This window comes from Gastrolobium bilobum, unplaced genomic scaffold (assembly GCF_033153095.1).
Source record: "Gastrolobium bilobum isolate Gb01-03AN ecotype WA unplaced genomic scaffold, APGP_CSIRO_Gbil_v1 utg2933, whole genome shotgun sequence".
Taxonomy (NCBI): domain Eukaryota; kingdom Viridiplantae; phylum Streptophyta; class Magnoliopsida; order Fabales; family Fabaceae; genus Gastrolobium; species Gastrolobium bilobum.
This window is the reverse complement of record NW_026898380.1, coordinates 1-60,362: the sequence shown is the minus strand read 5'-3', so window position 1 is coordinate 60,362 and position 60,362 is coordinate 1. Positions and strand designations below refer to the sequence as shown.

The following is a 60,362-nucleotide window of genomic DNA, read 5'->3' as shown; positions in this document are numbered from 1 at the left end:
CTTTTTTTTTTTTTTTTTGTAGAAATCTTCCTTTCTTCTTTGTTTTTGAATATACCCCATCCAAAATATTTCATCCAAATATACCATGTAAGAAAAGCATGCCTGAAGTCACATATTCAAGCGAACATGACAAGTTTAAAATTGGCAGTCACGATCACGACACGAGAATATACAAAGAGGGGTGTCTTGGAAAACTTCATCTGAATCATATTTCTTGAATTAATGAAAAATACACACATTGATCTGATACTTATATCAGATATTGTACATTGAACTATTGAAGCGAGTAAGATAAAAAGGCGGAAAACTAGCAAACTGAACGAACAAACTACTAACAAAATAAGTGAGATAATTGTTGATAGGACTTTGACTCTAGCCGTATGTATGAAAAAGGTTTTGTTGGTAGAGACAAATCTCATTTTGGTGATCTCTATGTCTCGAAAAAATTAATCTTCAGCTGTCAGTCGAGAGATACCTTGATAAAACTCAAAAAATAAACTAATAACTAATATAACTTTTCTATTGAATAATAGGGTGCACCCCAAAAAAATAGAGGGGTGCAAAATTTTTTGGTTATATATACAAAATATAGCATCCATAATTATTTATTAGATTTTTTTTATTTACAATGCAGACAAAAAAAAAAAAGACAGATCTACAATTCACTAGTTCACAAATGATACATTAATATAATAATGAGCACATTACTTCCATCATCGTGAAAGTAGCACCGAGCATATTTATCATCCTTCTATATAAGATAAAGACTGAATAACTCATTACACTTCTTGTCAAATTCACGAACATTAATGTTTATTCTGGGAAAATCAATTTTGGAGGTTGATATGTAACATTTGAATCACTTATTTTAATGCAATATCAATATAAATGTTTATATTATTATTCAATCATATATTGTCACATCATTAAAAAAATAATTATACTCTTATTATAGATATTTTATAAGTAATATACTTGTAATAATATTCAGAAATGCAAAACTACTAGTAACGCGGCCTCAGAGGTGGCTTGAAATTGGTGGCCGATCATCTTATTATCGAAGTAGATTCTGTTGTTTGTTATTCATATCCATATTATCTGTTTGGCTTCAATGAAATTGATAATACAATACGCACGATGTATTAAACTATAAAATATGCTATACTTGTATTTTTTATTTTTATTTTTGAGTTAACTCAACCCTATAATTATCATTTTGAGAAGAGTTAGCTCCTCCCGTATTGTCACAAGCTTCGATTCTTTGAACCGACTATGAGACTGATCCAAAGTACTAGGTGAATCATGGATGAAAATATTTAAATTCCTCCCAAAATTAATGTACGAGGATCGAATTGAAGCCCTTTTCTTTTCACTTATTAAACTATAAAATATGTTATACTTGTATGTACAATGCGAATGATTTATGGATCTATCTTATTGCTAAACGATTTATTCAATTTTTGTATTTTAAGCTAACAAAACTTAACTAAACTATTATAATTTAAAGAATTGTCTATAACGAAATACGTACGTCAAATGAAACAGAGCTGGTATATGGCTGTGTACAGACAGTATTATGCGAACCAAAGCCTTCATTTATGTTTTATTTTTTTGGGACGTTCCAAAAGCCTTCATTTTAATCCATAACTATTTTGCTTAGTTAATGGAGTAATCTTCCTACCCTGTTCTAAGTATTCTGCTATTTTTGGAACTATAGAATTTTGGGAGCTGATGGGCCCAAAAAATAAAGGGATAGGATATTGTGACAACTAAATAATGTTACTATCGCATCTTAACCGTTGATTTCCGTCAATCAACGATTATCATTTTTCAAATCAAACTCATTAATTAATTATTAATTCACAATAAATACCTCGTTCTTCGTCACGACATTCATCTTCAATTTTCCATCTGGAGTCGAATTATTCAAGGTCACCACCAGAGTATCTCAGTTTTCTGGCAGCGAGCTCAACAGCAGCAAGGCCTGCATCTCGTCATCAATTTTCATCTCAGCCTTTGACAGCTGATTCACAATACCTTTGTAGGTGTTGAGGTGTTCAATCATACTCATGTCGTCCTGTATTCAAGCTTCACAAGTCAGCGAACCAGGTGTGCTTTGTTCTTGGGAGTCTTCTTCTGAGTCATGGACTCTAACTTCGTCCACAACTCGTACGCGTTCGTGAACTCAGACACGTACTCAAATAGGCTTTTGTCAATATATTTTCTGATTGTAGCTACCGCCTTACGACTCTGGATCTCCCACTCCTTATCGGTCTTGCCTGCCGGTTTCTCATCAAGGATAATGGGCTCATGCAAATCTTTGCAGTAGAGATGATCTTCCATCATCGGTCTTCAATAGGTGAAATTTTCTGCGGTCTGCTTGAACATATCTCCATCATGGGTTATGCCACTGGTCTCCATCTCGTCTCCCTCAGAACCAGTCGGACTCGGGCTCTGATACCACTGTTGGGAACTCGGTTCCCTCATATCGGCTCAGGGACCTTTTTGCGGAAGTCAATAAACAAGATCCTCGATCTCGGATCTCGGCAATACCTCGGCCTGAACTTCACCAGGTCGGGCAGCGCAGCGGAAAATCAAAAACACAAACAAAAGAGAGAGAAGAACGCAAACAGATTTTAACGTGGGAAAACCTTCTCTAATGAAGAAGTAAAAATCCACGGGACCTAGTCCAGATCAAAAATCCACTATGAAAATAATGGTTACAAATAATCAAATTAACCAATGTGGTGGTTAACTCAACCTCTCCAACAATGGTGATAATCAAACCTCCCTAGAGATGTTTCACTCAAACTCTCTAGAGATCTCTCAAACACAAAGCGTAGAGCTTTGCTCTCAAATCTCTCAAGTATCACTCAAGAGTCTCTAAAATATTTTTCTTCATCTAACCTAACCTAGCCTCCACCCACAACTAATAAATATATAGAGGAGGTGAGATCTAGGGTTTAGGGTTTTAGGAAACCCCTCATGGACTTGTGCTTAGCATTGAAGGAGGAAGCCCAACAAGAATATCATATTTCATATATATATATATATATATATATATATATATATATATATATATGAAGTTGAGGTTTGCTAGATTTGTATAAAACTAATCAGTCCAACAATTATTGGGCTAGGCTAGATCACACACAGTTGAAGCGAGGGATGTTGATAAAAAGAGTGTTCCAGAGATGATAAGCCATTGGCGAGATAGTTTGGGTGTCTTGGCAAGATGGTTGACCTGGTGTGCTACTGTCTGTGCAGGTTGAGGAGATTGGGAAGGTATACCTACAAGACACTCTGATACTCAAGTCAGTTCAATATTCAAGTAACTCAAGGATAGATGGTCTTACCTGGACTGATTCCTTTTGTATTTATAGTGAAGGGATGTCTTGCTTATACCATCTTTGTATGGCAATATTTATTTCTATGGGTGGAGAGTGGTGACCCTTTACAGACTATATTGTGGACGATGTGACTATAAGTGGCCTAACCCTAGTAGATGTCATGACAATCTGGTGCTAGCATTCAATCATTTGTTCATGTGGTGATCAAGTGACTTTGAACATCTGATCTTGCCAGATTCTATTTGCCTATGCAGCTTGGCAAGTGGATGCCAGCTGATAGTGGCAGAGCCACTTGGTTTGCAACTGTTGATTTTCAAGGCATCAACTGATTTTCAAAAATATTATATATTTTCTTCAAAAATTATTGTATAGTCTTAGTATTGATTAAGTTTTTAGAAATAATACAAGATTGGTACTAGCTAGATTTTAATAATTGAGTCTTTTATATGCGTGTATTTTTCAAGGTTAAGTCATGATTTTTGGGCCTTTTGAGCCTTTCTTGAAACGTGCTTTCATCTTGCAGGTATAAATTCATGATAAAAAAACAAACATCAGTATTGAAGCATGAAAAGAAATGCACAATTGACCCTCCTATTATTGAAGTAGATACTCTAATATATACATCTTATCATTCTTTTTAAGCAATATCCGCGACAGCAAGTCAGCAACTAGCAACAACAAAAGTTAGCGCACACAGCATATATATATACATTAGTGCAACAAAAGTTCCACAAAGGTAACAATATTCACGAGATATTTTTTTGTTCTTACGGAATAACAGACAGTTCTTGCTCTGTATATATATTTTTATTTATAACATTAAAAATATGTTTTGAATAAGAATAATAATAACTTACGTTGTTAATGTGATAATAAATATAATATAGTTACTGGAATATGGGCATGACTCGCTGAGAATTGGAGAGAGTTCGCGCGATTTACTAATATGTATAGGGAAGAAAATATCTCTGCAGATATGTCATTAGATAATAGGGAGAGGATCATTTTATACGAGCAAGTTACACTTTCAATATTGACCATTGATTCTACTTATATCTAAGAGCTCTAATTTTTTAGTAATGTGAGCCATTAGATTTAAGTGGATCAATGCTCAAGATTGAGTGTAAGACTTCTATCTCTTACTAGTGTAAGAATATCCTGCCCCTAGATAATATGAATCAGGATAACTTGAGTGTGTTTTAGCATTTTCAGTCATTCTAACTACGAATAGTGGAGCTCACGAATCACGACAGGAAGAACTGCTACCCACTCTGAATGCCCTGCTTTCATCACGTGTAGCTTCCTAAATTTCGATATTTGTTAATTGTATTTTAACACCATATTATTAGTTTATTATTACTATGCGGGATGCACACAAAGATATAGGAGCTGCATCTGCCCAATGACTTTTCAGTTTCAGATGTATATAATCACACGTTATTAATTTAACCATTTGTATGTTGATGAATTTGATGTTAAGAACTTTGGGATACATCACTCAAAAGCTAGCTCAAAGGGGAGTATCCAAGGTCTTATAAAAGGTTACATTAGTTGTCCACACAATTAATGTGGGACTATATATCTCAACACGCCCCCTCACGCAAGAGCCCTTTGGGCTAGAAGTGTGAAATTGCATGGGCCCAATTTTTGGTTTACCTTTTTGTGCTTTTATTTATTTATTTTAATTCCACTTTTTAAAGCGGTGGACGATGAGGCTCTGATACCATGTTAAGAACCTTGGGATATATCATCCCAAAAGCTAGCTCAAAGGGTGAGAGTGCCCAAGGCCTTATAAAGTTGTTCATACAATCAATGTGAGACTATATATCTCAACAAACATTCCCGCTGGTTGCTCCGAATTTGATTGCACCTCTCAATTCCCATACACAGACTTTCTTACGATTTGACCGCTAGAGCTCACCACATGGATTGGTTGCTTGCTCTGAATGAAAATAAATATTTAAGCTATAGGATTGATCTACTAATGAGATATTTGAGTAATTTGTGTATGTTCAATTTTCACTTGTATTCAAAAAAATAAAATAAAATATTTTTATATAAAGGATGTTGCTCTTACTCTTATTCAACTCTCCCTCACCAAAGTATATGCGGTTAATTTGGGTCACTATTTACAGAGATATTATAGTCCCAAAATTCACTAGATTTTGCTTTGATGTGAGAATTTTCTTTTTTGGTTTTTGTTATAACTTCTACAAAAATGACTATATAATTTCTCAATAATCCAACTTGTCATCAAATTTAGCTATTTGTCTTATATATTTTGTCGGTAAGAATTTAGCTATTTGTCTTAGATATTATAGTTCTATTGTATTCCTATTGGGCTACTCATCGTAGGCCCATTATTTACAAGTAGCCCATGTAAGTACTGCCTCTAAGTACTGCCTCCATTCCTATTTCATCTATTGGGCTTCTGACCCCACTACGACCCACATCACTCCAAGTGGTAATCGTTGATCCACTTGGAACGCACCTTCAACCTGCTCCCTCTTCTAGGAGCTTCTTCCCTCTGCTCTGATGTCGGTTCCATTGTCATCACCTCTTCTCTCTCAATATCACCGCTTCCTTCCTCTATTTCTGATCCAGGGTGCGTATCAATTCCCTCCTCACCAAAGTATATGCGATTAATTTGGGTCACTATTTACAGAGATATTATAGTACCAAAATTTACTAGATTTTGATGTTTTTTGGTTTTTGTTAATAACTTCTACAAAAATGACTATATAATTTCCCAATAATCCAACTTGTCGTCAAATTTAGCTATTTCTCTTATATAAAAAATTCGGGTTCCTACATGATCACGAAATAACCCTGAAACAACAACGTAACAAGATTCTAATCTAATCCATCTCAAAAAATATGCTATTTTTGAGCCATTTTTTTAGAGTTTTTGAAAGTTTAAAAAATGATTTTTCAAGTTATGAGTAGTGATTTTTTTTGGCACAAAAATGCGTGATTTTTGTATTAAAATTAGGGGTAGGATATTGTAATAACCAATTAGTATTACTACAAATGTTACTACCAATCAATTTCACCGTTAGATCGATTATGTTGATCCAACGGTTATATTTATTTCCATCTTTGTATGGTTATGATTCCTCATATATAATGTGAAAGCATTAAATATGGGAAATCATAACTATACAAAAGGTGAAAATAAATATAAAGTATTAACTATAGGGAATCATAACTATATAAAGATGAAAATAAATATAACCGTTGGATCAACATAATCTATCTAACAATAAAATTTATTGGTAGTAAATTGGTTGTAACACTAATTGGTTGTTACAATATCCTTCCCCTTAAAAATAACATAAAATAGTGGAAAAATAATATGTGAACAAAAACCCTCAAACCAATTTTCATTTTACATCAATAAAACGAGATTAATTTAAAGAAAGATTGAAACTTTCATAATATGAACACAATGTTTCGTAACAATACATTCACGAACAAAATTCTTTCGCTATAAGAAACTATTTCAAACAATTTTTGTGTCAGTAGATCACTAAACTTAATTTTCAAAAGCCCCAAAGTAATTTAAGGTTTCAATACCGATTGAAAATAATTTGAGAAATTTTTAAAACTTTCATGTAATAAAACCCATAAATTCATATTCAAAACTTTCTTAGAATACTCAATGAAAACATGCATATAATATATGGTTAGAAAACTCTCGTAACGTAGAATAAAAACCCTAAGGTTTCCAAGATTAATAGCAAAAATTTCCAAACGAAATTTTATCATGAACTCTAGGTACTATATGCAAATTTCGAATTATTTTAATAAATAAAAAAAGTTATGGGTCTTATAATCATATATGCATAGCTCCATTTTGAGGTATGCTGCGATATCATCATTCATCTGCAAGATTTTACAAGTCATGGTAATGAGCCTTAAAATGCAAATGAATTGTTCAATCTTTGTCGTGCATCATTGAGAAATGTAATTGAGAGAATATTTGGCATTTTTAAATCATAGTTCACAATTTTTAAGGTAGCACCTCCATTTACATTTAAAACACAAGCAGAGCTTGTGTTAGCATGAGTAGCACTACACAATTTTTGTGTGTGCAAAAATGTCGTTTAGATGTATTCTCTATTGAATCAATAGATACATCTTCATTTTCAGTATCACCATTTAATGAAGAAGATAATTTTCAACCCATTGGTCAAACTCAAGAGTAGGAACGAGAAGATTCTAAAATGTGAAAGACTAGTATAACTTTAGATATGTGAAGATCTGTTGCTTAATAATTTTAAATGTTTGTTAAAAATTATATTAGGTTTTATTAATTGAAAAATTATATTAGATTTTTTTTAATTACTATCATTGCTTTTCTTTGTTTTTTATTAACTCTTGTAATTTTGAAGGTTTGTTAAAAATTTATATGATTTTTTAAAATTTGATAAATTCATATTGTTCTTTCAAATCTTATAAATTTTATTTAAATCCAATCTCATGAAATCCTGATTGTAAAAAAAAATAAAATTAAAGTCTATCCGATTCTAAATAATCTTTTAAAATTTATAAAGAAATTTATCTCAAAATAATCTTTTAAAATCTTCATCTAATGCACCCCGTAAATTGAGAGTAAGGGCAAAAAATAAGGTTTTCTTTCAGTGCCATGAGATGTGCAAAGGAATGAGAATAAACATATTACAGTAAATTCCAATAGTTTTTAGAGTAAATACTTTTTTTCGTCCCTGGCAATTTTCACGAGGCACATTTTAGTCCCGAATAATAAAAAAGGCTCATTTTAGTTCCTAATATTTGAAAAAAAAGGCCACGTTTGTCCTTCCGTTAGTTGGCATCTGACGGCTCAACTAACGGAGCACACGTGGACCGTTACTTTGCTGAGTCACCGTTAAGTATGCCAGTGTGGAAGTAATACGACGCCGTTTTGAACATGTCTTATGTCTTGTTGGAGTTTTGGACAACTGAAGGTCCTATTTGGTCCCTGACAAATTTATCGAGGCCCTATTTGGTCCTTAACACTAAAAAACCACCATTGCAGCAAACCTTTCAAACCACCATTGCAGCAAACCACCAACCACAAACCTTTCAAATCGCCATTGCAGCAATCCACCAACCACAAACCTTTCAAACCACCATTGCAGCAATCCACTGGCCCTACTTGATCTTGAATGTGAACATTATTATGCATGCATTATATATATTATAAAACTAGACAAGAAGAGCTAGCAAGACAAAAAATGTATATATATTATTCATGGAATTTATAGATGTTGGGGGGTATGCATATGTATATTACCATTCCAGCCAATAAGCAAATGGAAAGATGGACACAGTTGCAAAGATTTGGCGGTAAGCAACAAGAATAAGAGGGTTCATGCCAGATTGCATTGCAAGCTTTGAGGTAATATTCATCCTTGCATAAACTTATTATCAGATGTTTGGAAATGTTATCATAAATTGTTATCAATAACGACTTTCATTTAGCAAGATGGATTTCTTGTTTAGATGTATATGAAAGAACTAATACAAGTTGGTAAATATTAGTTGACTGCCTGGTGAATATTATTATTACGCTTAGTAAATATTATTCTTGCTGCATAGCTGATCATCAGATCACATGAAGGACCTAATGTAAGGGCTGGTAGGGACGATTTTGGGGATATGTTGAATGGATACAACATAGATCATGATGGAGAATCAGGAAGGCTATATACACTTTTTAGTGCTCCAGACTACCCACAGGTTCCAATTTGCATATGCAGCTAGCAATTTCATATTGATATTATTCATTTATTCAATGGTTTTACTTTTGTTGCACCTGTTGCATTTATGTTGGCAATATCATAATTCTTGATACTTTGGTTGAATAGTTAAAATGGCTTCACTGAGTATTTTTGGAAACACGTAAAAGACACAAGCTCTGTCATTGGCCATATGCTAACGTGGATGTATTGACATGAACTTGAGTAAACTTGACTCGTTTCAAATCGTATGTTAGCAAATAGCTTTTCCAAGAAGTGCTCCTCAGGCTTTCCTTTTCATGTTATAACTATAGGATAAATATAATTGCCTGTAAGAGCATTGGAAATCCTAATAGAAATAGACAATGTTGTGCTGCATATATTTCATATCGTGTTGCCATTAGGCTATTATTATCAAGCTTTTCTGTCTAAATTTTACATTGGATTGCTACAACGGTGGTTTGAAAGGTTTGTGGTTGGTGGTTTGCTGCAATGGTGGGTTTTTAGTGTTAAGGACCAAATAAGACCTCGATAAATTTGTCAGGGACCAAATAGGACCTTCAACTATCTAAAACTCCCAGAAGACACAAGACATGTTCCAAACGGCATCGTATTACTTCCACGCTAGCATACTTAATAGTGACTCAGCAAAGTAACGGTCTACGTGTGCTTCGTTAGTTGGGCCGTCAGATGCCAACTAACGGAAAGACAAACGTGGCTCTTTTTTTCAAATTTTAGGGACTAAAATGAGCTTTTTTATTGTTCGGGACTAAAATGTGCCTCGTGAAAATTGTCAGGGACGAAAAAAGGTATTTACTCTAGTTTTTATTATTTTGTTATAGCTCAATCTTAACAATTCACCTTTGGGCCTTTGTTCCTGTATTGATATTTTGTTATGAATTAGAATCAGCTTTACTGAAAAGAAAATGGTGGGAAAGTATGCGATTGAGAGATGCAATAGCAATCTTTGCAAAAAAGTAACAAAATGAGGTTGCCAATGGATGAAAAAGAAGAAGAAAAAGAACTGGACCCTAGAGCAGAAACAATGGCAATTGATTATGTTGTATTGAGTTTGATTTATTTGATTATAGGGAGGATTAGGATGTTAAAAGGTAAGAACCCTAACAAAGAAGCAAAAGAAGAATTGAAAGAATTCACAAAAGTGTATATTATTCAGAATGAAGTCTTCTCTGTTTACAATTGCCCTTTTAACACTTGACAACTAACTAACCTCATGCATTCCACCAATTGGACACATGGCTACAATTCCTAACTAACTGCCACCTCATCTAACAGCTTATGACAGCTTAATGACTATTATACCCTTCCTACAATACTGACATGCAGTACCTCAGTTCATAAAAATGCAATTAAACATCCACTATAAAGTCCTTATCCCATGTAGGAGCTCCTCTCTTTCTTTTGCTCGTAACATTACCCTCCTCTTCCAAATCAACCTTGTCCTCAAGGTTCAAATTAGGATAATGAAGCTTGAGGTCTTCTTCATCCTCCCAAGAAGAATCTTCAGGCAAAGAATGAGACCATTGAGTTCGTAATTTGTTTCTGCCAGAAACTTTGCGAGACATCAAAGCAGCCACTGGTTCCTGGATAGGATAATTCCCTTGACCAAATTCAGGTACAGTAGGAATAAGATCAGGATGATTACCCCTAAAAGGTTTCAACACCGAAACATGAAAGGAAGAATGTATCTTGCATCCTGCTGGAAGTTGCAATTGATAAGCAACCGGACTCAACACCCTGATGATGGGAAATGGACCAAAATAACGTTTGGCCAACTTCTGATTTGGCCTTCGAGCTGCTGTCATCTGTCTGTAAGGCTGTAGTTTAACCAAGACCAGATCACCTACTGCCAAGGATATATCCTTCCTATGTTTATCTGCCTGAATTTTCATTCTATTCTGTGCTCCCTGCAAGTGATTTTTAAGCTGAGCCAGTAAGGTATTTCTGTGAACTAAGGCTGTATCCACTGCCTCCACCTTGACTAGCCCTTTAGAGTAATAAGGAATTACTTGTGGCAGCTTGCCATAAAGTGCCTGGAAAGGACTCATACCAATAGAAGCATGATGTGCTGTGTTGTAATGTAATTCTGCCCAACTCAAGTACAATGACCATTTATGGTTTTCATCCGAACAAAACGCTCGAAGATACTGTTCTAAGTATCTATTAGTCACTTCAGATTGCCCATCCGATTGGGGGTGATAAGATGTGCTAGTATGAAGCTTGGTCCCACTAAATTTGAACAGCAAGGTCCAAAATTGACTTAAGAAGACACTATCCCTATCCCTTAGCTGTTGTATACGGACTAGCGAATGCACCAAAATGTGCATATTTAGAAAGGCGATCCACCACCACAAGGATGATTGTGAAGTTTCGAGAAGAGGGTAAGCCAGTGATGAAATCCATGCTGATGTCTTCAAACACCCCATTTGGAATTGGCAACGGCTGGAGCAACCCAAAAGGAGGTGTTGTTGCTGTTTTCACCATTTGGCATATGGAGCAATTCTTGATCAATTCAGTTACCTCATTCCTCATATGCGACCAATGGAATGAAGCAGATAGTCTCAGCAAGGTGCGAGTCACACCCGCATGTCCCCCAATGAGAGTAGCATGTGCCTCATTCAACAGAATTTGCTTCAATTCAGATGTGGAACTTAACAGCAAACGATTTTTGTAATACAACACTCCATCCCTTGCTGTAATATGAGGATCAACAGAGATACCCTTGCTCAACTTAGAATGTAAAGACAACAATTCAGGATCAGAAGTATTCTCCCCCTTAAGTTGATCCATGATATCAAAATGAATTTCAGATAACAAGGACAGGGCAGTACCTCCCTTTTCTTCTTCATACATTCGAGATAAGGAATCAGCCACAATATTAGAACTATCAGGCTTATACTCGATACCAAAGTCATATCCCATCAACTTACAAGCATACCTTTGCTGTTCCAAGGTCTGAACTGTTTGAGAAAGAAGTTCCTTCAAGCTCCTATGATCAGTCTTGATAACAAACTTGGAGCCAAGCAAATAATGCCTCCATTTCTTCACAGCTTCAGTGACAGCAAAAAGTTTCCTAACATAGGTTGATGCCACCCTCATTCTAGGTCCCAATTTCTTACTGAAAAACGATATTGGTCTGCTGTTCTGCAACAATACAGCCCCTATGCCAATTGATGATGCATCAGTTTCAACTACAAAAGGAAGAGAGAAGTCAGGTAAAATAAGGACAGGAGTGGAACTCATGGTTTCCTTAAGCAATTGGAAAGTTGTGGCAGCTTCATCATTCCAAACAAAAGAGTCACTCCTAAGCAAGTCAGTGAGAGGAGCTGCCAAGGTGGCATATTGGCGGATGAATCTTCTATAATAACCAGTTAAGCCAATGAAAACCCTAAGTTGCTTCATATTCTTTGGTTGAGGCCAATCCATCATTGCACAAATCTTCTTGGGGTCAGCCTTAACTCCCCCTCCTGAAACAAGATGTCCTAAATAGTCCACTTCAAATAGAGCAAACCCACATTTACTAATTTTGACCTTAAACTGATTCTGTTGCAAGCATTCTAAGGCCAATTGCAAATGAATCAAGTGTTCATCAAGAGAAACACTATATATCAAGATGTCATCAAAGAACACTATGATGAATCGTCTCAAATAAGGTCTAAACATTTGATTCATTGCCGATTGGAATGTAGATGGAGCATTTGTCAAACCAAATGGCATTACCAAAAACTCATAATGTCCATCATGAGTCCTAAAGGTTGTCTTGAGAGTGTCTTGAGGAAGTAACCGTATTTGGTGATATCCACTTCTTAAATCCAACTTGGAAAATACACTTGCTCCTCTCAATTCATCAAGTAGTTCATCTATAGTAGGGATTGGGAATCGATCCCTTATTGTTATTTTATTTAAAGCTCTATAATCAATGCATATTCGCCAAGAATTGTCATGCTTTTTCACAAGCAGAACTGGTGAAGAACAGGGACTTCTGCTAACCTTAATGAAACCAGAAGCTAACAAATCAGCCACTTGCTTCTCGATTTCAGATTTTTGATGATGACCATATCTATAGGGCCGCACATTTACTGGCTTGGAATCTGCTTGTAAGTGGATAGCATGGTCATAATCCCTGGCAGGAGGTAGTCCCTGTGGTACTTGAAAGACATCTTGGTACTGAACCAAAACGTTCCACACAGCCAAAGGAATTGTATCCTTTACTGTTGACAATTTTGTTAATCCTTCCTTGACACTGATTTCCCTCGAAAGCATGGTGACAACATCAATTTGAGGTAAAGCAAAGCATTCAGCAGAAGAACTCTTATTACTGCCTCTCTCTCCCCTCAAAATTATCCTCTGATTGTGCCAATTAAATTCCATTGATAGACCAGTATAATCATGGATAACTTTTCCCAAAGTACTCAACCACATGATACCCAAAATAATTCCTAGACCAGTTAAATCAATAATCCAAAGGTCCACCACAAAGTCATGCCCCTGAATGTTCATCACAGCAGCAGGACACTTCTTTTCACACACCAGAAAATCCCCATTTCCTAAGAATACCCTCATTTTTGGGACTTTAATCATAGGCAAGCCTAAACTGAGAGCTAGTTCCTTTTGCACAAAGTTATGAGAACTGCCTGAATCTATGAGAATAGGAACTGACCTGCCATTCATCTGAATATGAAATTGCAAAGCTCTAGGATTCTGGTCACTCTCCATAGAATGTAATGTTGCATCCATATGTTGTATCACTGATTCAATATGATCTTGTGGCATCTGTTCAGGCTGCCATACTATTTGTTCCTCACTGTCTAACACGGCATCTTCAGATTCCCCAACCATGAACAGCATACAACCTTTACATATGTGCTTAGAATTCCATTTCTCATCACAAGTATAGCACAAACCCAAATCCCTTCTCTTCTGCAAATATTCATTAGACACCCTCCTACTGGATGCTGGAGGTGGTAAGGCTGGAGAACTTGGTTTGTTGATAGGTACAGTAGATGGCAAGGCAGGAAAATTTGATTTGTGGTGTGGTACAAAGGTGGTAGTAGGGTTGTGTGAGACACTGGACAAGGGCTTGGGATAAAATTTCTGGGGTACAGAGGACAGGGACTTACGAAGGTCCAAGTAATGAGCTTCATATGTCAAGGCTAATTGCATGGCTTGATGCAAGGAAGTGGGTTTATGCAATTGAATTGCTCTCTTTAAATCAGCTTGCAAATCAGAAACAAAAAAACTCATCAAAACCGCATCAGAAAACTCGGTTACTTGATTAATCAATGCTTCAAAACTTCGAATGTAATCAGTAAGATCACCCTCCTGAGTTAATTTGGATAACACACCCCTGAGATCAGTGTATGTAGTGCCACCAAAACGTTGCTGTAATGCAACCTTGAAATCCTCCCACAATTGAATCGTGCCTCCACTAAACAACCATTGAAACCATGGACCAGCCATTCCCTCCATTTTCATACCTGCTAAGCGAACCTTTAGAGTATCGGGTATTTGATGCAACCCAAAATACAACTCCGTTCGAAAAATCCAGGACACTGGATCTTTTCCATCAAAAGAAGGTAATTCCATTTTAACAGATCGCATCACATTTCGCGAATCCGAAGGATCAAACCTGAATTGATTATGTTCTGCATGACCAGAACTACTTGGAACTGCATTTGTTGAAGGTCTGAGTATGGCATGATCATTCATACGAGATTCAACACCCATAATCGCTGCATGGATTTGTTGAAGCTGATTGTTGAGGTTCACGAACTAGGTTTGATGATCAACATAACGCTGCTGCAAGTCCTCCAAACTTCGATCAACTCGCGTCTGTAAAGAGGATAAGTCTTCAGCTAACTCTTGAATTCTCATTGTCAAACGGCGTGAGAACAACAATATGAAAGCACCAATGTTAAAAGGTAAGAACCCTAACAAAGAAGCAAGAGAAGAATTGAAAGAATTCACAAAAGTGTATATTATTCAGAATGAAGTCTTCTCTGTTTACAATTGCCCTTGTAACACTTGACAACTAGCTAACCTCGTGCATTCCACCAATTGGACACATGGCTACAATTCCTAACTAACTGCCACCTCATCTAACAGCTTATGACAGCTTAATGACTATTATACCCTTCCTACAATACTGACATGCAGTACCTCAGTTCATAAAAATGCAATTAAACATCCACTATAAAGTCTTAGCCCATGTAGGAGCTCCTCTCTTTCTTTTGCCCGTAACATACGATTAGGAAGAAAGAACAATAAAAGGGTGGGCCAAGAGGGCAGAGGCAGTCCACCTGCGGGAGGGATCTCTGTGCAAACAGCGAGACACGAAATCCCTGAAATGGAGGGAAGCAGTAGGGGGGGCCTGAGGGGGCTGAGACATACATATGGCACACATCAAGCTCACCCAATCTCCATGCTTTCCAAATGGAAACCTTCCCATATAAAACTCCAATATGCTCACACCAAAGCTCCATATATCCCCTGCGTACGCGTTGTAACGCCCCTCATTCTTCTCCGTGTTTATCCTCTCCGGGCTCATGTATGCTATCGTACCCACCGATGAATTGCAAGGTTCTATCGTTTCTTTCAGCATACGTCCCACCCCGAAGTCTGCTATCTTCACCTCCTTCCTCGAGTTTATAAGAAGGTTCGACGGCTTTATGTCCCGGTGGACGATGTGCCGCCGGTGGAGGTACGCCACTCCCCGGAGAATCTGACCTGCCACATCCGAGAGTTGTTTCTCGTCGGGGATGTGTTTCCCTTCCAGGGACCCTCCGTCCATGAACTCTAGCAGCAACTGGATTTGCCCGTTCTCGTCGTACATGTCGTGGCACTTCACCACGTTCCGGTCATCCACGTCCCGGAGGATCTGGATTTCCCGGTGGATCTGCGGCCTGACCGATTCCTCGTGATTGCCGATTATAACCTTGAGAGCGTACACGCGGCCGGTGGTTCGGTGGAGGACCTTGTAGACGGTGCCACCGCATCCGCTGCCGATTCGGTTGAGGCGGTCGAGCTCGGAGAAGGGGACGGTGAGGGTAGAAGGGGGAGGGGGAAGGGGAAGGGGAAGGGGCGGTCCAAAGGATGATGATGTTGATGTGGCTCGGTCCGGCACCGGTAACGGCAACGGCAAGGTCAGGTCTATGCCGCGGCGGTGGGAGTGGGACTTAGGGTTAGATGAGGATGGCGGCGTTGGCGGCGGCGATTGAGTCGGTCTCATACTGGAATTTGAAAATAAAATCAAATGAGATAAAGCAGCGCCATCGCCACAAGTGTAAATGAATTGAACATTAAGAAAACTCAATTAAGGGAATGAAAATGATTGAACCAACAACCAAATTGTGTTCGATGCTGATGCACGATGAGAGCGATGGCAATGACGTGAAATTTGAGGGAGAGTCGCTATCCACGCGCCCCCCTTCCACCAATCAGCTTCAACCATTTGGAGCTGCTTTGGTTTCTCTAGCGTGAAGTGTACGCCTGCGCATCACCTTGGCCTCCACCATATCTTCAGCGCTACTGTAACAAGATTTTTTTTATTTTTTAATAAGATGATTTTTCCATGGTTTCAGTGTGTATCATTTAAAAGGACATGTCATTTTAGTGATTTACACATAGTAGGACCGGTCGTATTTTGTGTAATTCTGAAAAGTTATTTTTGTTCACTTTACACGTGAGAATGTGATTGAGGAAAGAGAAAAAAAAAATAACTTTTCAGTTTTACACAAAATACGATCGGTCGTACTTTGTGTAAAACACCTAAAATGACAAAGCTTGTATCATTCTAAAGGATACTTCTTTTTCCCTTTTTCTATTGTAATATGATAAATATATTTTCTCTTAAATAAATTTATTCTTTTTTATTTAGTTTTTTTTATTAAAAAAATTAAATTAACTATATTTTTATAGAAATTATTATCATCATAATTTTTTTATAATGAATAAAAATAAGGGAAAAATGTCTATCATTTAAAATTACACAACTTACATCCTTTCACTCTCACAAAGAGGTGGGACCCACACCTTTATTTTTTTTTTGTCAACTCTCTCTTCCTTTATCTATCTCTTTCTCTCTCTTAAAATGACACAACTTTACATCCTTTAAAATTATACACATTTTTCCCTAAAAATAATTAGAAGCTCCTCCATCAGCTTTATCGAGATTTTTTCATAGACTTTATCAATGTTCCGATAGAAAAAACGTGTTTTTCTTTGTTTGACATTGAAATTTAAGCCGATTGTCTATGAACCATCTTTATGCATTTGTCTTGACCCAAACGAATATTTCTTGAAGGACGTCATTCCAACACAACCCTAGCTCTGGAATTGGTAAATACCCATTACCCTAGCTCTGGAATTGGTAAATACCCATTACCGTAGCTCTGGAATTTTAAGGAAGGAAGGCTTCCTTGAAGGAGGGTGTTTCGCATTCAATCAAGCAACGCGAATTGTCAGCATGAAGGAAAACCTGAGGCAATGGTATTCACCCTTGTAGGCTGTAGCAATGAGTATCTGGAAAAATTTACATTTCAAATTTTAGCATACACCAAAATTTGCTGTAATATGAAACGAATGTCTTTCTTAATGTGTTTCGAAATTAGAGTTTAATGGAGAGTGATTTTTTTTTTTTTTTTTTTATGCAATAACTTTCTGTGGAAGGGAAAAAAAATTAAAAAAAATAAACAAGCTCATTTCTTTTGTCCGTAATTTTGCCAATATGAGTTGGCATTATCATTGATTATTGAATAGATGAGTAGTTCCCATCACTTTTACTTATCAAGATAATGTAGACTACTAAACATGAAACACTCTGATATAATTAATATATAAGCAGTTATATGTCAAAATGCAAACAACCTTATATTTTGTGTTGAGGTTTTTGAAAATGTCAAAATGGTAAACCACGTATTTTTAACAAATAAAGCCCTGTATCCTGGTTTTTGAAAATGTGGTTGTTTTGAGTGCATGGATTCATTGACTTTCGTCCAGTTAGGTGCCAACATAAGGCCCACAAACGGAGACTGGTGGGCCATGTGAATATCTCCATTCTCCACAAGCTAAGCATCTATCTTGCTCAACACTGTTCTCTAGAGTACAAAATTTGCAAGACCAAACTTTGAACTTGGAAACATCTTTCTGCTTCTCTGTTCCACAGGCTTCGCATACCAATGCCAATGGCTGAAATAAACCAAGTCATCAGAATTCATTTCTATCAATGTATGGAACTACTGTTATAAAAAAAATTTATGAGCAGCTTCCTAATCACATAAAAAAAATTCAAACCTAAAAAAAACTATCATCTGCAAGACATTGTTTTAGGTCCAAATGCAGCGAATTGACTAAACCAACAAACCACTTGATCAACGTGTTTTGGGGAAGGTTGGGGAGGGACAAAACAGGAAAACCTCAGCAACTTACAAGTGTTTTTGAGATAATCTCAACTTGATATTCTTGTTTTTATTATGTACTTAACATGGTATTTTAAGAATACAAATCATGAGAATGATGCTATTTGTATTGGGCGTCACAATTGTTCACAGCTGCATACATGGCTCAATCTGAATGTAACATAAAATGCTAAATGGGGTCGCTTAAACAAGATACAGTGACATGTGCATTAGTTCATAGTTGTTACTGCAAAGTCACCTAGGTACAATTGCACATAGAAATGTCAAAATTTAAGCTTTATCTACCATTTCCTTTTACAATGATAATAGATTAATCATGTGATGCCACCCAGCTAAAAAGCTGCATCTGTTAAGTTGTTTGCAAACTTATGTCAACTACAGACAAACCTTACATGGGTAGCACATGTACTGTTGATCAATATAGATTCAAATACCTGTTCAGAGAATCAAAGGCACAAGGAAGAGCTCTATTGTACCATATGAAAGAGAGGAAGAAGCTGACCTAGTCATGATCACTAGTTAGTCACTACAATCACAATAGCTGGCTACGTTCATTGATTAAATAGTGAGCAAATTGACACCACACTATATCCTTGATCACGGAATTCTGTATCAATTGTACAACTTAAATCATCTTATTGCTGACAGAACACATTGACACATTTAACAACTTACTAGGTGGAATGTGGTTAGTGGTTATGATTATCAATATGGTAGAACGGCCCTTGTTCCATGAAACAAGTTTGTCCTCCAAAAACTACAGCCTACAGATACCTTACCCATCAAGACGGCTAGCAAAAATTAACAAGATCGGCTCAGGCACTGAGTGCCATGGCACAAAATGACACTTGAATGATCCTTTTCATTCTTCTATACATGCTTACGTTGGATAGAGGGTGCAGATTGCAAAATTTCAAATTGATAGGGTCAACATTTTGTGATTGAACACAGCAATGAAGCAGAAGCATTACACAGATTACATAAATTAATACAAAATGCAATCAAAACCATAAGTATTTTATGCATTTTATCAACTTCATAATTAAACAAATATAACAAATTGTACCTCATTTAATAAAGTGCAAATATCGCACTGCCATTTTGCTCCACCAACTGTTTCCTTGGCCACCGCAGATTGAGTAGCTGAAGTTTGAATAGATCTAACATTAGAACTCAAGGGCATTCTTTTCCTCTCAGAAGGTCCACTAGAACTTGCATTCTTCTGTATATAAATGTCACCCCCTGCAGACTCTGACCCACACCACATGTCATCATGCAGTCTCCTTTCAGCAGCCATGGCAGCAGCCTGTATTGGACTCAGAGCAGACTTAATATAGTTATCACCACCTAAACACCGAGGTCCAGAAGGCAGCAAAGCTCCATGATGAGCTCTGTTTTCAGCAGCAGTCAATGCAGTCTGACGAAGTGCTAGCAAAGGAGGTTGATGGGAGAAGCCCCCCAGACGTCTCCCAGAAAGGTCAAATCCTTTCCCAGTGCCGCTAATCCCTTTTACCATCAGTTCTTCGCATTCCTACAGTCGTGTAGGATCTGAACTAAGTATACAAATTATCTATGACCAATACCGACAAGAATGTGAATCTATAAAAAGATAGCAAGCCAACACAAATAAGATCCTAATTTAATGGTTACACCTGACAGAATAACTTTGGTGTGAACCTCAACTTTATGCAAGATCTTAGGACTCAATGTGACAACAGCATCCCAGCCCTCACCTTTTCCCCAACCTCTTTTGCTGCTTGTGTGTGTGTGTGTGTGCACCCTCTAGAAATGCACTAAGTTTTGCCTCCATATAGACAAGTAAAACCATGCAGGCAAAACCAGCATAGTGTGTTATCATAAACTAGAAAATTTTCATATCATTCAATTTAAAACCCTATGCTATTTCATTGAAACGCACATACAATATTAAGGTCATATGAACAAAGAAGAATGCATTTATTAAGTACAGAGAGCATTAAAAAGTATATATATATAGAAAGACACGAAAGCATTACCTTCCTGATTTCATCCAAAAGATTATAAAACTGAGCATTGTGGGGGCCATTCTCATTATGGCAAAGTTCGTGCAACATAGTATCAAGAATCTGCTCATAAGGGAAGAAATCCCACTCACGGTTAGGCTTCCTTAGTCTTAGCTTAACTTCAGCGCCCGGTCCTATATTCAGCCCTAAAAGTGATGGATTGGCAGGGCTGCAATCTAAAGTTTTAGACAACTAATACTTGCACGCCAGTGTAAGTGTGTAACATTATAACATGAAATGAAGGGATGTAAATAAGTAAGTACCAGAATTCAGAGAGAACCTTGACTTTCCATTTTCTTTTTCGCATTATTGGTTGCACCTGCTTAGCTACTTTTTCAAGAATCTTTCTCGCTTCATCTTCTCCAATTCTCTTGAGCGGTTTAATTTCCCAGACCTTGTTAAGATCATTAAGATCCATGCTAGTAGTTAAGAAAAGGTTCCTGAGCTTGCCCCTATAAAAAAATCTAGAGTCAAAAATCATATTCTCCATTTATATTATGCAGAAGCACAAGTGTTAGCAGATTTTTTTGAGCTTATAAATAGCATAACCAGGGAAACCTCATTTACTTAAAGGCTAAAAGGCAGAATGAAAAACAAATCTCCCTTTTCTAATCTTATATGTAGTTCAGCTCGCAGCGGAATGAGGTAGAAAGAGATGAAATAGAAATGAAAATGAGCATTATAATTAGATTTCTTTGAAAATATATCTGGTACTGATCCAAAATTTGTGCAATCAAAGACATGCTTACACTACTAGTCAATATTTGATTTTAGAAAACGAATAGAATAGCGAACAAAATATGCCAAAATCTAAGAATCGTTTATCATATGATCACATGCCAGAATAGATATGCTTTGAAAGTAAATATAAAGAACACAAATTTCCCCTTTTCATCCCTAATTCTAAGATACTACAGAATTTGCATGATCATAATTGAAAACTTTCCTAATTCGTAATGACTGAAAAAGAGAAATACATGTAGAATAAAGTATGAAACTGGAGAAACTGACCTGAATGGATGGAGAAAAAGTTATATTTGTGAAAGATTAAAAATAAAATAAAATGATTTTAGATGACCTACAATACAAGTTTGATTATTTGGAGAGAAATTCTTACACCCTTTTGAATAAGGTAAGTTAAGGTTATTAGATGAAGTTGAGCTCTTGACCTTCTCCAAGGTTCAGTTACTTCTATAACCCCTTCTATTCGCTCTTCTTTTCTCACTTTATTTCCCTCTTTTCGTTTTTACAAGATTGAGGTAGGCCCACTGGCGTTTGAAGTCACTACTTTTAGATAGACAATCACTCACATATAATCACCATTTATCATATTAACCTATTCATTAAACACAATAAAATTTAATAATAATAATTTATTCATGTCTCAAATAATATTATTTAGAGAAAAGTTTACCAATGTCCCTGTGATTTACTTCAGAATTATTTATGCCCCTGTGGTTTTTTTCTTATCACATATGTCCCTGTGATTTGTAAAAGGGTACGTTTTTTATCACATATACCCCTGTGGTTTCTTAATTTTTACAAAGCACAGAGGGATATGTGATAGAAAAAAAACTACAAGGGCATAAATGATTCTGAAGCAAACCACAGAGGCATAAATGATTCTTATTAGCGGAATTTTAAAAATAAAAAAGCATTTTGTTATACTCTAGAATAATTGAATGAAAATGACACGCACACAGAAACCAACCAAACTGATAATATGTATCTAAAGAAAAAAAAAATAGAGGAAATAATCAATTAATAAAAACATTAAATTGCTAAGTATTAAAACTTCAAGTATGTGAATCTTTAGAATTTAAAATTTTTACATATTTTGAAAATGATTTAAAGCCGAAGCAGATAATTTATAATTTTATTTTATTACGACAAATAGAAACTCAGGATATGATGATGGATTCTGGGTTTTTATTTATTTATTTGAAAAACGAGTGGATTCCATTTTCTCTGTGTTTGTTGCAAAAAATCTTATTTGGAGTGACAGCAAAAAAAAAAGGGATCCAATAAAAAATTCCTATATTACATTATTATTTTTTTATTTTATTTTTGAGAACTCCATTATTACGTTGTTAGTTATTATCACTAGCTTCTAAATGTGTACGTGTTAATTTTTTTTTGAAAAAGTATTTGTATTTTTAAATGACATAATTTGTATCATTTCGCTCTCATAAAGATGTGACATTTTTATTTTTTTTGATCACTCTCTTTTCTCCTTGATCTATCTCTTTTTCTCACTTAAACTTAAACTTAAACTGACACAACTTTAAATCCTTTAAAATGATATATACGTTTCCATTTTTTTTACATGTTTTAGTAGTAATAAGTTTTTGGGTTGTTATAGTTATGCAAGAAGGTCCTACAATTTGATTTTAGAGCCGTTTCGAAGAGGTTTTTTTAGCCAAAAACTATTTTTTTTAGAAAATAAAAATATTTCTTCTACAAAAGTCTGTTTAGATATCTGTTTAAAAAAAAGGTAACAAAAAAAGTAATTTTTTTTTTAAGCTAAAAATTTTAACTTATAAAAAAGTAGAAGTCAAAAGTCAATTTTTTTTTCAAAAACTAAATATTTTTGTAAATTTAAATAGTTTTAATTTTTTTTTTAAAATACTTTTAAAATAAGTAAAATATAAAATGTTGAGAAACGTAACCTCATTTGAGAGCTTAAGCTTTTGGGTTGAATTAGTTCTTTAGATGGTATCAGAGCGCTTCAGTGACCATAAGGTCACGAGTTCGATCTTCACACCCCCACTTTCAAGTGGAATTAAAAAAAAAAGCACGAGGTAAAACCAAAAACATTAGGTCTGTGCAATATCCATACTTAAAGCCCTTGTGTGAGGGGGTGTATTAGAGAATAATATAAATCATTAAAAAGGTCCTCACTCCCACACCTTAAGGTTCGATCCTCACCCGTCCCCACACCTTAAGGTTTGATCTTCACCGCCCCCACTTTCTTTCAAGTGTAATTTCTTTCTTCTCACAGGTAGGTGGACCTGTGCATTGTCCATCTTTCAAGCCCAGTGAGCTTTCATATGAGGGAGCGTGTTGAGATATATAAAAGTAGCCTCACTTAACAGCTTAAACTTTTGGGTTGGCAAAAATCATTTTTTTACAAGTCGATCCAGAAAGGCGCACAGCAACATTTTAAAAGGAAGCATTCCGTCAATCGTGTAATAAGATAGATGTCTCGAGAAATGAAGGTCAAGGTGAATTTTCGAAATCAATTGCATAGCCAATAAATGATATGAGTTTAATCCATTGATTATGGAATGTATCTACCACAATTTTTCCAGGGGGAGGAACTTGAATATAGGACCCGTGATGTGACTAATACGTAATTAATGAGAGGAAAACCGTTCTTGTCGAGCTTGTTTTGTAAGTAATTAAGATGCTTTTAATAGACAAATAAAACCATCCCATAAATAGAAGAAACATGGCAGCATTTTAGCTTTAACTTTCTTTATTTGTCACACTCTCCATTGATTCTGCTAAAACTCTTACCACCCAGAACCTTGCCTATTCTGCTAAAATTAATTCAAACTCTATTCTATATAATAATAAAGACTTGAAAATCAATCAACAAAACATAACAAAAAGAAAGAAAGAGAGAAAGCATATATAAGAATTCCTCCATGGCCAAAGCCGTTTTATCATCCACCTTAACCTTCACCTCCATCTCCTCTGGTTCAGAGTCCACCTCAAGAGGAAGAGCCTCTAATATTGTTCCATTCCCGAAGCTGTCATCTCATTATTCTCACTCTTTGTGCAGCCATTCTCAACGTGCCAGCTTGGTGGTCAACAATGCTTCGAAAACAGGGAACACGACGTGTCTCTCAAGTTCCAAAGAAAAGAAGGAGGAATGTTGGAGTATGGGTGGAAAACCAATCATCTTGGTCTCCGAGAAACTGGGAGAGGCAGGTCTGGAAGTGCTACGTGGTTTTGGGGACGTGGAATGCGCGTACGATCTCTCTGGCAAAGAACTGTGTTCAAAGATCTCATCATGTGACGCTTTGATAGTGAGGAGTGGGACAAAGGTGACAAGAGAGGTGTTTGAAGCTGGAAAGGGAAGGTTGAAGGTTGTGGGTAGAGCTGGTGTTGGCATTGATAATGTTGATCTCCAAGCTGCCACTGAGTTTGGTTGCCTCGTCGTTAATGCACCCACCGCTAACACTGTTGCTGCCGCTGAACATGCCATTGCTCTCCTTGCTGCCATGGCAAGAAACGTTGCCCAGTCTGACACCTCAATCAAAGCTGGTAATTAAATTTATTCATTCATTCATTCATTTTATTTGTAGAATGAAGAATGATTCAACAAATTAATTCCTATTTATTTATGAGAAAAATATTTCTGCCAGATAAGTTATCTGCATTTATTTCTAAAACGATGTCATTTTGAGATTAAAAGATTAAAAAATTATAATTATAAAGACTATAATAATCATAAAATAAATTAAAATTACAAAAACAACATGATTTTTTGCCCCAAAATGACGTCGTATTGGACTTACTGTAGATAAATTATGTGCAGTAACTGCAGAAAAAAAAATGAACCTTTTATTTATTTATAGAATACAAGGTTTCGTTCTTTCACCCCTTCAAACTATATATTCTGGAAAATACATAGTTATAATATTAAAGTTATTTTTTTATTTACTTTTTCTTGAGAAACTTATCGGTTGACATGAAAATAGAAAAAAACAACTTTCGTATCATAATTATATATTCTCGTGAGTATATAGTTATAAGGGTGAAATAATATAGAATTTGGATCCTCTAACGTGAAAAAGTGATCATGTGTCATGTTATTTGATCACAACCACTTTTCTTTCTCTTGTCTCATAATCAATGAGTCACTATAATCAAATAACATGAACACATGACCACTTTTCAACGTGTGTGAGAGAATCCAAATCTAATAACATAAGCTTATATAATTTGAAAGTACACACACTAAATCCTTTATTCATTTGTTGTTGAATTCCTTAGGAAAATGGGAAAGAAACAAGTATGTTGGAGTTTCAATGGTTGGGAAGACATTAGCCATAATGGGATTTGGAAAAGTAGGATCAGAAGTGGCGCGGCGAGCAAAAGGGTTGGGAATGAATGTGGTTGCACATGATCCCTATACACCAGCTGACAGAGCACGTGCTATTGGTGTGGATTTGGTGTCATTTGAAAAGGCCATCACCACTGCTGATTTCGTATCACTCCATATGCCACTCACTCCAACTACTAAAAAGATCTTCAATGACAACACTTTTTCCAAGATGAAGAAGGGAGTCCGAATCATCAACGTTGCTAGAGGTGGAGTCATTGACGAAGATGCATTGGTTAAAGCCCTTGATTCTGGAATTGTTGCTCAGGCTGCACTTGATGTCTTCACCCAGGAGCCACCTCCAAAAGATAGTAAGTTAGTGTTACACGAGAATGTTACTGTCACGCCTCATCTTGGAGCTAGCACTAAAGAGGCACAGGAAGGTGTAGCAATTGAAATAGCAGAGGCTGTGGTGGGAGCATTAAAGGGTGAACTTTCAGCAACTGCTGTCAATGCTCCAATGGTTGCTCCAGAGGTTCTTTCAGAACTGGCTCCATATGTTGTGTTGGCTGAGAAGCTGGGGAGGCTAGCTGTGCAGTTGGTGTCAGGAGGAAGAGGAATCAAAACTGTGAAGGTTGTTTATCGATCTGCAAGAGGCCCTGATGACCTTGACACTAGACTCCTCCGAGCCATGATCACAAAAGGCATCATTGAACCTATATCTAATTCAATAGTCAACCTTGTGAATGCGGATTTCACTGCTAAGGAAAAAGGACTTCGCATAAGTGAGGAAAGAATAGTTGTTGATTCATCTCCTGAGATGCCACTTGATTCAATCCAGATACAGATATCAAATGTGGAGTCCAAATTTGGGAGTGCTGTATCAGAGAGTGGTCAGATAAGCATTGAGGGAGAAGTTAAATATGGTGTTCCACATTTAACATGTGTGGGGTCTTTTGGTGTGGATGTGAGCTTAGAAGGGAATGTAATTATGTGCAGACAGGTAGATCAGCCTGGCATGATTGGTAGTGTTGGGAATATACTTGCTGAACATAATGTGAATGTGAGTTTTATGAGTGTGGGAAGGACATCTCGGAGGAAGATGGCTATTATGGCTATTGGTGTCGATGAAGAACCAAACAAGGAAGCTCTTTACCAGATAGGAGCGGTGCCTGCTATCGAAGAGTTTGTCTTTCTCAAACTCTAATTCTAATTCCATATGACATATATGGGAATGGAATAAAACAGCTTCACCCGTTGTCTTTGTCTCTCTGCAACAAGTTTTGCCGCTGGCAACGTTTCTACTTTTGTTTATTGCTTTAACTGTTTGCTTGATAAATTCTTGTAATTGTTGCTTGTAATTTTGTTATTCATGTTTGCTCAACTAGCTAACTTTATACAGAGCAAGATTAGATATAATGAAATGAAACTAAAATGTAAATGGATTGTAAAAAAAGACAACCCAAAGTTCATATAAATTATTAAAATGACTATAGAGATATGCAAAATAACCAAAAAATTGAACTGAATCATGAACAGAACCAAACCGCTCTTAAAATAATCGGTTTTTAAAAACTAGTTCATGAACCGAAACGGTTTTTAAAGAACCAGTTCATGAACCGAACCGATTTTTAGAACCAGTTTAAGAACCGAATCATTTTGAACCGAACCGAACCGTTTCTGAACCAAACTAAACCATTTTCAAACCGAACCAAATTAATTTTTATAACTTTATTTTTTAATTTTTTAATTTTTTTCTTTTCAAAATAGGATCGACCCGAACCGGTTCCGAACTGAACCGAACCAGTTTTAAACTGAACTGAACCACTTAAACCAATTCAGTTCGATTTTTCAAAAAAATCAGTTCGGTTCGACCCATGCACATTCCTAAAAATGTCCATCATTCAATACCTTAAAGTTCATCTAGGCATAAACTATTAAAAAGACCTTCACTCGCACCTTAAGTTTTGAGTTGAAATGGAGTTGAAGTGGTTCTTTATACAAATCTTGAAAGAACCTCATCTCAAAAGCTAGTTCATGAAATAAGAAAGCACAAAATCTATATAAACCCTAGATTAATCACTCATATATAACTAATGTGAGACTTAAATCTCATACCTTACACATTGCTTTGGATGGCCTCCTAATGACAATGCAAAACGCTAATCAAAAGCATCTGCTTGCTCAAACCATCATTTCCTCCTCAACACAAGGATTCATATATTACAACTTTGCGCAAAGTCATCCTACCTGAAAATTTTGAAGCTGTAAATCAATTTAGGAAACACAAAATGGATGGAAGCAAAGAAAAATAGAGCAGTTCTAAACGTTGAGCAAGAAAGCCACGTATCGGGATATTCTGCTCTTCTCAATGTTAACTTGTTCTAAGGAAAAAACAATTCAACCAAAGTTTGTTTCTTTTCGAATAATTAGTAATCATCGAATGAGATTACAGAGAAAAGGGAAAAAGGAAAAGAGGAGATTTATTGAAACTGGAATGAATAAAAAATAATAATGAGAGAAAACACATACACACAATGGGCTGCCTCATAACCCTCCGGAGCTTGGGGCAAATGATAAAATTTTATGGATTAAGATATATATAAAAAGGGTTTTCGTTTTATCCTTTGACATAACACAACAAACTTTTCTACACTCATAACATTTTGTGGGGTCCACACTTTTTAAAACAAAAAAATAAATAAAAAATTAAGGCACGCAAAACAAATCTCTATAACATTACACAATCACTTTTCCTACAACATAACTCTTATAAAACCCATATAAAAAATAACAATTAAAAGAAAAATGACGGAAAGATATAGAAAAAACTTTCTGTAAACTAGGTAACAACAATGCTTGCTGATTTAATTTATATTTTTATTAGGAAGGGCATGATCCAAGCTCGGTGGAATAAATCTTTATTGCATCTGTTGCACCTAGATTCAGTGCATTCCACTAATAGGAGTATTACATGTCAGAGGAGAGAGAAAAAATTTGACAGAAAAAAGAAAATTTTGACTGACATGTAATGTTTCCATTGGTGGAATGTACTGAATCTTTGGTACAACAGTAGCACCAAAAATTTATTAAGATATCTGGTTAACTTTCACTTTTTATTTATATTTTTTATTTTTATTTTGTGCTTTATGATGGTATTTGTTCCGGATGACCCAATAAGGCTCTGGCCCAAAGGTCAGGGCCCAACCTCCACCTAGCATCCACATCAGCCCTACTAGCTGAGGTGATACCCAACTCCCAACATGGCGACTCCCCTAAAGGAAAACACCGAAATGTCCTACCTTAAGACCATAACCCCCAAAGTGGGTCGCCCCAGATGCCATAAGGGGAAACTGTCCCCTTTGTCCCCCACGCACACCACCAAGTACAGGCGCAGCGCTGCTACAACAGCAGCGCCTGCCATGCACAACACTGTCACCAGTAGTGAATCCCAAGGAGGGTTGACCCCCTCCTCACCAACCTACATCGGGCGCACACCACCCTCCCCTTTAAATAGCCCCTTGGGCACACCGTGAAGGTATCTTATGTACTGTTATTCTGTTCATTTATCTTGAGTCACACATACACACACCTACCCCATTGTTGATTGCTTGCTTCATACTTGAAACAATATCACTTAACTTGATCAGTACATGTACTAAGAATATCATCCATATAGTGACTCGATCCCCCTAAAGAAATATAGTAAACTTATAGATTCCACTAATACAGTATTTATTCCGATCTTCTGCTTTCCATTACTCTCTACAAGATCTTTTTAATGAGGACGCAAGTACGGTAGGAAAGTGTAGGCATAAAGTGTGAAAGTAGGTTCGCAAATCAGCTAGATTCCAAAGTGGGGTGCAGTTCATCTTTTAGTTAAGCAAATATTAATTAATGGGAGAAAGTAATATTTTTAGAAAGTATTCTTCCTTTCTATTAAGTTTAAAAGAATAAAGTCGCCATCAACATAGTCAAACCACTTTCAAAATTAAGTACAACGCGGCATCTGCAGAAGTGGGTGTAGATCAAATCTGGTAGCAAAGAAATGACAATCTGACTGAAAAAAATAACAAAATGAAAAGACTGGAAATCAAAGTCCACAGTTCACACTCTTCTTTCTTAACCCCAGTCCAAGTCGGGGTTAGTTGAATAACAAAGACACGCCCAAATTCAAACTTCAAAATTAATTTAATATTACAATAAACTTTTATTAATGAATGATAATGTAAAATAATTAAAATTGACTTTGAAAAGATCCAACTTCTTGAGAATCGTTTGCCAATGTTTTATTTTTGTTAAAGAAATATTTCTTTCAAAGTAAATAAGCAAGAATTATTTTAATGAATGAGAATTATAACATATTTTAAGTTAAACAAAAAATAAATATATTCTTATTTATTCACTTTGTTAAGTAAGCTAAATTTAAAATATGTTTATAGTTAAATCATAAATGGGGTTCAGATGTGGAATTTTAACGGTTTAAAGTAAGACAAAAGCAAAGAGGCTTGACTCGGAAACAGAGGCAATGTGAATGTGAAAACGTCAACTAACGACGGCTTAACGTAAAGAACCAATTTAATCCAAAAGCTTAAGTTATTGAGTAAGGTTATATTAATAGTTTTATATATCTCAACACGCTCCCTCACACGAGAGCTCACTGGGTTTGAAGGGTAGATAATGCACAGGCCCACCTACCTGTACTCGGGACACGAAGCTCTAGTACCATATAAAAAACTAATTTAATCCAAAAACTTAAACTATTAGGTAAACTTACATTAATAATTTTATATATTTAATAGTTCCAATAAAGTAACATTTAATAATGACAAATGGAACAGACAGTGTTGCGTACTTGCATTGAGGTGGTGGTTGTTGTCTTATTAATTATACACTCGTTTCGTTCTAGTTTCTGCGCAGATTCAACTCATGTTCAGAGTCCAAAACACCATCTTTTCCATTGCAGTGAGCTTGTTCTTCATTCTTGTAATCAAGTCTGCAACAAAGGTAAGGCCTTTTTGTTTGTGTCTATCTCTCTCTCTAACAAACACTGCTTCTCTCCATGAGACTTGTCTGGTGGCTTCTTTTCTTCTGTTGGTTCTTGCATGCTGTTTCTGCACTCACCTCTGATGGGGTGACTCTCTTGTCACTCTTGAAGCACTGGACATTCGTGCCTCCTTCCATTAACTCCACCTGGGTTGCATCTGATTCAACTCCATGCTCATGGGTTGGAGTTCAATGTGACCATCATGCCCACCATGTGGTTTACCTTAACCTCACTGGTTATGAGGTTGCTGGTCAATTAGGACCTGAAATTGGAAATTTTAGTCGCCTGGAGTACTTGGATCTTACTAATAATAGCCTCAGTGGCCAAATACCTGTAACCTTGAATAACTTGCACAAACTCAAGTTTATCAGCCTCGGTGGTAATCTACTCACTGGTGAAATTCCAGATTCCTTCACTCAAATCCCTCAACTACAATTTGCTGATCTGTCTTATAACAGTCTAAGTGGTTCCATCCCCACAAGTATTGTGAACATGACTGGGCTCTTGCAGTTGTATCTTCAGAGTAACCTTTTGTCTGGGACAATTCCCTCATCCATTGGGAACTGCAGTAAATTACAAGAGTTGTTTTTTGATGGAAATCAGTTGCAGGGTATCCTTCCTGAGAGTCTAAACAATCTTAAAGATCTTGTTTATTTTGATGTCAGCCGCAATAGTCTTAGGGGTACCATTCCATTGGGTTCTGGCGGTTGTAAAAATTTACAATTTTTGGATCTCTCATACAATGTGTTTAGTGGAGGCATTCCTTCAGGCTTGGGGAATTGTAGTGGTTTATCACAAGTTGCTGCTGTGAACTCTAACTTAGTTGGAAGTATTCCATCCTCCTTTGGTCTACTCACCGAGCTTTCTATTCTATACCTTCCTGAGAACCATTTATCAGGAAAAATTCCTCCAGAACTTGGTAACTGCAAGTCTTTGAATGAGTTACACTTGTATTCCAATCGACTCGAGGGAAAGATTCCAAGTGAACTGGGAAAACTGAGTGAACTACAGGACCTTGAATTGTTTTCAAATCAATTGACAGGTGAAATTCCACTCAGCATCTGGAAGATTCAAGGTCTCGAGCATCTCCTTGTATATAATAATAGCCTATTTGGAGAATTGCCTCTGGAGATGACAGAGCTCAAACAACTGAAAAATATCTCATTGTTTAACAACCAGTTCTCTGGAGTAATACCTCAAAGCTTGGGGATTAATAGCAGTTTAGTACAGTTGGACTTTACAAATAATAAGTTCACTGGTAACATCCCCACAAATCTTTGTTTTGGCAACAAGTTAAGCATACTGAATATGGGCATCAATCAACTTCAAGGTAGCATACCTCCTGATGTTGGAAGCTGTACAACTCTTAGAAGGGTGATTCTTAAACAAAATACTCTTACTGGACCTCTTCCTGATTTTGACAGCAATCCGAATCTCACTTTCATGGATATCAGCAACAACAAAATCAATGGAGCAATTCCCTCAAGTTTGGGAAACTGCAGAAATCTCACTGACTTAATTTTGTCCAATAACAAATTTACAGGGTTTATACCCTCGGAGCTAGGAAACCTTGTGAATCTTCGGACTTTGAATCTTGCTCACAACAACTTAGAAGGTCCTTTGCCATCTCAGCTGTCAAACTGTACCAAAATGGACAAGTTTGTTGTGGGATTTAATTTCCTAAATGGTTCACTGCCATCAAGTCTGCGGAGCTGGACAGTGCTAAACACATTAATTTTAAGTGAGAATCATTTTAGTGGGGGCATCCCTTCTTTCTTGTTGGAGTTTAAAAAGCTTTCTGAATTACAACTTGGTGGAAATATGTTTGGAGGCAGAATTCCTGGATCAGTTGGAGCATTGCAGAATTTGATCTATGGGTTGAATCTAAGTTCCAATGGGCTGATAGGTGACCTTCCTGTAGAGATTGCAAACCTGAAAAAATTGCAAACACTGGATCTATCTCAGAACAATTTGACAGGAAGCATACAAGTTCTTGATGAACTCCCTTCATTAGTTGAAGTCAATATTTCATACAATTCTTTTCATGGTCCTGTACCACAGATGCTAATGAAGTTGCTTGATTCTCCCTTGTCATCATTTTTGGGTAATCCTGGCCTGTGTATCAGTTGTTCACCATCAGATGCGGTTTGCCCTCAAAGCAGCTATCTGAAACCGTGTGATAACGAATCAACTAATCGGAGGCGCCTGAGTAAGGTTGAAATTGTGATTATAGCACTGGGATCCTCAATATTTGTTGTTTTGCTGTTGCTGGGATTAGTTTATGTTTTTGTTTTTGGCAAAAAATTTAAGCAGGAAGCCCAAATCTCTGCTAACGAGGGTCCTTCATCCCTTCTTAACAAAGTCATGGAGGCTACAGCAAACCTAAATGATCAGTTTATCATTGGCAGAGGAGCACATGGAGTTGTTTATAAAGCACTGATAGGTCCAGACAAAGCTTTTGCTGTAAAGAAGCTTGGATTTGCTGCTAGCAAAGGTAAGAACTTGAGCATGGTCAGAGAAATTCAAACCCTTGGACAAATTAGGCATAGAAATCTGGTCAAATTGGAAGACTTTTGGTTGAGAAAAGATTATGGTCTGATTTTGTACAGCTACATGCCAAATGGAAGCCTTCATGATGTTTTGCATGAAAAGAATCCACCATCATCCTTAGAGTGGAATGTCCGGTATAAGATAGCTGTTGGAATTGCTCATGGATTGTCTTATCTGCATTATGACTGTGATCCTCCCATAGTCCACCGAGACATCAAACCAAACAATATACTTCTTGACTCTGATATGGAGCCTCACATTGCTGACTTTGGTATTGCCAAACTTTTGGATCAGTCTTCTACTTCAAATCCTTCCATATCTGTGCCGGGTACAATTGGTTACATTGCACCAGGTAACACTTGTTGTACATTTTACTGTTTTGATTGGATATTTATTTCCTTTACAAAATTCTCATATAGATTACATTGGCTTGTGACAGAGAATGCTTATGCAACAAGAAGTGGTAGGGAGTCTGATGTGTACAGTTACGGTGTAGTTTTGCTTGAGCTGATAACTAGAAAGAAGCCACTAGACCCCTCATTTATGGAGGGCACTGATGTAGTTGGTTGGGTTAGATCTGTGTGGGGGGAAACGGGTGATATCTACCAAATTGTTGATTCAAACCTTGCTGAGGAATTTCTAGATACCCATATAATGGAAAAAGTTACACAAGTGCTTATGGTGGCTTTGAGATGTGCTGAGAAGGATCCACACAAGAGACCCACTATGAGAGATGTTACCCACCAATTATCACATGCTACTGCTAGTACTAATTCACGGACAACAAATAGTAGAAAACGCTAGTTTTTTTAAAAGATTTCTTGCTTGTATATTTGATCAGGAATGTATGCATTTCGCTTCTATCTGGTTTTTAGTCTCAAGTGTATGTATTTTTATGTATGCATCATCAATTTGGGATGCTGAGGAACTAAAATATGTTTGCTTAACCCAATGTCCCGGTATGACTCATCTAGTCTATTCAATGAAATCAATCATATTAGAATATTTTATATTAATAATTCATATCTCTATTTTCTATTACTATATGTTCTTTTCTTCCACTTTTTTATAACAGAAGCACGACTAGAAGGTCAAAGGTGGTCTCTGTGATGTTTGCTTTGCAAGTGAAGTTTGGTTTGAAGGGTTGTCTTTGTTTTACTTTGTTTGTTGAGTTTGGTGAAAGGAAGTAAATGGACAATGCAATTTAAAGAGAGGTAATCTTTTTACTTTGAACGAACTTGATGTGTAGTCTCTCAAGGCAATCTAAAAAAGTCCTACTTGCAATAATAGCTTTAGTGAAACATTTTTTAGATTAGCACTCAGCAATATAGAAAATTTTGAAGCCTCCAGGAAGTGCTTGAAAACTAACTTAGAAAAATCAAGTGGTATTGCTTCTGCTTTGGATAAATGAGGATCAAAACTGGAGCTAATTAACCAGAGATGCCAATCCTTGGAAGCTTCGCTTGATGGGGGCCTTTTATGTTCTGCCTTTGACATATTAGAGATTGAGTTCCTCAGGATTTTGATAATCTTCCTTTGGTTTCATTGGCATCATCCATTGACCAGCATGCCAGCATTGTCAGATATAAAACATTGGCAAGTAGGCCTTCATTTCATGCAACGTCACATAACTTGACTCTGTACGCATGCAAATAATCATCAACTGTCAAAATAAAAAAACGTAGTTACTAGAACAAGTCAGTATGTTATTGATCTTGCTGAGAGAGAGAGAGCTTGCCAAATTCCGAATTTACTCTCATTCATAGTCAATTTTTTTTGGAATCGAACGTTGATATAAGCCTTATTATTTTATTTTTTTTGGGAAAAATGTAAATATGTATTAACCCAAAATGATATATGTAAAGAACCAATTCAACCCAAAAGTTTAAGTTGTTGGGTGAGGACCTCTTTAATGATTTATATTATTATCTAACACGCCCCCTCACACGAGAGCCCAATGGCCTTGAAGGGTGGATAATGCACAGGTCCACCTACCTGTGCTAAGAAAATTCCACAAGAGAAAGTGGGGGCGGTGAGGATCGAACCCGGGACACGAGGCTCTGATACCATGTAAAGAACCTTGGGATACACCACCCCAAAAGCTAGCTCAAAGGGTGGGAGCGCCCAAGACCTTATAAACTCCACATTAGTTGCACATACAACCAATGTGGGACTATATATCTCAACACGCCCCCTCCCACAAGAGCCCATTGGGCTTGAAGAGTGGACAATGCAACAGGCCCAGCCTACCTGTGCTAAGAAATTCCACCGGAGAGAAAGTGGGGGCGGCGAGGCTCTGATACCATGTAAAGAACCTTGGGGTACTCCACCCCACCCCAAAAGCTAGCTCAAAGGGTGAGAGTGCCCAAGGCCTTATAAACTCCACATTAGTTGCAACCCCACCCTTTGAGCTAACTTTTGGGGTGGTGTATCCCAAGGTTCTTTACAATATACAAAATAGACGGGGCATACCTCGCTACAAGATCAAAGCTAAAACAGATGTACAAATCTGAAGCACTAAGTGCAAGTGGCTAAAACAGATGCACCAGATGCATGTGACTAATACAAATGTACCAAGTGTGAGTGCCTAAAAACAAGAAACATGATCTTGTTAATTACATCATTTACAAAAAGTGGGGAATTCTCAAAAAGCTTCAAATTTCTGGCTGTCCATATGCTGTACACCGTGGTGGCTAGTGCCAAGCAGCGAAGCTTTCCCAAAAGGCTGGATGAAGCTTTCCCATGAGTTAGCCTATTGATAGTCCCTTGCAAAGAGATGGTGCGTCTGGTGAATGGCATCCATTCCCTTATAGCAGCCCAGATTCATTTTGAGGTGGTGCACGAGAAGAAAAGGTGATCATGGTTCTCTGCATCAGCATTGCAAAGAGGACAGATGACACCTCTATTAAGGAACTCAGCATTGTCTAAAGTAAGCAATCTGTTTTTAGTTGCAAGCCAAAGGATAAAAGAGTATTTAGAAGGAATGGCTGCATTCCAAACCATAGAAAACCAATGAACCTTTGGCTTACTAGTTCGGAAGTAATCATATGCATTGCTTGCTATAAGATGCTCATTTTGAATCCATGCATTCAATCTTTGAGTTACTGTTTCAACAGACCCCTCTCTGAGTATGATCAAGTCCCGAATTGTAGCTAGTCTCTTGAGCAGTATAGAGTTTGAACCATTGCTTTGGAAGTCCCATATAGTTCCACCATTGAAATAAAAATGGTGCACCCACCTGACCCAAAGAGAGTCTTTTTTGGCATGAAGGTCCCAAAGGATGCGAGAAAGGAGTGCTTGGTTCCACTCTTTAAGGCAGAATAAGCAAAGGCCACCCTCTTTCTTAGGGGTGCAGACATCCTTCCACGCAACTAATGGTTTTTTCCTCCCCACATTTGATTTTCCCCACAAAAAATTCCTGCAGTAGGCATTGATTCTGTCAAGAACGGAGCAAGGCAGGGGGAAAATACATATCCAGAAATTGACAGTTCCTTGGATGACTGCACGAATAAGCTCCAGCCTGCCTGCATACGATAGTGTCTTGCGGTTCCATCCCTGAATAAGCCCAGCAATTTGGGATAACAGAGGGGCATAGTGACAAACGTTTAACCTTAAAGATAAAAGAGGAACTCCAAGGTAGCGGAATGGAAAGACTCCAACAGTAAAACCAGTGAGCTCAAACAACTCATTGAGTACATTAGAGTCTATACCTGCTGCATATATGGCTGATTTGTCAGTACTTATTGTAAGCCTAGATACTGCACAAAAAATATGGAATTTCTCAAAAATGGTAGAGACAGATGGCATGTCTCCCCTAGAGAAGAGCATAATGTCATCTGCAAAGGCAAGATGAGTCATTTGTACAGCTGCATAAGAGGGGTGAAAGTTGAATGCAACATTGTCTTGTAAGCTCTTGAGATCCCTGGATAAAAACTCCAAACAAAGGACAAAGAGGTAGGGTGAGAGTGGATCCCCTTGTCGCAACCCACGGTGGCCCTTAAAATGACCATGTATGGAGCCATTAACTATCGCACATGAGGATGTGGTTGTGACATACTACATGATCCACTTACAGAACTGCGTAGGTAAGCCCACTATGTTAAGCATCCAGCCCAGAAAGTCCCAAAACACTAAGACATATGCTTTGTGTAGATCAATTTTAAGCAAGCATCTAGGTGATGTTCTCTTGCGAGCATATTTACGAAGAAACTCTTGCACAAGGAAGATGTTATTGATCATATTCCTTTTCTTTATGAAAGCAGACTGAGCTTCATTGACAATGTCTTCAAGAACAGGGGAAATTATGTTGGCTAAGAGCTTAGCAATAATTTTATATAGAACATTGCAGCAGGAAATTGGTCCGAATTGACTCACTTTGGAGGCACTATCACATTTGGGGATGAGAGCCAAAAGAGCATGATTGACTTGCTTGAGAAGCTTGCCTGTTAGAAAGAATTCGTTCACAGCTTCATATATGTCATCCCCTGTAATATTTCAAGTTTTTTTGAAAAAAAAAACATTGAACCCATCTGGACCAGGGGATTTGTTACTGTCCATCTGAGCTATAATGTTCCAAACATCTTGTTTAGAAACTGGGCCCAATAGAGATTCAAAGAATGAAGGATCCACTTTTGGACCAGCATCACAAACAGACATTGAGGGTGGGTCAGACTGTCCAAAAGAGCCTAGAATATTTTTGAAATGTTCAACGAACTCAATGCCAATTTCAGTCTGAGATGTGGTAAATTGGCCATTTGATTTCTGGATGGCAGCAATGTATCTTCTATTTCTATTCCTCTTGATCAATGAGTGAAAAAATCTGGAGCACTTGTCAGCTTGCAAAAGGTATCTATTTTTGACAAGTTAAGCCAAAGTTCTTGTCTATGCTTTTCTCAGCTGGATGGTGATGCTTCTGCGAGATTCACTTGACCCAATTGGATGGCATCATGTAGATTATGCTGAAGGATGAGGAGCTGACTATTGTAATTAGCTTCAACTTGCTCAACACGGGTGGAAATATTGCTAAACTCTTACTTATAAAGATTTTTCAGTGGGACCTTCAAAGATTTAAGCTTTTCACAAATAGAATAAATTTTGCAGCCAAATTGAGGGCATCCCCATCGCTCAGAAACAATTACTGCAAAATAATCATGATCAACAATAGCATTACTGAATTTAAAAGGGGTGTTACCTCTCACAACAGCCATCTCGGAGTTCACTAAAATAGATGCATGATCGAAAATTGACTCAATGCAGGAAATAGTAGCAGATGAATGTTGGAACTGATCAAACCATTGTTGGTTACAAATAGCTCAATCATGTTTACTCCAAACTCTCCCATTAGTCCAAGAAAAAGTTGAACCATGGCTGTTCAGACCTTCAAGTGCCAAAGCTGAACAACAATTAGAAAAATCTTCCATTTCGTAGGCAGAGATGAGATTTCCGTTGATTCTATCTTGGAGGGAAGCACACTATTAAAGTCCCCCATCAGAAGCCAAGGAACATCAATGGATGAGCCAATATGCATAAGACAATCCCAAAGTGGTCTTCTTGCAATTACAGAATGAAGGCCATAAATGAAAGAAACCTGGAATTGTTTAGCTGTAACTCTGCAATTGATGGCACAATGCATGATTTGAGAATTAGCTTCCAAAATAGTGAGCTGGACCCTATCAGATTTCCACATAAGTAAGATGCGGCCTACATCATAATGATCAAAATTATGGATGTATTCCCAATCCATGAATTTTCTCTGCATAATCTCAGACAGAACTGTGACATTAAGCTTTGTTTCTAGTATTTTCATGACATCCACTCCTTTGCTATTAAGGAAGTGCTGCATCCCTAGATGCTTCAGAGGCAAGTGAAAGCCTCTGATGTTCCAGGAAGATATAATCATTTGGGATGACGGGAAGAGGACTCCCCAGCACGTTTTTTATTTTTCAGTTTAGCCCTCATCTCTGGGGTTCAATCTGAACCTCTTTGTGGTGCTTCCCTTTATTGGTCATTGCATGAGCTTTGTGAGTCTTGTTCCTAGTTTTAGATTTGTGAGTTACAACGCCTTCATCATCTATTGCAGGATGTTTGGATGCATCTTTAGGATCAACTGATGTGGATAACAAATGCTGTTTTTCAGTTGCTGTTACATTTTGGACCGATGCAGTTGCCGTAGATGTGTTGGCCTGAATTGGACTACGAATAGATTCAGTTGTTGTTGCTTCGATCTCCGCTGTTGTATTGGCATCTGAAGAATGAATCACTTGCTGAACGGTGGCAGTAACAGAAGTGTCTTGAACACTTGCTTCTGTTTGGGGTTTTTCCCCCCTCCCACTTCTTTGCATTTTTCAATACCATGACCCATCATTTTGCAATTACTACAAAAAGCTGACATGTTTTCATATTCAATTTTCTGTATGCATGAAAGACCATTTGGAAGTTTAAATCGAACTTCATGTATGAGTTCATTCGCTGCATCAATTTCAACAAGAGCTCTAGCAAAAGAGATAGAACCCATAGTGGCTGTTAGTTGGTCAGTTCGAAGTGGCTTACCAACTCTAGATAATATCTTGCCCAAAGCTTGAGAGTTCCACAGCTCCAAAGGAAGATTTCTAAGCTTCACCCAAACTAGAATTCAGCTAAGTTCTTCATTGCCAAAGTCAAAGAAAGGTGGCATGATTTTTAATAATAATGACGCTGAAAGATGAAGTATAGCCCCTCTGCCAACACCTTGTTCATGGCATCTTCATCTTTGAATTTGAACACTAGCCATCCACATTCATGCACAGTGTAAGAGAATGGAACATTCCATTTCTCACACGCTTCAATGAGAGCTTTTTTTTAGGAAATCTGCCAGCAACATAGCCAATCAAATTCTATCCCCAAGTCTCTTCAAGGGTGTTGATATCTTGCATTTCAAGCAAGATTTCATCCTATGCAGGTCCTAGTATAAATTGCAGTGGGAAACCTTTGGATGGCTGCCTATTGTCTTTGTAAAGGTTGACCCAAGGGGTACCAGAGGCAGTTCCAGTGGCATTGTCGTTCTTCTCTTGAGAGCTTGTGTTATCAGTAGGTTGTGATGTGTCATCACCAATGGAGGATGAGTTTTCTTGTACAGAAACTGAATCCTCCTCCCCTAAGGTACGTGAGCCACTATGGGATTTTTCAACAATCAATGCTTCCTTAGGCATTTTCCCAAGTACCTGTAGTGCAGGTGAGATGATTACTACATTCAGACTCCTTTGAGGTGTTTTGTCAAACACTTGGTGTGCAGTAGAAGCCACAGTTTCTGAGGCACTAGTGGGCGTCTCTTGTACCCCATCAATTTTAGCCACCACTCTAGCAGAAGAGGGGTTGGCTCTATGAACCTTGGGAGTCTTCTTAGTCTTTGATTTACCCATGAGCAGCAACAAAGACAGAATACAGAGCTACATGGACATGGGGAAAACGAAAATCAAAGAGAAAAGATGAGACCCACATGTTGTAAGGGGAACCTGAAATTGAAAAGGAGAATATGTTCACTGCTGTTCGCACAAGGAAACAGCCCCAGCAAAATAGATTAGAGTAACTCAGCTGCAAAAACGTGAAAAAAGCTCCAGTGAACAGTAACTCTCTTCAATGAATCTGCAGAGAAGCACGTTGGGAGCCAGCTATAATCAAGGAGAAAATAATCTTTGCTGTTTGCACAAAGGTTACAGGCCACCAAAACAGATCAGTACAAATCAGTATCAAAAATCGTGAAAAAGCTAAAGTGAATAGTGACAGTCTTTAGAGAATCTCAGAAAATGATGCACAAGAAAGAGGAAGATCAGTGGGTCACTCAGCTAGGCTTTATCAAGTGTAACGCAAAAAGAGCATACTCCCACGGTGGCTGAAAGCCACTGGGTATCACCCAAGGAGGCAGATGTTCTTCTTTTTCACAGAGAGAATTCCTAGAGAGAAGTTTCTAGAGAGAGGTTCGACTGACTAACTGACTGAAAGCTCTTTCTTTTTTTTGGGAAAAATGTAAATATGTATTAACCCAAAATGATATACAAAATAGACGGGGCATACCCCGCTACAAGATCAAAGCTAAAACAGATGTACAAATCTGAAGCACCGAGTGCAAGTGGCTAAAACAGATGCAACAATTGCAAGTGGCTTAAACAGATGCACCAGATGCATGTGACTAATACAAATGTATCAAGTGTGAGTGCCTAAAAACAAGAAACATGATCTTGTTAATTACATCATTTATAAAAAGTGGGAAATTCTCAAAAAGCTTCAAAATTTTTGGCTGTCCATATGTTGTACACCGTGGTGGCTAGTGCCAAGCAGCGAAGCTTTCCCAAAAGGCTGGATGAAGCTCTCCCATGAGTGAGCCTATTGATGGTCCCTTGCAAAGAGATGGTGCGTCTGGTGAACGACATCCAGTCCCTTTTAGAAGCCCAGATTCGTTTTGAGGTGGTGCAGGAGAAGAAATGGTGATCATGGTTCTCTGCATCAGCATTGCATAGAGGACAGATGACACCTCTATTAAGGAACTCAGCCTTGTCTAAAGTAAGTAATATGTTTTTAGTTGTAAGCCAAAGGATAAAGGAATATTTAGGGGGAATGGCTGCATTCCAAATTATAGAAAACCAATGAACCTTTGGCTTACTAGTTCGGAAGTAATCATATGCATTGCTTGCTATAAGATGCTCATTTTGAATCCATGCATTCAATCTTTGAGTTGCTGTTTCAACAGACCCCTCTCTGAGTATGATCAAGTCCCGGATTGTAGCTAGTCTCTTGAGCAGTATGGAGTTTGAACCATTGCTTTGGAAGTCCCATATAGTTCCACCTTTGAAATAAAAATGGTGCACACACATGACCCAAAGAGAGTCCTTTTTGGCATGAATGTCTCAAAGGATGTGAGAAATGAGTGCTTGGTTCCATTCTTTAAGGCAGAATAAACCAAGGCCACCCTCTTTCTTGGGGGTGCAAACATCCTTCCAAGCAACTAATGGTTTTCCTCCCCACATCTGATTTGCCCCACAAAAAATTCCTGCAGTAGGCATTGATTCTGTCAAGAACAGAGCAAGGCAGGGGAAAAATACTCATCCAGAAATTGACAGTTCCTTGGATAACTGCACGAATAAACTCCAACCTGCCTGCATACGACAGTGTCTTGCGGTTCCTTCCCTGAATAAGCCCAGCAATTTGGGATAACAGAGGGGCATAGTGACAAACGTTTAACCTTGATGATAAAAGAGGGACTCCCAGGTAGTGAAATGGGAAAACTCTAGCAATAAACCCAGTGAGCTCAAACAACTCATTGAGTACATTAGAGTCTATACCTGCTGCATATATGGCAGATTTGTCATTGCTAACTGTGAGCCCAGATACTGCACAAAAACTTTGAAGTTTCTAAAAAATGGTAGATACAGATAGCTGATCTCCCCTAGAGAATAGCATAATGTCATCTGCAAAGGCAAGATGAGTAATTTGTATAGCTGCACAAGATGGGTGAAAACTGAATGCAGCATTGTCTTCTAAGCTCTTGAGGTCTTTGGATAAATACTCCAAACAAAGGACAAAGAGGTAGGGTGAGAGTGGATCCCCTTGCCTTAACCCACGATTGCCTTTAAAATGACCATGTATGGAGCTGTTAACTACCACACTAAAGGATGTGGTTGTGACACATTCCATGATCCACTTACAGAACTGAGTGGGGAAGCCTACTGCATTAAGCATCCAGCCCATAAAGTCCCAAGACACTGAGTCATATGCTTTGTACAAATCAATTTTAAGCAAGAACCTAGGAGATGTGAATATGTCTTTCGAGTATGTCCTTCGAGTTTCAGAGAGAGAAAGCCCTAGAGAGAGAACTTTTTTGACTGAAAGCTCTTTCTTGATTCTATGGGTGGTTAACTGAGAGCTCTTTTTTTTTTATTTTGGGAAAAATGTAAATATATATTAACCCAAAGAGATATACAAAATAGACGGGGCATACCCCGCAAAATCAAAATAAGACATATGCACTCAGTGCAAGAGCCAAAGCTAGTCCACTAGGAGCATGTGCCTAATACAAATGAGTAAGGTGAGCGTGCCTATAAACAAGAAATTTAATCTTGTTAGTAACATCATCAACCAAAAAGGGAACGTGATCAAAAAGTAGCATATTTCTGGCCAACCAGATACAATAAACTGTCATTGCTATCCCAAGGCAACGAGTCTTCCCCAAAGTGCCGGAAAGTGCTTTCGCACGAAGTAGATGGTTCACACTCCCCTGAAGAGAAATAAAGTTGCGCGTAATAGGAGACCAGTCACGCACCTCCTTCCAAACACGGATGGATGTAGGGCAAAGAAAGAACAAGTGCGCATGGGATTCATCAACCGTGCGGCAAAGGGGGCAAATCGAGTCCATATCCAAGAAATGAGCTCTATCTAATGGAAGGAGCTTGCCCTTCATGGCCAACCAGAATATGAAAGCAACTTTAGGGGGTAAAGTTGTGTTCCAAACAACCTTATGCCAATAAACAATCAGATTAGGATGTCTGAAATACATGTAGGCTTTGCTGGCAACAAGAATATTATTATAAGTCCAGGAACCTAAGACTTGCACCGCCCCATCCTTGTGGTGCTCATGCTCCAAGATAGTATCTCTAATCAAAATGATTTTCTTGAACAGAGGAGAATCCGAAGGAGAAGGAGCATGGTCCCAGATATTACCTCCCTGAAGATACTGGCTGTGGACCCATTTAATCCATAAAGAATCCTTTTTGGCATGAATGTCCCATAAGATCCTAGCAAGCAAGGCGAGATTCCACTCCTTAAGGCTGAAGAGACCAAGGCCCCCTTCTTGCTTAGGAGCACAGATATCCGCCCAAGAAACCAAAGGCTTTGACATACTGTTATTCGGCTTTCCCCATAAGAAATTCCGGCAAATATCATTGATCCGATTAATAACAGAAACATGGAGGGCAAAAATTTCCATCCAGAAATTAACAATTCCCTGAATGACAGCTCTGATAAGCTCCAGCTTCCCTGTATAAGATAGAGTCTTTCTATTCCAACTTTGCGCAAGGCCCATAATCTGAGATAATAGTGGGTCATAGTGAATAACATTTAATCTAGAAGAAAGCAGAGGCACCCCAAGATACCTGAATGGGAATGCACCCAACTAAAACCCAGTGAGACGTTGCACCTCAGATAGAGAATCAAGATCCATTCCAGCAGAATAAATAGCTGATTTATCAGTACTGATAGAGAGACCCGATACATCACAGAAATGGGAAAGCCTAGCATATAAAGTGGCAATAGAAGGCACATCTCCCCTAGAGAGGAGCATAATATCATCCGCAAAAGCCAAGTGGAAAATATTCAGATCACAACAAGCCGGATGAAACTGAAAGTTTATATTATCCTTGAGGCTACTCAAATCTCTAGAAAGATACTCCAGACAGAGAACAAAAAGATAAGGAGAAAGGGGATCACCTTGTCTCAGACCCCTACCACCGTTGAAGTGACCATGAATTGCGCCATTTACCACCACACTAAATGAAGTAGTTAAGACACACTCCATAATCCAATCAGTAAATCTGGGAGGAAATCCAACCGAGACAAGTATCCAATTAAGAAATTTCCAAAAGACAGAATCATAGGCTTTATGAAGGTCAACTTTCAGAAGGCAGCGAGGGGAGATCCTCTTCCGGGAATACTTTCTAAGAAGCTCTTGGATGAGGAAAATATTGTCAATCATGTTCCTATTCTTTAGAAATGCAGACTGAAAAGGGCCAATAATCACTTCAAGCACAAGAGCAATACGGGTGGCAAGAACCTTGGAAATAATTTTATACAAAATATTGCAGCAAGATATCGGCCTAAAATGCTTCACTTGACTGGCCTGATCAGACTTGGGAATGAGAACAATGAAAGCATGATTTAATTGTTTGAGCAATTTCCCTGAAATAAAGAACTCATTCACAGCATCAAAAATATCATCACCCACAATGCTCCAAGCTTTTTTGAAGAACCGGGAGCTGTAGCCATCGGGCCCAGGGGATTTATTATCATCCATAGAGGAAAGAATATTCCACACATCCAATTTAGATATTGGAGCAAGTAAGCTATCAAAGCAAGAGCTGGGGACCTTTGCACCTGCTTCACATATGGCAGAAACAGGGGAACATTCAGTAGTATGAACTGGAAACAACTTACTGGAATGGCTGACAAAGGCCTCGGCTATCTCTGACTGAGAAGAAGTGGACTGTCCATTCGGTAGTATGATGGCAGCAATAAACCGAGCATGGTGGGACCTCTTAATATAAGCATGGAAGAAAGAAGTGCATCTGTCAGCTTGGATAAGGTACCGATTCTTCAATACTTGAGCAGTTTGAGAATGTTCAGCCTTGCGCAAGTTCATAATTTGATGCCTGCTCTTATCCGCAGTGCATAACAGGTTCGGATCATTGGGATTGTGCTGGAGAGCAAGGAGAACCTGATTATATTCAGAGTCAGCTTGATCAATCCTTGTTGACAGGCCCTTGAGGTCCAAATTGGCAAGGGATTTAATAGGACCCTTAAGAGCCTTTAATTTCTTACAAACCGACCACATCTTGCAGCCCAAAAACTGCTGGTCCCAACCAAAAGAAATTACCTCCAAGAATTGAGGGAGAGTCGCAATAGCATTATTGAACCGGAAAGGACATTTGGCTCTCAAACAATTAGTGTTGATATTAATAATCAAAGCTGCATGGTCTGATACCGACTCAAAACCCGAAATCTCACAGCTAGAGTTTTGGAAGTTAGCGCTCCAGCTAAGGTTGCATATAGCTCTGTCAATTTTGCTCCAAGTCCTACCATTTGTCCAAGTGAAAAAGGATCCATGAGAATTAAGGTTGGTCAAGGCCAAATCTGTACAGCATTCGTTGAAATCTCTGATCTCATAGGCTGATACATCCGCACCATGCAAACGATCTTGGGGGGAAGTGATGCTGTTGAAGTCCCCCAAAATTAGCCAGGGGGTGTCATTGGAAGAAGCTAAATTAACCAAAGAAGACCACATATCTTTCCTGGCAGAAATAGAATGAAGCCCGTAAGTGAAAGTGATCATAAACTCTTTGTTGGACTCCTTGCACACACATGAGCAGTGCATAGTCTGAGTTGTACAACATAACACAGATAAATTAGTTTTGTTAGCTTTCCATAACAAAATAATTCTACCAGCATTGTGGGAAGTCAGATTATGAGAGAAACTCCAATCCTTGAATTTCCTGTGCATAATATTATTTACAGAAGATACATCCAGCTTAGATTCCAAAATAGCCATTATATCAATCCCTTTAGAACTGATAAATTTCTGCATCATGCGATGCTTTAGAGGCATATTGAAGCCCCTAATGTTCCAAGAAGAAATGATCATATTGTTGGAGAGGGGATGAGATCCCCCACACCAGAAATAGGATTAATTTTGGGCCTTTTATTCACTGTCTTCAAGGCTTGAGAACTGCTACTGTTATCTTTGGTGATGCCAGGCACTTTCGACTTATGCTTCTTCACCTTAAGGTCAGGTGGCTTGGCTGCAAGGGCACGGTCAGGAGCTGTACCCGCTAGGAAGAATTTATTCGCTGGAGAGCTGATAGGACTTTTAGTGGGAGACAATAGCAGCTTTGATTTCCCATCAGAATTTTTAGGAGCAGCTGCTGCTACATTCGTGTTAGAAGGAAAATTGTACACCTGGACAAGCTTCTTCACGGTTTTGAATGATCTGCTTGGCAGCTTGGTAGAATGCATTTTCCTCAATGTAGTTCTAAGTTCCTTCCTTCTAGATTTGGAAGAAACAATAGTGAATCCACCATTGGTAACTGTCGAAGGAGTACCGAGGGGGTGATGATTCTGATCCTCTTTCAAAATTTTCCCAGAAGGCTGGCCCGAAGCTTCCAAGTTTATTTGCAAGAGAGGAGATGGTCCATCTGATTGAGTTGCCAAGACTGACTCGGTTTCTTTAAGTGTCTCAGCAGAATCCTTTCCTTTGGGGGCGTATGTACATGAACCCACTCCATGTCCTATAGTTTTGCAATAAGAACAAAAGGTTGGCTCATTTTCATATTCCACCGGTTGCTTGAGCATATTACCATCAGGCAATTGGATGAACACCACCTGAGTTAAATCCTTGGACGCATCAACCTCCACTAAGGCACAGGCAAAGGATATTGATCCCCTAGTGGCTGTGAGGTGGTCGGTTCTCAAGGCTTACCTATCTTGAAAAGGATCTTGCCAAGTGCCTTCGTGCTCCAAAGCTCCAGTGGTAGGTTCCTAAGCTTGATCCAAACGGGAATTTGGCTAAGCTCCTCATCACCAAAGTGGAAAAAAGGAGGCATTGGTTTTAATAGCATAGGGCTCTTAAACACAAAATATGGCCCAGCATGGAGAACTTTGTTCATGTCCTCTTCGGTAGTAAATCTGAAAATTAACCAGCCACTAGAGTGAGGAGAGTAAGCATACTTAACTCCCTATTTCCTGCATACATTGAGCAATGCCTTAATGCCAGGAAATTTCCCTGCAATGTAACCAATTAGACAAAAGTCAGTTGTTTCATTAATGGACTGCACATCCCCATAGTCCACGATGACCTTGTCATCCAATGAAGATACTTCACAATCGTTGTCCCATTGGTGACCTTTACTCTCTGCTCTGTTTTCTTTGAAAAGACTATCCCAAGGAGCGGCTGGAAGAGATGGCTGGACATTTGAGTTGACAACCACATCCGAGTTACCTCCGACATCTTCGATATTGGAGTCATCAACCCCAAGAGTAACTGACGGTTCAGTTGAGTCTCCTTGTTGGGAGTTGGAAGTAACAATCAGGGAATTGACTTGCACTGAATTACCATCAGAATCAGAACAAACTTCTAGTTCAGGACTTTCCACAAACACTTGGACTGCATCTGCCATATGAGTCGAAGAGCTGGGATCCTTGTTTGTGGGACTAACCTCATCACCAGCAACCACAGAGGGAACTTGGACTTCAGTACTCAGTTTTTTCTTTTTGTTCTTCCCCATTTCGGGGAAAATGATACGATAATAAAACAAAAGGGCAAAATAAATGATATACACCACCCAGCTAACAACGATTAAATGCAAGTATAAGTGACCAGGGACCCCACCAGCAAAAAATGATTCAAAGTCAGAGTAAGCTAGACGTGGCAAGGAATAATCAAAGAAGAAATTTTTCTAACTGTGAATGTGGTACAGATACCCCACCACCGAACAAAGAATGTGTCAGAGAGAGAGCAACAAGAATATTCCCTTGGTTGCAATCTGAACACCAACGTGTCACACAAAGAGCAAGAAGAATAATCCCCAAACAGCAATCTGGACACCAAACGAACGAGGCTACAATATGCTACACGTGGCTGAAGTTGAGATCCAAAAGCCAGCACATGTGTAGCGAAACAGATCCAAGAGTGCTAATGGAAGGCAGGTCCAAAGCGAACAGGAAGGAGGTTCAGCACACGTGTAGCAACAAGGATCGAAGTAAGCTAACGGTGTGCAGGTCCACAACGAACAGAAAAGCGTTCCATTCACAAGACTACAAACCAAAGTTCTCCCTCCAGCTACACGTGTCTGAAGCTGAGATCCGAAGCCAGCACACGTGTAGCAAAACCGATCCAAGAAAACAACGTGATGTAGGTCCAAAACGAACAGGAAAGCCACGGATCCAGTCACAAGTGCACAATCCCAAAGTTCCTATTTCCAGTAACCAAGACAACGCTAGCGAGAAGATGACCCACCCACAATGGCCGAGCCACAGGGAGCCTCCCTATGGTGGGTTGGTCCTCCATGGTTGAGCAAGACTAGGGTTAGGAGAGAGAACAGAGAAAAGGCTCTTTGACTGACTGACTAACTGAGAGCTCTTTCTTCTTCTTTTTTGGGAAAAATGTAAATATATATTAAGCCCAAAGAGATACAATATAGCTGGGGCATACCCCGCATAATCAAAAATAAGAGACAACAAATGCACCTAGTGCAAAAGCCAGGCTAAAGCTAGACCACTAAGTGCATATGCCTAATACAAGCGGGTTAGATGTGAATGTCTATACACAAGAAATTGAATCTTGTCAATAACATCATTTACAAAGAAAGACCCATGATAAAAAAGAACATTGTTTCTGCTGAGCCAAATACAGTAAACTGTGGTAGCCAAGGACAAGCATCTGTGCTTGCCAATTATTCCCGAGACGCCTCTGCAGTGAATAAGCTTGTTGATTGTGCCTTGAAGGGAAATGTTTCTCTTTGGAAAGAGACTCCAATCTCTAATAACAGACCAGACCCGTAAGACAAGTGGGCAAGAGAAAAATAAGTGGGCATTTGTCTCCATTTCGGTTTTGCATAGAAAACAGGTTTGGCCTTTGTTCAAATAAGGAGCCTTGTCTAGAGTTAGCAGTCTATTGTTAACAGCTAGCCAAAAAATAAAGCTCATTTTTGGTGGAATTGCCAGGTTCCACACAACTTGTTTCCAAGGGACAATAGGCTTCGGTTGTCTGAAATAGGAGTAAGCTTTGCTTGCAATTAGCTTGTTGCCATGGACCCATGATTGTAGCACATTCACAGCATTGCTTAGGCTAATCTCTTTGGTAGAGATAAAGTCACGGATGTGGAAGATTCTTTTCATGAAGGCAGAATCAGAGGGGGAGGCAGTGCAGTCCCAAATGCTTTGGTCCTTGAAATAATAGTGGTGAATCCACTTCACCCAAAGAGAGTCTTTTTTTATATGGAAGTCCCAAAGGGTTCTAGCAAGTAAGGCATTGTTCCAAGTCTTGAGGCAGAAGAGACCTAAGCCCCCCTCCTTTTTGGGGGAGCAAACAACCGACCAGGCAACCAGTGGCCTTTTTTTACCCTCATCTGCTTTGCCCCACAAAAAGTTTCTGCATGATGCATTAATTCGATGAATGACTGAACCAGGGAGGGGAAAAATTCCCAGCCAGAAATTTGCAATCCCCTGTATCACGGCTCTAACAAGTTCCAATCTCCCTGCATAGGACAGGGATTTCCTATTCCATCCGTGAATTAAAGCTGTAATTCGGGCAATAAGCGAATCATAATGACAAACATTTAGTCTTGAAGCTAATAAAGGGGCTCCCAAGAATCTGAAGGGGAAATGTCCAAGGGGGAAACCTGTGAGGCTCTGTAGGCTGTCCACAACAGGTTGCTTGACCCCAGCCGAATAAATAGCTGATTTTTCATGGCTTATCTGCAAGCCAGACACGTTGCAAAAATGTTGGAGTTTGCTGAATAAGGTCGTAACAGATGGGAGATCACCTCTGGACAGCAGTATAATATCATCAGCATATGCAAGATGAGAAATCTTCAAAGCTGCACAGGCGAGGTGGAAATTAAAGCTGTTGTCCTCTCCCAAAGTAAGCAGGTCCCTTGAGAGATACTCTAAACAGAGAACAAAAAGGTAGGGGGATAGGGGATCCCCCTGTCTCAGCCCCCTTTTGCCTTTAAACATCCCATAGATAGAGCCATTAACTGCAATGCTGAAAGATGTGGACGAAACACATTCCATAATCAAAGCAGTAAAACGATTAGGGAAGCCAAACTCAGTCAGCATCCAATGCAAAAAATTCCAAGAAATGGAATCGTAGGCTTTATGTAAGTCAATCTTCAATAAACATCTAGGAGAGACCCTTTTCCTAGCATATTTTCGGATGAGCTCTTGAACAAGAAATATGTTATCATTCATGCTTCTGTCCTTTAAAAAAGCTGATTGAAACGGACCAACAATGTTTTCCAAGACAGGGGCAATTCGGTTGGCAAGAATTTTAGAGATAATCTTGTATAGGACATTACAACACGAAATTGGCCTGAAAAGGTTGACGGTAGAGGCATTCTCTGTTTTCGGAATCAAGGCGACGATGGCATGGTTCACTTGCTTTAACAATGTACCCGAGGCAAAGAACTCAAGGACTGCTGCAAATATATCCTCACCAATGATATTCCAAGATTCCTTGAAAAACTTGGCATTGAACCCATCAGGTCCCGGGGACTTGTTGTCGTCAAACCCAGCCACTATGTTCCAGACTTCAGCTTTTGAAATGGGGCCAAGCAAGGGATCAAAATAATCTGGAGACACCTTAGGACCATTGCTAGAAATAAAGTGGGAAGCATGAGCAATTGGTCTTTCCACCCCTAACAGGTCCTTGAAGTGGGAAACAAAAGCTTGAGCAATATCAAACTGGGAAGTGAGAATATTACCATCGGTTGTGTGAATGGCAGCTATGAATCTTTGATGCCTCTTACTATTAATGAAGCCATGGAAATACTTAGAACATTTGTCAGCTTGTAGGAGGAACTTGTTATTCATAAGCTGAGCAATATGGTTGGCCTCAGCCTTTCTAAGTATGATAATTTCGCTTCTACTTCTGTCTGCTAAGCCAAGCAAGGATGCCTCATTCAGATTAGATTGGAGGGAGTCAAGGACATTGTTGTACTCAGTCTATGCCAGCTCAATTCTGCTTGAAATTTTACTGAAATTCTGGATGTACAGTTGCTTGAGGGGGGCCTTAAGAAGCTTCAGTTTCTTGCAGACAACAAACATTTTATTACCCGAAACCTGAAGCTTCCAGCCTTCAAATACTGTGGGCATGAAACAAGGTAAATCAGTTACCGAGTTATGAAACTTAAATGAAACATTACCTCTAACCAAATCAGGATCAGAGGAGACAATGATTGGAGAGTGATCTGAAATGGATTCAAATCCAGGGATCTCATAGCTAGAATTCTGAAATTCGTGGGACCAAAGATGGTTGCAAAGAACTCTATCAAGCTTACTCCAAACCCGACCATTGGTCCAAGTAAAGTGGGCACCATGGCTGTTGAGATTGGTAAGCCCAAGCTCGAGGCAATAGTCTTGAAAGTCACTTGTTTCATAGGCAGTTACTGCACTGCCATTATGCTTGTTTGAAGAGCATAGTATGCTATTAAAATATCCTAGAATGAGCCAAGGAGAAGTCATAGTTGGCGCAATACTCAACAGGTTGATCCACAAAGCTCTCTTGGCAGTGATGGAATGCATGCCATAAACGAAAGAAAGCTGAACATTTTTACCAGAATTCTTGTCCAACAGATTGCAATGAATGAGCTGGGCAGAACTTTGTAAAACAGAAACTGTCACTCTTTGAGGCCTCCAAAGGATAACAATCCTACCAGCTGAATGAGAGGAAAGGTTGTGATTGAATTTCCAATCCCCAAATTTCCTTTTCAAAATTTTTTCAACCAAGTGAGCAGAAAACTTGGTCTCCAAAATAGCTATAACGTCAATACCTCTTTTTCGGAGGAAATGTTGCACCCCTTGGTGCTTTAGAGGCATGTTGAAGCCTCTAATATTCCAAGATTCAACAATCATTGGGCTGTATGGGGAGAGGAGTCCCCAACACAATGATTAGAATGAGTATGACCCTTCTTGGCAGCTTTAAGGGGCGGCTGCTTTGTCGATAAATTTGAAGGAATGTTATTGTCTTTCAGTTTTTTCTTTCGAATTCTGGAAATTGCCTGAGTGAATCCTTCATTAGGGGGCTCGGCTTGGGAGATAGGATCAGAGCAAGAGGCAATGGTAGGATTGCCCTCAATCCTTGGTAGCAACTGGTCATCATGATCATTGGTCATTGAAACCCCTGCCTTGCCTGCCTTATCTGTTTTATCAGTTGAGGTACCATTGCAACTTGAGGATTATCAACAGCCTCCAGCACATGGGGGATGGTCTGAGACAGAGGGGATTCTGGCACCCTTTCTATATTCTGAGTTGGCTTGACCACGTGGGTTTCAGTCTCATGTTGCTGCTTACTTTCAACCTTTTTAGGGGCCAATTTGCATTTTCCCAAGTCATGCCCTATCATTTTTCAATGAACACAGAAGGAAGGAAAACTTTCATAATCAATTCTCTGAATGAAAGTGGTACCATCTGGGAGCCTGCACCGTACCTCATCAACCAAGTCCAAAGCGACATCCACTTCCACTATAGCTCTTGCAAAGGAAATGGATTGTTTTTTTGCTGTGAGTTGGTCCGTTCTAATGGGAGTACCAATTTTGGATAGGATCTTACCTAGAGCCATAAGATTCCATAGCTCAAGAGGAAAGTTTTTGAGCTGGACCCACACTGGGATTTTACTCAGTTCCTTGGTACCAAACATGAAAAGAGGAGGCATTACTTTCAATAATAATGGCCTCTGAAATATGAAATAGGGGCCAGAAGAGAGGACTTTGTTCATGTCCTCTTCAATATCGAATTTGAAGATGAGCCAGCCGCTTGCATGAGTAATAAGGGATGATTTAACTCCCCATTTTTTGCAAGTGTCCAACAAAGCTTTCTTCCCCGGAAATCTTCCTGCCACATACCCAATAAGACTGTGTTCCCAACTGCCTGAAAGGGGATGGATGTCATCCTCATCAAATAAAACATCTTCATCGGAAGAGGGGGCCATGAACTTCAAATTGAACCCGTTGGAAGGCCCTCTATTGTCCTTAAACAAGTTAGCCCATGGCTTGGTAGGATCCATAAGGTGTTTGGGAACAGCAACAACCTTTTCAATTTCAGGAACCTCCTCCGTGACAGAGTCATCATCCCCAAGTGTGCATGATTCTGCTTCTGTTGGTTCAGGACAACTGTCGAACACTTGGAGTGCATCATTTGAATGGGAGACTGTGGGTGAAGTTGGAGCAGCAGAACCTCCAAAATCAACAGCCAAGGTCCCAACATCATATAAAGCATCAATATCTTCAGAACTTTTGCCTTTAGAGATTGTACCTTCATCGAAAATCTTTTTGGGTGCCTGTGTCTTCTTGGCATTACTGCGTTTCTTCTCATTTAATCTACCCATCAGTTCCCTAGCTAATAAGCTGGGTCACATCAGGGAGACTCCAGGAATGGAGATTAAAGAACGAAGAAGAAGCGAACTGCAGCACCAATATACAAGAAATGGGTTCGGGTAGAAGACAAACTCACCGCTTGAGAGGGCACCTTCCACGCGAATTCAGTAAGATGGAACTTATGGCACTTCGAACCAAATGGCAAAAGATTACAAACTTCACCGCTTGGGACTTGCTAGATGCGTGGCTTGCTATGTAGATGGATTAGCCGAATGAACTGAAGCAAGACCCACCGTAAAAGAGCTTTGGTTTATTGGTCCGAATGGAAACAAAACCCACCGCTTGAAGGGAACCCTTTGATTGCCAAAGGACAAAGCAAACCAAACGGATACCTGACGCATTAGCAATGCTCCAACCGGTTTAGATCTATGCACCTGGAGTCTGACGCATCAAGCTACAAACACCGCGCGAGAAAGAAGCTGCCACGTAATGATACAAACACCACAAGCCCCAAGCAAATGTCAAGAACTCATGCAGATTACTCTCCAACGTAGATTGATTGCCTTTCACCCGCAATGGCCGTTCCACAGGGAAGCTCCCTTGGCGGCTGAAAGCAGTTCAAGCCCTAAGAGAGAGAACAGAGAAACTTAAGACTAGACTGAGAGCTCTGACTGAGAGCTCTTTCTTTTTTTTGGGAAAAATGTAAATATGTATTAACCCAAAGAGATACAATATAGCTGGGGCATACCCCGCATAAACCAAAAAATATACTAGCTAACAAATGATCCTAGTGCTAAAGCTAAACCACTAAGTGCATGTGCTTAATACAAGTGGGTAAGATGTGAATGTCTATACACAAGAAATTGAATCTTGCTAATAACATCATTTACAAAAAAAGACCCATGATAAAAAAGAACAGAATTCCTGGTAAGCCAAATGCAGTACACGGTTGCTGCCAAGGAGAGGCAGCGTTGCTTTCCAATAACGCCTGATACGGCTCCACAGCGCTTGAGTTTATCAATTGTGCCTTTGAGGGAGACGTTTCTCTTTGGGAATAAACTCCACTCCCTAATAACAGACCAGACCTGAAGCACCAGCGGGCAAGCGAAAAACAGGTGGCCATTTGATTCCGATTCAGATTTGCAAAGATAACAAGTTTGTCCTTTGTTCAAATAAGGTGCCTTGTCAAGTGTTAGCAACTTACTGTTAACAGCAAGCCAAAGAATGAAGCTCATCTTTGGTGGGATTGCCGGGTTCCACACAATATGTTTCCAATGTACCAAAGGCTTAGATTGCCTAAGGTATGAATAAGCATTGCTTGCAATCAGTTTAGTCCCACGAACCCAGGATTGTAGGACAGTCACTGCATCACTTGTGTTGGTCTCCTTAGCCACAATACAGTCACGAATGTAGAAGACTCTTTTCATGAATGCTGAATCAGAGGATGAGGCATTGCATTCCCAAAAGCTTTGGTCCTTGAAATAGTAGTGTTGAATCCACTTCACCCAAAGAGAATCCTTTTTAATGTGGAAGTCCCAAAGGGTTCTGGTGAGTAAAGCATTATTCCAAGACTTGAGGCAAAATAGGCCCAATCCGCCTTCTTCCTTTGGGGAGCAAACAATTGACCAGGAAACCAGTGGTTTTTTTTCCTTCATCTGTTTTGCCCCACAAAAAATTCCTACATGATGCATTAATACGATGGATGACCGATAATGGAAGAGGGAAGATTCCCAGCCAAAAATTGGCAATCCCCTGAATCACAGCTCTAACAAGCTCCAATCTTCCTGCATAGGACAGAGTCTTCCTATTCCAACCGTGAATTAAAGCAGTGATTCTGGCAATCATAGGGTCATAATGACAAACATTTAGCCTTGAAGCTAAAAGAGGAACACCCAAAAATCTGAATGGGAATTGGCCAACAGGGAAACCCGTGAGGCACTGAATCTGGTCCATATCCGGAAGCTTGACCCCAGCCATATAGATAGCTGACTTATCATGGCTAATTTGCAAGCCAGAAACCTCACAAAAATGCTGCAGCTTTGTGAACACAGCTGAAACCGAAGGGAGATCTCCTCTGGAAAGCAAAATAATATCATCTGCAAATGCAAGATGAGATATCTTCAATGGAGCACAGGTTGGGTGATATTTAAAGCTGCTATCATCCCCCAGAGTATTTAGATCCCTTGAAAGATATTCTAGGCAGAGAACAAATAGGTAGGGGGATAGGGGGTCCCCCTGTCTAAGCCCCCTTTTACCTTTGAACATTCTATATATTGATCCATTAACTGCTATGCTGAAAGATGTAGATGAAACACATTCCATAACCCAATCAATAAAACGGATGGGAAAGCCCAACTCAGCCAGCATACATCGCAAAAAGGACCAGGAAATGGAGTCATAGGCCTTATGCAGATCAATCTTCAATAAGCATCTTGGAGAGACCCTCTTCCTTGCATATTTTTGGATAATCTCTTGAACCAGAAAAATGTTGTCATTCATGCTTCTGTTCTTCAGAAAAGCGGATTGAAATGGACCAACAATTTGTTCCAAAACAGGGGCAATTCGGTTAGCAAGAATTTTGGCTATGATCTTGTAAAGGACATTGCAACATGAGATTGGCCTGTAATGGTTAACAGTGGAGGCATTATCCGATTTGGGAATCAAAGCAATAGTGGCATGGTTCACTTGCTTTAACAGCTGACCCGAAGCAAAGAACTCGCAAACTGCTGCAAAGATATCATCACCAATGATGTTCCAAGACTCCTTGAAAAATTTAGCATTGAATCCATCTGGACCTGGGGACTTGTTATCGTCAAACCCAGCTACCACATTCCAGACATCAATTTTTGAAATAGGGCCAAGCAGAGAACCAAAACAATCAGCAGACACTTTAGGACCGTTGTTCATTATGGAAAGGGACGCATGCTGAATAGGTCTTTCCACCCCCAATAAATCCTTGAAATGACTCACAAAAGCTTGAGCAATATCGCTCTGAGCAGTGAGAACATTACCTTCAATTGTGTGAATGGCAGAAATGCATCTTTGGTGCCTCCTGCTGCTAATAAAATCATGGAAATACTTGGTACATTTATCAGCTTGCAAGAGGAATTTATTCTTCAAAATCTGCGCAAAGTGGCTGGCCTCAGCCTTTCTCAACTTTATAATATCCCTTCTACTTCTATCAGCTAAACCAAGTAAAGCTAGCTCATTCGGATGCAATTGGAGGGACCCTAGGACCATATTGTATTCAGTTTCAGCCTCCTCTATTCTGCCAGAAATCTTACTGAAGTTCTGTATGTATAGCCATTTTAATGGACCCTTAAGATATTTCAGCTTCTTGCAAACTACAAACATATTGTTACCCGAAGCCTGATGCTTCCAGCCATCACTTACTGTTGGCAAGAAACAAGGAAGCTCAGTTACAGAATTATGGAACTTAAAAGAAACATTACCTCTTCCCAAAGCAGAACCCGAAGATACAATGATGGGAGAGTGGTCAGAAATAGATTCAAATCCTGGGGTATGGTAGCTAGAATACTGAAATTCATTAGACCAAAGTTGATTGCAAAGAACTCTGTCTAGCTTACTCCAAACTCTGCCATTGGTCCAAGTGAAATGAGAACCATGGTTGTTGAGATTAGTGACCCCAAGCTCATTGCAGCAGTCCTGAAAATCACCAGTTTCGTAGGCTGTAACTGCACTTCCATTGTGCTTATCCGAGGGACAAAGAATGCTATTGAAATCCCCTAGGATGAGCCAAGGAGAATTCATAGTTGTCCCAATAATCTGAAGGCTGCTCCATAATGCTCTCCTGGTCGAAATAGAATGCATGCCATAGACAAATGAGAGCTCCACATTTTTCCCAGAATTGTTATCCAAGAGCTTGCAATGTATTAGTTGGGCTGTACTTTGCAAGACGGAAACGGTCACTCTTTGTGGCTTCCATAGAATAACAATTCGACCAGCATGATGAGAAGAGAAATTGTGACAATACTTCCAGCCCCCAAATTTTCTTTTTACGATTTGATCAACCAAGTGAGAAGATAACTTGGATTCGAGAATAGCCAAAACATCAACTCCCCTTTTTCGGAGGAAGTGTTGCACCCCTTGGTGCTTTAGAGGCATATTAAAGCCTCTAATATTCCAAGATGCTACAATCATCGGGCTGTATGGGGAGATGAATCCCCAACAGAATGAGATGGATGAGTGTGACTCTTCTTAATTGCTTTAATAAGAGGATTCTTTATCATTTGCCTTGGGAGGGTCTTACTGACTCTCTGTTTCTTCTTTCGGATTCTAGAGATAGCTTGCGTGAATCCTTCATTGGGAGGATCAGGTTGGGAGATTGGATCCGAATAGGGCGCAAGAGTTGAATTGCCCACATCAATTGGCCGCTGCGGGTCATCATGCTCATCAGGCATAGGAACCCCTGCCTTGGAAGCCTTGACTGTTTTATCAATTGGGATACCCAATTGATCCTGCGAAATGGGAACCACTTCCTGCACAAGGGGGATGGGCATAGAAAGAGGAGATTCTGGAACAGTATCTTCATTGCGAATTGGCTGGGCCACTTGGGCTTCAATCTCAGGCTGCTGCATGTCCTTTTTAGGGGCCACTTTACACCTTGCTAAATCATGTCCTATCATTTTGCAATGGCTACAATAGGAAGGCAAGCTTTCATAAACAATGTTTTGAAAGAAGGTAGTGCCATCTGGGAGCTTACATTTCACCTCATCCACCAAATCCAAAGCAACATCCACCTCCACAAGAGCTCTAGCAAAAGAGATGGATTGCCTTGTAGCAGTGAGCTGGTCCGTTCTAATGGGAATCCCAATTTTAGATAGGATCTTCCCCAAAGCCGACGGATTCCACAGCTCCAATGGCAGATTCTTGAGTTGAACCTAAACAGGAATTTTGCTTAATTCCTTGGAACCGAACATGAAGAGAGGTGGCATCACTTTCAACAACAAAGGTCTTTGGAAAATGAAATAAGGCCCAAAAGAAAGAACCTTGATCATATCGACTTCATTGTCAAACTTGAAGATAAGCCAACCACTTGCATGTGTAATGAGGGATGATTTAACACCCCACTTCTTGCACGTTTCCAACAGAGCTTTTTTCCCTGGGAACCTCCCTGCCACATAACCAATTAGGCTGTGTTCCCAACTTCCTGTAAGTGGCTGAATATCATTCTCATCAAAAAGAACATCTTGTTCATCACTGGGGGCTGTGAACTTCAAGCTGTACCCATTCGAAGGCACTCTATTATCCTTGAACAAATTAGCCCAAGGCTTGGAAGGATCAAGAGTGTGATTGGGAGCTGCAACAGCATTACCAATCTCTGGGATGTCCTCCGTAACAGAATTGTCATCCCCAAGAGTGCACGATTCTGCCTCAGTTGGCTCAGGATAAGTATCAAACACTTGGACTGCATCTTCTGACTTAGAAGCTGTGGGAGATGTTGGTTCAGCCGATTCACCAACATCAACAGGCATAGTTCCCACATCGGCTAAAGCAATATGGAAGGATCCAACATCCTCTAACCCATCAGTACTTACACTGCCTTTGCATTTAGAAACTGTTCCATCGATGGCCCTGTTCTTGGAAGCCTGTTTCTTTTTTGCATTGCTACATCTCTTTTCTTTAACTTTATTCATCAGATCCCAAAGTATAAGGCTGGGTCACAACTGAGGACTCCAGGGATGGAGGTTAACGAAATAGACAAGGACCAATATATAAGAAATGGTTCATTAGATGAAGAAACCACCTCTTTTATATGGCACCTTCCACGCGGACCCAGAAGTAAGAGACAAACAAATCTCACCGCTTGGAAAGCTAGAAGCGTGGCTTGCTGTACTAGCGCTATTAACTCCAAAACAGATTGGAACAATAGGACCAAACCACCACCGCTTGGAACTCACAGCCACGAGATGATACGAATATCACAATCCCCAAGAAACAAACAAAACTAAATCAGAAAAGCCTCCCACTATGGTTGATCACCTTTCACCCACAATGGCCAAGCCACAGGGAAGCTCCCTTGGCGGCTGAAAGAGATGCAATCCAAAGGAGAGAGAACGCCCTAGGAGAGAGAAGACTAACTGACTGAGAGCTCTTTCTTAACTGAGAGCTCTTTCTTGATTCTATGGGTGGTGGTGCATGGTCGTTCTTAGTTGGTGGAGCGATTTGTCTGGTTAACTGAGAGCTCTTTCTTTTTTTTGGGAAAAATGTAAATATATATTAAACCCAAGATATACAATATAGCTGGGGCATACCCCGCATAATCAAAAAATATAATATCAAACAAATGACCC

General features: G+C 38.9%; 4 protein-coding genes across 4 annotated transcripts; 2 read left to right on the top strand and 2 right to left on the bottom strand.

The window, feature by feature from the left end:
• Window positions 1-15,088: 15,088 nt before the first annotated feature.
• On the bottom strand, window positions 15,089-16,649 carry LOC133315493 (mitogen-activated protein kinase kinase 5-like). The gene has a single exon (XM_061517125.1). The coding sequence runs from the start codon at window positions 16,338-16,340 to the stop codon at window positions 15,360-15,362; it is 981 nt and encodes a 326-aa protein (XP_061373109.1). The 5' UTR covers window positions 16,341-16,649; the 3' UTR covers window positions 15,089-15,359.
• Window positions 16,650-17,839: 1,190 nt separating this feature from the next.
• On the bottom strand, window positions 17,840-21,776 carry LOC133315498 (DNA-dependent metalloprotease WSS1-like). Its single transcript, XM_061517133.1, has 5 exons — window positions 21,740-21,776; window positions 20,834-21,022; window positions 20,544-20,739; window positions 19,595-20,059; window positions 17,840-18,298 (listed from the first exon to the last, which is right to left on the bottom strand). Exons 2-5 carry the CDS (start codon window positions 20,986-20,988, stop codon window positions 18,110-18,112), a joined length of 1,005 nt encoding a protein of 334 aa, XP_061373117.1. The 5' UTR covers window positions 20,989-21,022; window positions 21,740-21,776; the 3' UTR covers window positions 17,840-18,109.
• Window positions 21,777-24,217: 2,441 nt separating this feature from the next.
• On the top strand, window positions 24,218-26,830 carry LOC133315525 (D-3-phosphoglycerate dehydrogenase 2, chloroplastic-like). The gene is made up of 2 exons (XM_061517158.1): window positions 24,218-24,842; window positions 25,575-26,830. Exons 1-2 carry the CDS (start codon window positions 24,221-24,223, stop codon window positions 26,828-26,830), a joined length of 1,878 nt encoding a protein of 625 aa, XP_061373142.1. The 5' UTR covers window positions 24,218-24,220.
• Window positions 26,831-30,685: 3,855 nt separating this feature from the next.
• Window positions 30,686-34,083, top strand: LOC133315504 (receptor-like protein kinase). Its single transcript, XM_061517140.1, has 2 exons — window positions 30,686-33,572; window positions 33,660-34,083. The coding sequence occupies exons 1-2, from the start codon at window positions 30,686-30,688 to the stop codon at window positions 34,022-34,024; spliced, it is 3,252 nt and encodes a 1,083-aa protein (XP_061373124.1). The 3' UTR covers window positions 34,025-34,083.
• The last annotated feature ends 26,279 nt before the right edge of the window (window positions 34,084-60,362 follow it).

Coding starts and splice junctions, on each gene's coding strand:
- LOC133315493 (XM_061517125.1), bottom strand. CDS start 16,340: ATGAGACCGACTCAATCGCCGCCGCCAACGCCGCCATCCTCATCTAAC.
- LOC133315498 (XM_061517133.1), bottom strand. CDS start 20,988: ATGGATCTTAATGATCTTAACAAGGTCTGGGAAATTAAACCGCTCAAG. Junction 20,740..20,833: donor AAGGTTCTCTCTGAATTCTG/GTACTTACTTAT, acceptor TTTAGATTGCAG/CCCTGCCAATCCATCACTTT. Junction 20,060..20,543: donor TTTTGGATGAAATCAGGAAG/GTAATGCTTTCG, acceptor ACACGACTGTAG/GAATGCGAAGAACTGATGGT.
- LOC133315525 (XM_061517158.1), top strand. CDS start 24,221: ATGGCCAAAGCCGTTTTATCATCCACCTTAACCTTCACCTCCATCTCC. Junction 24,843..25,574: donor TGACACCTCAATCAAAGCTG/GTAATTAAATTT, acceptor TGAATTCCTTAG/GAAAATGGGAAAGAAACAAG.
- LOC133315504 (XM_061517140.1), top strand. CDS start 30,686: ATGAGACTTGTCTGGTGGCTTCTTTTCTTCTGTTGGTTCTTGCATGCT. Junction 33,573..33,659: donor AATTGGTTACATTGCACCAG/GTAACACTTGTT, acceptor GGCTTGTGACAG/AGAATGCTTATGCAACAAGA.